Genomic DNA, 57,606 nt, shown 5'->3' with positions numbered 1-57,606 from the left:
ATGCTAAGCAAAATAAGTCAGAGAAAGACAAATACCATATGATTTCACTCATATGTGGAATTTAAGAAAAAAACAAACATGAAAGGGGAAAAAAAAGAGAGGGAGGCAAACCAAGAAACAGACTCAGCTATAGAGAACAAACTGATGATTACCAGATGGTAGTAGGTGGAGGGATGTGTTAAATAGGTGATGCTCATCACAACAAGTGTATGGAAGTGTTGAATCACTATATTGTACACCTGAAACTAATATTGCACTGTATGTTAACTAACTGGAATTTAAAGGAAAAACTTTTAAAAGATACATAATAGTAAATGAAATGGCATATATAAAAAGCACTTATCACCATATCTAGTATATCAAATATTTTCAACAAATAATTGTTAATAAAATTGACTTAAAATGTTGAGTGATATGCTGATCCCAAATTGGATATTATATTTGTAAGAAACTTACATATATATATATAGGAACATTTTTAAGACAAAACTTAAATGTTTTTAGAAGCATGCAGCTCTCAGAGCATCTGGGTGGCTCAGAGGGTTAAGCGTCTGCCTCTGCTCAGGTTGTGATCTCGGGGTCCTGGGATCCAGGCCCACATCCCACATCAGGCTCCCTGCTCAGCTGGGAGCCTGCTTCTCCCTCTGCCTGCCCCTCCTCCTGCTTGTGCACACATGTACTCTCTCATTCTCTCTCTGTCAAATAAACAAATAAAATCTTAAAAAAAAAAAAAAAAAAAAACCTTTATAGAAACATACAGCACTCAAAAAAGGGGAAGGTTTTAATAGAGTCATAAGAAAATAAATAAATAATGGCCATTATCCACCACTTCAGGTAGAGGAAAATTGGGAAATATTCTTGTCAAAGAACTTTTTTTAATTTTTTTTAAGATAAAAGAGCTCTTTAAAAAAAATTGTAACTCAAAGAAGTATCATCACTGCCCTCCTCAAAAAAAATTTTTTTTTTAATCTGGAAGTCTCATTCTCTAAAAGTTCCAAATAACCAAAGTTTTACTTCAGAGTTCCCAATTTGATTATGTCAATTTCATGGATTTTAAGTTGAGAAGTAACCCAAGATATTTTTGGTTCAAATATAATTTGAACACATTTCCCAGGGACCTACGCTACAGTATATTTAAAGTTCAAATTAGAAACATTTTTAATATTTTTTAACCTTTAGATCTCTAAAATAAATGTGTAATTTGTTAAATCAATGAAATAAAAGCAAAAATAATCTTAACAAATGTAAACAGAACAAATAATTGCCTTCAGATAAAAAACAGGATACAAATTTTTGTACTGACTGCTAATATCTTAAAACTAGTATGTCTTTGCAAGGGATGACTTTTAAAATATTTTTATATTGGAATTATTCTGTTAATTGTTGGTTTAATTTAAAAAGGGTGTGAATGCCTTACTAAGAAAAAACAAAAACTTCAGATCATAGTAGTGGTTTCAGTTATAATGCTGTCATGTAGCCTTTCTATTCTATATTCCTTCCTTTCAAAAAATATTTTACAAGCTTCCTTGAAGTGGGGAAAAAGAAAGTAGCTTCACATTTTGTTGAATGAATGGCAAGCTCTCTAGTTTCCTCTTGAATATGTTCCTGAAAGAGGTAAATAAAGAAAACCAATGGAGACAGTCAATATAAAGCAACAAGTACAAAGGACAACAGATTTTATTTGATCCAGCCTAAATGCTCCATTTTTGTAAAAGTGAAGTTATTTTTAAAAGCAAAACCAGGAAGTAATTTGACAATGGATTTACTCTCCCTATTTGTAGTTTCAAAGGGGAAAATATTCATATTCAAAAATATAGTGAAGTACTATTCAATTTTCAAAAGTATGAGTGTTAATGTGCTTCCAATAGAACCCAAGCCATTTACTGATGCATCTCTTTATAAAAGTAACTATTTTACTTTCTTTCAAAACTTCATAGTAAGTAGTAGCCAGTTTTAGAATTTCAGAATTCATAAGAAGTAGTGGTCATTGACTGTGGTGAAATCATCATTTTTCAAGCATACAGCTATATTTCCCCTTTTTATACTATCAACCTTTTGAGAATCCATGTCTCCTGTACTCTTGATCCTGTCAAACAGGATCAATCCTCTGACTCTGAGGATCACATAACCCTGGCTTAACCTCATAAGAATATTTCATTCCATTCAACTACAGTGATCAGTTCCTGAGTTGGCATGCGACCTAAAAGTAGCCAATGATATGTGATGGGAATTTGTTGAGAATTCTGGTAAAGAGACTCTTACTCTGTTCCTTGGGACTCACATTCCAGAGTTACCACAGCTACCTTGCAACTATGAAGAAAATTTCTGTCCAAGAATTGAGTCAATGTGAAAAAAAGAGAAAACCCAAGTCCAGATAAAATCACCTGAACCTCTAGTACACACATATATATTTCCTTGTTCTGTCAGCTGAGAACCTAGAAACAACAATACCCCTATAAAATGAGCACATCTAGCACAAAATCTTGGTTTCTAATACCATTTTCCAATAAAAGGGATGGCCATTGGAGAGTGGCCAAATCTAGGGCTGAGCTGAGAATGTATGTAATGAACCTAGAGAATCTTACAGTGCCAGAAAGTAAAAAAGTACCCCCATCACTAAAAACTTAAAATAATGAGGACAGGAGCCAGTTTAAAGAGTTCCCCAAAATATACAAAGCTAGAACAATTTGAGCAACAAAATGAATAAAGTAGTATTGGAGCATAACCCATAGTATAAAACAAATATTTATGAGTCCATTTGATATAAATGATTACATACATAAATAAACAGAGGAGAATGGACACATCTCCTATCAAGAAGAATTCCAATTAATATATATAGATGTGCCACATTATGGGAGTGGAGTCTAATTCCCCACCCCTTAAGTGTGTAATGCACATGGTGACTTTCTTCCAAAGAATACAATATGGAAGAGGGGTGTGGAAAGAGTAACTTTACAATGGAGAAACTTGGCAAACTACCTCAAAAACCCATGACCCCAAGCTAATTATGAGAAAAACATGAGACAAATCTCAGTTAAGGGACATTCTGCAAAATACCGGTACTCCCTAAAACAGTCAATACCAACAAAAGCAAGGAGAATGTGAAAAATCATCACAGGCATGATGGTTAACTGTAATGTAAGATTTTGGAACAAAAAAATGGACCTTAGGTAAGTACTAAAGAAATCTGAATAAAGTATGGATGTCAGCTAATAATAACATATCAATATTGGTTCATTATACATGCTAATTGCACCATATTCATATAGGATGCTAATAACAGGGAAAACTAGGTGTGGGTATATGGGGACTTTCTATACTATCTTCACAACTTCTTGATAAATCTAAAACTATTCTAAAATTAAAAGTTCATTAAAAAAATTACTCAAATCATAATTCTAGTAATGCCCTTTCAAAACTCATCCCTTGACCTTTCTGTTATTTGAAACAATAAATTACTTTTGCTTAAGCAAATTTCTGTTGGGCTTTCTGTCACTTGCCATTCAACAAGACTCAGCTGATATATCTTTATTATTTTCACACTATTTAAAGATATACTTTACTACTGTGAGGTTTTTTTCTAAAAAAATGTCTGATATAACATACCTATGTGCATTTAACACACAGATGGAAGAAACACAGTTTCTTCTCAGACATAGTTGAAAACTGATGAGTTTTCCAGGGCACCCTCTTCTATCTTGTCTACTGGTCATGTACTTCTTCATCTATGGACTGAAAAGAGAAAGATAAAAAGAAGTGGCCACCCCCCACCACTCCACCAAGCCTCAGTTGTTTCCTGAGATTAAGAATTCCTCATATCAGTGAGATCATATGATAGTATGTGCTATGGTGAGCGCTATGAATTGTGTAAGACTGTTGAATCACAGACCTGTACCTCTGAAACAAATAATACATTATATGTTAAAAAAAAAAGAAGAAGAAGAAGAAGAAGATAGCAGAAGGGGAAGAATGAAGGGGGGTAAATCAGAGGGGGAGACGAACCATGAGAGACTATGGACTCTGAAAAACGACCTGAGGGTTCTAGAGGGGAGGGGGGTGGGGGGATGGGTTAGCCTGGTGATGGGTATTAAAGAGGGCACGCTCTGCATGGAGCACTGGGTGTTATATGAAAACAATGAATCATGGAACACTACATCTAAAACTAATGATGTAATGTATGGTGATTAACATAACATAATAAAAAAAAAGAAGAAGTGACCAAGTTAAAGGCAACAACAATGGCAGTGATTGGAAAGAGAAATTGTGAAGAGAAGAGTGCAAGTTGGAAGTAGTACTTGGAGAAGGGGTAGGTAGAAAAGGAAGTCCAACATGGAAGACCATCATGACAATTCCAGCAGTGAACATCAAATGCACATCTAATGCTCACATCAAGCAATGGAAGCTTGCTGTGGAAATTCCTCTGTCCAATGTTCAGTGGGGTGTACAGCAATTTCCAAGACAGCCTTGTTAGATGGAGCTTTCTTTTAGACATTGCCAGTTTAAATGCCACATTTCCATAACTAAAAGCAATGAAGCAGATTTATCTGAAGTGTTTTATAATCTCTGATTGATTATAATATTTCTTAGTATTCCACAGTTGTCCATGCCAGTAGAAATAATGAAGGAAGAAAAAGGCAAGGCAAGGCAAGGCAAGGCAAGGCAGGGCAGGGTGGAAGGAAGGAAGGAAGGAAGGAAGGAAGGAAGGAAGGAAGGAAGGAAGGAAGGAAGGAAGGAAGAAAGAAAGAAAGAAAGAAAGAAAGAAAGAAAGAAAGAAAGAAGGAAGAAAGGAAGAAAGAAAGAAAGGAAGGAAGGAGAGAAAGAAGGAAGGAAGGAAGGAAGGAAGGAAGGAAGGAAGGAAGGAAGGAAGAAAGAAAGAAGGAAGGAAGGAAGGAAGGAAGGAAGGAAGGAAGGAAGGAAGAAAGAAAGAAAGAAAGAAAGAAAGAAAGAAAGAAAGAAAGAAAGAGAAAAGGAAAGAAGGAAGGAAGAAAGAAAGAGAGAAAGAGAGAAAGAGAAAGAGAAAGAAAGAGAGAGAGAAAGAGAAAGAGAGAGAAAGAAAGAAAGGGAAAGAAAGAAAGAAAAGGAGGGAGAGAGGGAGAGGAAAGAATGAAAATAAAACAAAACCTTCCTCTTAGACATACACCTGCAATGCTCAGTTCTTTGGGGAAGATGGGAAACAGAGTATGAATTTTCTTTTTTAAAGGTAACCCTTTTATTGTTTGTTGTTCCTCCCCACTGAGAGAGTAGGGCTAGGGGTAGATAAGCCAGTTAGCATATTGTATTCAGAATGATCAGTTTGGGGGAATGTTGGGATAGAGAGTTGTGTCTCAAAGGATTTATCAAAGTCAGAGGGCTGAATGTAAGCTGAGGTCAGGGACAAGACACAGAGCCATGCAAATCACAGACTCAGGCAAAATGAGAATAATGGATTAAATGAAGGGTAATAGATAAAAATCCAAGATACATATGTCAATTCTAAAAAAGTCAGATTTGGGGGTACCTGGGTGGCTCAGTCGTTAAACATCTTCGGCTCAGGTCATGATCCCAGGGTCCTGGGATCGAGCCCGCATTGGGGTCCCTGCTCAGTGGGAAGCCTGCTCTTCCCTCTCCCACTCCCCCTGCTTGTGTTTCTGCTCTCGCTATCTCTCTCTGTCAAATAAATAAATAAAATCTTTAAAAAAAAGCACATAAAAGAGTCAGATTTTAATTACTGTAATGAAAAATGTTGTATATATTACGGTAAATGAATTATTCAGTTCAATATCCATGCTTGCTTTAAACCCTACATGCTCCCTGCCGCCCAGTTCTGTCATTTTTTGCTGTTTTGGTAAATATTGCAACTATCATGGTAAATAAGAATACTTATATCATGCCATTATTATAAGAATTTAGAGGAGCAAAAAAAAAAGAATTTAGAGGAGCTTGATATGTATGAAGCACAATGCTTGGCATACTATAAATAAACAATAAAAGATCGCAATTTCTAACTGATTAATTGCATTTTACTCATTGAACATACCTACATTAGAGAACTATTTTGTGCCAGGCACAACACTAAGCTTAAGAGAAGATATAAAAATATACATATTTATTCTATGCTACAGAAATATTAGCATTGAAATTATCTATTTTTTAATCTAGATTTTTTTTTTTGGTGTTAATAATAAATTGACCTAAGTTGCAGATGCCCCTTCCTCCAACCTCACACAGACACACCATGATTTTGAGCACTTACATATTTTGTTTTTCTAATCAATAATTTAAAAATTAATTGGGCACAAGGAGGTGCTTCTAAAGCTTTAGTAATATCTGCAGGAGAAAAATAATCTATGTTGTACAAAAATATCAGAGGGATTTCAATGACAACAGTTGCTTGATGACAAAATATAGCAGGAGAAACAGGATCTGAGCAAAGATAGCAACAACTAAGCTAACAATTATGAAGGCTCTAATTTTCCGTACTTTGAGTAGAAATTTGTGGAAACTGACATCCTGCCAATATCCCCTAACATTTCTCTTACATTTACAGAATATTATTTTTAAATTCTTTAACAACTCTAATATCCAGAAAATATTTTTCATATTTATATAAACAGCCAATGCCTTGCAATAATTTTTTGTTTTTACATAGAAACATTTGAAATATTAAAACAAATAGAATATAAAAATATTCATATGACTGAACTTAGCAGCAAGAGAACATTAAGTAGGGGCCATTGTTCTCAGATGAGAATTATTACTAGATGATCAAGAATTCTTAATAAACATATCAGAAAGTCCAATGGCTACTGGATTGTATACTTGAATTTAGAAGGAAATAAATATTTTATTTTCTAAGAAACTTCAGTCATGAAAAAAAATCTTTTCCATAAGATTATTCACAATTTTAGCTTCTGAGAGTAAAAAGTAATCTGGAAAATATTTCTGAAAATCCCTCTTCCTATATGGTTTTATGATTGTGAAGGCCATTGAGCCCACCACCACCCACAGCACTCTCAACCATTAATTTTCATTCCCTGACAAGTTGTGAACTATAGTGTCTTTTTATGTTTATTGTCATTTCAACTTATGTGAAGTCTCTTTTATTATTTTCTTCTTTTCTATATTTTTTGTCAATTTGTGAGAGCTGTTTGTAATTATTGATATTAGGTTTTAGTCTATAAATTCTATTATAAATATTTGTCCACATTTATCATCTTGTTATTGACTTTATATTTTGAAATGAAAAACTTTCAATTTTCCTGTAGTTAATTATGGTTATATTTTCTTTTATGTCTTCTGGGTGTACAGTCTTGGTTAAGAATATTTTGCCAAATCTTAGATATTGTAAACACTCTCCTAAATACTGAAAACTCTTAATGTTCTTATTTTTTATTTTCCATATTGGTCTTTAATTCATCTATGGTTTATTTTTGTGTAAGAGATAAAATAGATTCCTACCCAGTGGCTAGTCAACAATAACAGAACTTTTAAAAATAATTTCTCCTTTCCCATTGAATATATCATCATTTTATATATTAAATTCTCATTTATACTGAGATTTATTTATGAAATATTTATTCTTGTAACTTGTTTTTTTCTATACCAATGCCATACTGATACGTGTTTAGTGTTTTGTTGTTTCTTTTTTTTTTTCAGATACAGCATTTGGATAGCTAGAACATCAAAACCCCTTTCCTATACCTCTTTTTTCTTAGCAAATTTGAGGCAATAGACATTCATATTATTTATACATGCCTCCTCCCTCCCAAAAAAAACCACCTTGGAATTCTAACAAGAGCTGCATTGAATATGTATGTTAATTTTAGAAGTATTGACTTCCTAATAATGTCTTCCTGTCCAAAGACATAGTACACTTTTCCATTTGCTCAATTTTGTTTTATGTCCATCAGTAAGATTTTATATTTTTATATCATGAACTATTCCAAAGGTATATAAAGTATGATAAATTATTTACTATGTACATTTTACAGAGATTAAATGATCCTTCACTCAAGAAAATATTTTATATAAAACAACTGCCAGTTATGAGGAGTTCCTTGATTTAAACCACTTCATTTTGTCTTGTGAAGCATTATCTATGATTTCATTTTATTTGATTTATCTAATAGTTATTGAATTTAATCACTGTTCTCTACAAACTATTTTCAGATAAAATTCTATTTAATATTTTGTTCTGTTCTAACTCATTTTCGATCAATAAACTTGTATTGATTGCTTCGTATTGATATATTGCACCACAAAATATCAAAAAATAAGGAAACATGGTACATTCAAATAAAGAATTTAACATCCAAATTTATTCAGGTTTGATTATTGCATACTACCTTTTCTTCCTACAGGCTCCTATTTACCTTCAATTCTTTCCTTCTTCTTTTCTATGCCTTCCTAATATTCAAATTTCAGATGATTTAAAACTCTATATGTGACTTTTTTGGTCTTGGGAGGAAAGTAGAGTCAAAAACACAATATTCAATGCAACACATATTTATTGATTTCTTCCATGCACAATGTTCAGTACTAGGCATCAGTGATAAGAGTGGATTAGAGATTCAAAAATAAATAGTACATGGTTCCTTATTCCAAGGAGTTTACAATCTAACAGATAATTCTACTTTGAAAAATTATTTAAGAAAAGAATGACTGTTCCAGAAATATATAGCAGCATAAAATTAGAAAATGTTACTGAAATAATGAGAAGGGGGAGGAGACACAACTTAGGTTAAGAATAAAACAAAGACTAACAAAAAGAAAAAAAATCCAAATAATGAAAAGAAGAAAAGTGGATTCTATGGCACACGACTGTGTGACAACATAGAATACATTTTGAAAATAAGTTTTAAAAATTTATGGTGTCAGGGCACCTGGAAGGCTCAGTCAGTTAAACATCTGCCTTCAGCTCAGGTCATGATCCAGGGTCCTGGGCTGGAGCCCACATTGGGCTCCCTGCTCAGCAGGAAGCCTGCTTCTCCCTCTCCCACTCCCCCTGCTTGTGTTCCCTCTCTTTCTGTCAGATAAGTAAATAAAATCTTTAAAAAAAAATTTATGGTATCATAGTTGGCTTTCTATTTAAAATTGTAAATTGATCATATAATTTCAAGGTGTAAAACCATCTTCTTTCTTGCAAGTGATTCTCTAAGCTTAGTGCTCAAACCAGCAGCAGCACTTGGGAATTTATTAGAAATGCAAATTCTAGGACCCAACACAGACTTACTGAATCAGAATCTCTAAGGGGAGGTCAGTAATCTGTGTTTTAACAAGCTTCCCAAAATATTTTGGACACTGAAGTTTAAGAACCATTGCCTTACCACATTTTTCAACTAGTTTCCAATAGGTGTCTTCAATGCATCTGCATGTAAAGGATGCAAAACTTGGTGCTTGTAAACAGGTGTTTGGTACAGTGCTTTCCAGTTTTCTCTGGCCAGTCATTAAGTAGTTGATGAAGTGACCAGCATGTTCAGGATAGCTCCTCATCAAATTTTGATCTCTGGATAATCTACCCCAACTGCTACTTCTGATTCACAGAAATTTTTCCCAGTAGACAACTATGCCCATTCTTACTTTAATTACTCCCCAAAAAGGGTCCAGTGACATTGCCTTCAAAGTGAGACAATGACTTTAAGTCCACCTCCAAAATGGTTATGGTTACAGGGCCCTGGGGAGTATCTGTCCAAGAGATAAATGGCAATGGGTAGTCTATAAACACACACACCTACACACAGAGAATGTATTTCAACAGCCTTCGATGACACTTCCTCAAGAGCTGGGAACCTAAGCAACACAAATAAGAGAACCAATGAAACCCAAACAATGCTTTTGCTACTGAAAGGATACATATAAGTGCAGAGGGAATATTTGAATTGATTTCATCCATGCAAAATTTTCAGGACTGTTATGTAAAATAATACAAACTTTAAGGCTAAAAAACAATTTACATATTTTAAATAAATACACATTTTAAAATAAAAATATAGGCATACGTGTCTCTTAACCAAACCATGAACTTTATCATCTGTGTTAGAGCTTCATCATCATTTCTTGGCATATGAAGAGGGACAGAGGCAAATGAAGATGTAGAAACAACTTTTTGAACTGACATTTGATGCCTGTCGGTGTCATAATGCACAAGAAATTCAGGAAAAACCCAAGACCAAGAAGAGAATATTAGTGACTACAGCATAGTCATAAATAGTGCAACCTCTGAAGCAACCATTTACCAGCAGGGTGACACTGGAAAAGTTACTTAACCCTTGTGAGTCTCAATTACTCATCCATAAAACAGGGTTATAAAATAATTTATATGGAGCTATAGCAAAGTTTCTGAAACATTATAAGAGCTCAGGAAATCTTATATAGTACTAACTATTTTTATAGACTAACGTAAGACAGGTATGCCTCCTGGGATTTAGCAGATCTATCAAATTTCAGCTACCGGGTGCAATGATAAAGCAAAGCAAATTTCCTCTGAAGCACTCACAGATGTCTCCCGCTAGATTTCTGTAGCCCTAGAGTTTCTCTTTCAACTTCTTGGGGAATTGAGCAAGCAAGAACGGGAAGCCTGAGGGCATTGATTCTCAAAGTGTGTGCCAGCCAAAGTAAATTTCACTAACATGATTCCCTTATTTCTATTTATACCTATTCTAAAATAGAAGATAATTCTCCTCAATAGAGCTAAAACCTCCGTAAGGAAATACTCTAACAGGTGATCGAGGGAAGTGAGAGTCCCACAACTTCTCAAATAAACATCTCCAAATTTAGTGAAATTAAATGACAGTGAATGAGCAAATATACTGAGTTTAACATGGATTTCATCACACTGGAAATATGTGGAAACATTTGATTATCTAATCACAAATTAGAAATGTGAATTATAATGTTGCAGTTAATCAACTCATAGTCTTGAGTTCCTGAGACCACAGGAAGGATGCATTTTTCTTTCTGATAGTCATCTTCTAAAAACAGAATTATTTCTACATAATTTCATTTTGATATTTAAATAAATGTGTACGCACAAACAGCACTTGTTATAAGAAGGAGAAAATATACTTATTTAAAAAAAGGGTAGAGAAGGGGCTGCAGCGCCGAGCGGAGGAGGCGGGAAGCCGAGCGCGAGCAGCGGCTGGGTGGGCACCATGGTCCGGGTCACCACCATCGAGGAGGTGAAGCGCAGGATCCAGGTTCTGCAGCAGCAAGCAGATGGCGCAGAGGAGAGGGCCGAGGGCCCGCAGCGGGAAGTGGAAGGGGAAAGGCGGGCCCGGGAGCAGGCCGAGGCTGAGGTGGCCTCCTGGAACCGTAGGATCAAACTGGTGGAAGAGGGGCTGGACCGCGCGCAGGAGCGCCTGGCCACTGCCCTGCAAAAGCTGGAGGAAGCGGAGAAAGCCGCTGATGAGAGCGACAGAAGTATGAAGATTATTGAGAACTGAGCCTTAAAAGATGAAGAAAAGATGGAACTCCAGGAAATCCAACTCAAAGAGGCCAAGCACATAGCAGAAGAGGCAGATCGGAAGTATGAAGAGGTGGCTCAGAAGTTGATGATTATTGAGGGGGACTTGGAACGCCCAGAGGAACGAGCTGAGCTGGCAGAGTCCCGTCGCAGGGAGATGGAGGAGCAGGTCAGACGGATGGACCAGAACCTTAAGTGTCTGAGGGCTGCTGAAGACAAGTATTCTCAAAAGGAAGACAAATATGAGGAAGAGATAGATGCTCACGGATAAACTCAAGGAGGCAGAGACCCGTGCTGAGTTTGCTGAGAGATCGGTAGCCAAGCTGGAGAAGACAGTTGATTTGGAAGATAAGCTGAAATGCACAAAGGGGAGCACCTCTGTACACAAAGGATGCTGGACCAGACTCTGCTTGACCTGAATGACATGTTGAGCACCCCAGTCCGGCCCTGCCGCTGCTCGTCCCTCTGACCCCGACTCCGCCTGAGGCCAGCCTGCCCCTGCCCGAAGCTGGCCTTGAAACTGAGGGCTGATCTCTAACTGGAAGGCTGCTTTCTCATTTTGCCGCCTCTCCCACCCCAACCCCTGTGTCTTTTTCGCCAAACCCTCTCTGCCTCTCCCTAGAGATTCCAGCTGGGCTTGAGGCTGAGCACCTTTGGGAACAATGTTCAAGGGAATGTGAGCACAATGCAAAGTGTCTTGAAAAGCATGTTATGATGTACACATTTTGTAATTACCGTTTTTTGGTGTTGTTGATGTAGCGACCATTTGTAAAACATTCCAAATAATTCCACAGTCTGAAGCAGCAGTCTAACCCCTTCCTCACATTTGGAAAGTAACTTTTCAGTTTAGTGCATACTGTCCTCTCCACAGAGGAGGGAAAGCCACAGGGGCCCGCCTTACTGCGAGCCAGAGCCCAGTAAGAGACCCACTCCAGGAAGCTTCATTGCTTTGGCCAAAGTACCAGCCAAATTAGAAAGGTGATTCCAGGAGGAGTGGCCAAAAAAGTGTGGCTCAGGGTTTCAGCTTTAAGGTATCTTTGAGCAACTTATTTTTTTTTTCCATCAGAAGTGACCAAACAAAGTAAGATGGTGAGACTTCTGAGACCAACCCTTATCCTATCTTTTACCCTAACTGCCCACAGAACGGATCATGTTCCCCTTATGTTGAGGTGACCACTTATTTGCTCTCCTGCCTCCTTGAAGGAGAAAAAGAAAATTATGTGTTTGCCACTGATTTAGCCATCTGAAACAAACTCATCTCATCATCCTTTGCCAGGTCCAAAGCTGCTGTCTCTAAAAGTGTCATCTCGTGCTTTGTATCAGTGAGTGCTGGAGAAATCTTGAATAGCTTATGTACAAAACTGTTTTTAAATTTTATATTATTTTGAAACTTTGCTTTTTAGGGTTGGGGCACATTAGCCACCCCGTCTGGCTGAGAACTCTCTACAGCCTGTGGGCTGACTGTGTGCTGATCTTTTAAAGTTTCTTTCCCTCCCCAATTCCCCTTTCTGGTGAGGTTTCTGTGAGGCCTGTTAGGTGTGCATCCTGCAGCTTATTGGCCTAAAATGCACTTTCCTTGGTGTGCTCTCTTTGAGGGCACACAGTGTAAACAAACCGTTTTGATACTGAAAATTGACAAGTGTCTTTTTGAAATAAAGAACCAGTCCCTCTAAAAAAGAAAAGAAAAGAAAAGAAAAAGGTATAGTATGACACCATCCCAAAAATGGGGATTAGTGATTAATTTTGTACAAGTTAGTATGTTGTTTCATTTATTTTAAAGTATATTTCCTTTCTTTTTTTTTTAAGATTTTTTTTATTTATTTATTTGCGAGAGAGAGATGAGAGACAGAGAGCATGAGAGGGAGGAGGGTCAGAGGGAGAAGCAGACTCCCTGCCGAGCAGGGAGCCCGATGCGGGACTCGATCCCGGGACTCCAGGATCATGACCTGAGCCGAAGGCAGTCGCTTAACCAACTGAGCCACCCAGGCGCCCCATAAAGTATATTTACTTTCAAACTAATTCCACAGTATACCTATTGAGCTACTGAACTAGAGCTTATTAGGTTACTATTTGGGCTGTCAGAAAATATTTAATAATTGTAGAAAATTCAAAAAATAAATCAATTGCCCAAACCATTGTTAATTGAAACAGACAAGTCTATTTCATAATCAGCATTATGTCAAAATATACCAACACTGTTTTTGATTGATGAATTTTTCCTTTTGACATAGTCATCATTACTGTGTAGGAAATTTCCATTCGTGAATTCAAAAATATAACTTCTTCCCTTTCTCATTCATCTCATCTATCATCTGTTTGAAAGTATAAAGTTTCTACTTACCTATTCTTTCATCCATTTTCATATTCATCTTCATGGGCTAAGTTAAGCAGAAAAGAGTATGAGCACTCACTATTGAAAAGCTTCTAGTAAGTTGTATAAACACCCTAATTATTTCACATATAAAAGATATTGCAGTTAAGCTGCCAAAAATATTGAAAGCTGGCAACACCTGACTTGAAACTTAGCTTCTAATGTGACATCCACCCAAAGAGACTAGCCTATTTTCTGCTCAGGCTATGGAGTCATTACAACTGAAACATAAAGCATAAAATGTAATCAATCTATATCTTTTTTATAAGAAATGAAAGTTTTTGACTTGGAAGAAAAAAATCTCTCAATTGAATTTATTTCCACACCAAAAACAGATTAAATCAAAAGTGGAACATTTTCCTAGAGTTAACCTTTGCTCAGTGAATCACATATAAGATCTTCCTGATATATTTGAAATAACAAGTTTTGAAAGGAAAAGAGGAGGGTGTAGAAATAACACTGGTGATGGAACTAAAAGACAGAACTTAATTCATGCCAGTGTGAAAGTATTAATTGTTTACAAAATAGTCAAGGAATATATGTTATAAATCAAACCTTGGATTAATGAAATTTGGTGTTAAGCTAAGAGAAAGCAAACCAGAAAACATTAGAGAATATTTCAAGAAGCTAAGTGTTATAAAACCCCAGCTATCTGGAACTCTTTGAATGCTTTATTATTTTGGACCCTCAGATTTTATAGGCATATAATGTTTCACCTCTGAAAGTTAAAGAACAAAATTTTGGTACATAACTGTTTCAAAAAGGTATTGTGCATTTCTCTCAATCCTTAAATAAAGAATTTTGCTGAGAATTTAATTCAGCTTCCAGATGATGGAACATCATTTTTATGAACATCTGCTATTTCACTATCTGTAAATCAAAGGCGTGTAAGACTGGCCTATTTTAAATGTCTCTAGACTTTGTACTTTGTAGTCCTACAACAGCTTTCAGTAGTAATGTGGTTTCCTCCTTTGAGGATAAATTGCTCTCTCTTCTACATGCTATCAGCATGTCTACATAAAGTATCATTCTAGAGTTTATTTTGTTTAATCTGCAGAAGACCTGCCAGAATTGTGTGCAAAATAATAATAAACATCTTCTGAAAGACCAATGAAACAAGGTGGCATTAAGCTAGGTGCTATTTCTTTAGCAGGAGGCCGTCTTTATTTGCCACTTAGTGGGAGATAAAATTTCTATTTGGGTTAGGTAATATTGCGAACCAGTAAATTCCAAATAGGTATTGTCATTTTAGGAAAATACAATTAGCATCAGAAAAATAATATATGTAGATTCAGACTCTTAATGTAGACTAATTTATATAACAACAACAAAAAAAACCCTTTAATTTAAAGGATAAATTATACCAGTGTTTTAAAGGTACTTACAGACAAAAATAAAACAATAAACAAATCATATTTATGTCACAACTTATGCACTTATTAAGAGAGATCGAGAACAAACAAATTGTTCCAGTAATTTTTTTATGTATGTTTGATCTCAGAATCTTAAAATTATAGTTTTAGGCATGGAAACTTCAAAGATGATCCTCTTCCTTCCTTTCTTTCATAGATGTCAACCTGATGCATTGATCAAAGTATGAGTTAATGGGGGAGCAAAGAGAACTGGAAACCAATAAACTTACATCTAGGTTTTTACTTTTCTTATTAATATATGTATTAATTAATGCTCAACAGAACAATCCTAATTATGTCAACTGTCAATTCTCACATAAAGACCACCAAAAAATAAATAAATAAATAAAATAAAAACAAAAACAAAGCTGTTGACAAGCAAAGCTAAGTGCATTAAATCTACTTCAGCAAGGGATATTATTATCTTGATTGTCTTAGTAATATTTCAAAGAAAGAGGATAGGGAAGAATATTTATAGAGTTTTGGAGTCTTCTCTCAAGTTATTTAAGGTGAGTCTTTCAAGGCAGGGGGATCTAGTTAGAATTGGACAAAGTTAGTGCCTTAATAGTTTAGGATCTGAGGTGAAAGCCTTAAAGTAGTCTTAATAAACTAATTGATGTTGTAAGAGGTGAGTTCTTTATTCAGGTGAGCAAACTGGTATTCTGACGAGTTATTTGCCCAGATGAGAAAACTGGTCAAGAAAAAATGCTTTGCAAGTGTTTTAAAGCAAACAACTAAGATGTTTATTGGTTTGAAGTCTGATTTAAAATTTCCTGGCTCAAAGTAAAGTGATGTTGACACACGTATCTCACATTACTTTCTGAGATTTGGTCTGAGCTCAGGAAAATTACTTAAATCAGTTAGTGTCTCATTTTTCTCATTAGCAAAATGAAGCCCAAGCTCTTACTGGGATGTCAAAACATCTTAAATGTTTGACAGTTTTTATCTGTCAGCTATTGTCACAAAATTGAGGCCTTACAAGCCACTCCAAAACTCAGGAGCAAACAAGAGTAAGACTCTTTTTTGCTTATGCATTTGTGAGTCAACTGGGGTTCAGCTGATCTAGGCTCGGCTTACTCAAGCTTGACTCCAAAGTTTGGGTTGAATCCAAGTATTTTCCAAGTGTCTTTCATCCTCCTTGACAAGATGCTGCATGTTCTTCTCTTGGTAAAAAGAAAGAGCATAAGAGGGCAAATTCAAGCACTCAAGCTTATTTCAGGTCTTCGTGTGTGTTTGTAGTGTAAACCCTGATGATTGGGTTTTCTCTGTTTTGTAATGAAAGTGCCTGACTTAAGTTTCGATTGCCAAGGTACCCACTTCAAAGATGGCTGTCTCCAATAAACACCTTGCCAGCCACATGACCAGAAAAAGAACCAGGTGGTCCACTGCTCCCCTAAGTCTCCTTCGTTTTAGAGCTCTTGGTTGGTTTCAATAACTATTTGACCACTTGTTTTATCTCTTCCTGTGCTTTAAATGTTCATTGTTTTAAACTCACCAATACAGAGTGAGCCCAAAAACCCTAGGCCCCCACCCTCAACCCCAATAAAAGCAGAATTCCAGGCCTGCTCTCTTTTTCACTCTTTCTCTCTCCCCATGACCTCACTATATGGCACCAGGACTTGTAAACTTTTTTTTGCAAAGTTTCCTGATGGCAATTGCTGAGGGTGCTTCATAATAATAAGAACCACAAAGGCCAGCCCAGACACAGCCTTGGTTATCTATAGGGTAAGAGCAGCACATAACAATGTCACATCTCTTAAAATCCCCATTGGCCAAAGTAAAACTCAAAAATCCAACCCAAAAATCTATCCAAACTGAAGTCCAAAAATCAAGTCAAAAATCACCTGCCATGAGGCCATATAAAGGACTGAAGAATTGGGACTGGGTTTAGCCTTCAACCAGCCTCAGTTGGAGATGGTTTGGCATATTAGAAAGCCTCTGTGCAGGCCTAGAGAAGCACTCAAATGTGATTAACATGGATAGTTTCTCCCCCACATCATCCTATGTATCATTTCCACAAATCAGTTTCTAGCTTGTTAGAATTAGAAACTGATGAAATTTTTGGCAATGGGCCCATCAAGGAAAATAAAAAATACTGAAATACTGATTTCACATGAGATTGTTTTGATGTGAAATCACTTAAATGTACCCAATAAATCTATCACTTATAATGAATATGTAAGAGTCGTACAGAGTTTACATAAGTCTATGAGACAAAGCAGCTTCAGTGCCCCTTGATTATTCAAGTATCCCCCAAAGAGCTATCACTGCTCAAATTATATTCTTCCTTCTTTCTTTCCAAACTCTCAGTTGCTATTTCTGAAACTACAATGTCCTTTTGCTCCCATGAGCATACACTACGCTTTTGGTATAACCATAACAAAACTAATGATTACAGGGTGAATTATGAACTACAAAATAATTACTTAAAATTCACATGAAAGTGATTAATAATTCAAGTCAAAATTATCCAGGCAGTTATATGTTGTTATTTTTAAAGAAGACAATCCTGAATGGTTTTGGCCATAAGTCCAAATGTTAGTCCTAAAAGGATGAAGGTGTGAAATTATTGTGCCCACATTCCACCTGTGGCAAGATGCAGTACTAATATAACTCATGACCTGGTGATTAGAGTGTTCTTTTGATTTTTTAATAACAACAGCAATTTATTTACCCTAAATAATAAATGATAAGAATAGATAAGACAAGCAATATTGCTGAGATGAAATCTCATATTAAGAAGATATTCTCAAGTTAAATTTTAATTCTAGTGTTCAACAGAAGCCATTAACTCTAAAAAACAATAAAATCTTCTATACTTACAAAAATTACTCGTATGAAATGTGAAAACATAGAAGTATGCTGAATCACTACTACTTTTACCCTCTCCATATTAACTATAATTTTTAAACCTTCTACAATATTTCTATTAAATTATAATAATACTGATAACTGGTTTATTTATTTAAAATTATTCTGAGCACCTTCTGTATGCCTGGTGGTATGCTAAGCATCAGAGATACAAAGTTGAAGAAAACTCAGTTTAGGAATGACTGGAGTTTTACTGGAAAAGTGAACAGTTATGCTTCTTTTTTCAACCATGGCGTGAGCACACCCCGTGAAACAAAGACTCTCTACCAGGCACACAAACTCTCCATGCTAAGTGTCCAGGATTGCTGCCTTCTAGCAATCCACTGTGAGAATAACAATTAGAAAATGCAGAAAACAGATGCATAGAGTACAAACCAAATACTCTGGGGAATTCAGAGGATGAACTCATCAGGCTTCATGAAGGATCTACTTTTGAACTTGCCTTGAGGAGTGTAAACTTATGGGAAAGGAAAGAAACCATTGCTGGTAAAGAAAATCATTGGGTTGAAACATTGAATTAATAGAGAGTATCTTAGTTCAATCAGGCTGCTGTCATAAAATACCACAGGCTGGGTGGTTTCTAAACAACAGAAATTTATTTCTCACAGTTGTGGAAGCTGGGAAGTCCAAGATCAAGGTTCCAGCATGGCTGTGTTCTGATGAGGGTCTGGTCCATGCCTGGTGCCTCCTCACTGTGGCCTCACAAGGAGGAAGAGGCTAGGGATCTCTCTGGAGCCTCTTTCATAAAACACTAATCCCATTCATGAGGGTTCAACCCTCATGATTTAAGCACTTCTCAAACACCTACCTACTAATGTAATCACCTTTGAGTGGTAGGATTTCAACATATGATTGGGGGTGGAGGGGGACAAACATTCGGACAATAGCAGAAAGGAAGAATTAAAAAGTCATTATAATAATTGCATTAAACACACAAGACAGTTCTTGTTATACACTTTCCACTGTCACAAACTAACCCTTTTTCTACCTCACCCCTCACTGTTCCCCATATACTCCAAGTTCGAGTGTTGTTTCTTTGGTGGTTGAGGGTTGTGTTGGGGAAGATGTCCACCCATCCCATCATTTATTCAATCCAGCTACAATGAACTTCATCCTGTTCTGTGGACAAAGCCATATCATTCTTGGCTAAAGTCTTTGTACTGCTATGACCTCCTCCTGGAAGTCTATAGGCTTTAAGGAGGAAAAGTAAAATTTCTACATTGATTATTGCTGAAAAATATTCCTTCCGATTCTTTAGAAAACATGAACTCTTTGTTCTCTTCCTGTTTCCTATGACACAATATCAATCTGCCTCCATCTTCTCTCCTCCTTCACCCCCCATCATCTTCCCCTATGGCAGCAGCAATAGTTAAAATGCATTTGCTTTAAACTAAGGAAGCTGATGTTTCAGGGCCTCTCATTTGTATGTCACTTCCAAAGCCTTGAGAGAGACCAAAGGAATTATTGTCATTGGAGTAAATTTTTGTAAACTTGGCCAAAAAATAAGATGTTTTAACAGCATCAATGAACACATCTGTTTCCACTCTAACAGCCCACTTGTGATATTTCTGTCTTGTTGAAGATGTATTACAGGGGCCGCTGGTATTTGGGGGATCCTACTAAGGGCAAGGTGAGTTGAGAATATATTTAGTGTGGGTAAAGTGGGCTATGTTTATACAGTTCACAGTCATTTCTGTGTATAATTAAGTTCTTGCTAGCCTCTCTGGTGTACTGTGCTTGCTTGCCACATCCCCTTGTTTACTCACCAAGGATTCTAACAGTAAAGTGAAAAGGTAGAGGTTTTATTTCTATATGAACGTGTCCTATGGCACCAAGAATTGAAAGAACGTGCAAAGTGGAAGAAGAAAAAAGTTTGAAATGTGTGGATCTAGACGCAAGTCTGTGGAAAATCCTTCAATAATCAAACCTGTAAAACTGTGAGCAAAAGATTCAGTTCTTGTGGTTGACTAGACAAAACAGAAATGTCCTCCTCTCAAGAATCAATTCAATAGGGGCGCCCAGGTGGCTCAGTTGGTTAAGCGGCTACCTTCGGCTCAGGTCATGATCCCAGGGTCCTGGGATCGAGCCCCGCATCGAACCCCGCATCGGGCTCCCTGCTCGGTGGGGAGCCTGCTTCTCCCTCTCCCTCTGCCTGCCTCTCTGCCTACTTGTTCTCTCTCTCTCTGTCAAATAAATAAATAAATAAATAAATAAATAAATAAATAAATAAAACCTTTAAAAAAAAAAAGAGTCGATTCAATAATACAACATTTACTATTATTAATTACTATTAAACACTCTTTGTGTTTTACCTCTTTTTTATGGCAATCATGGGAAAGAGAATTCATCAGAATCCCTGTCCTGGACACCATTCTGTAGCAGTAACTGAAGGTAGAGAAACGCCTATTTGTAAAAGCGTATGTTTTGTGCATTACAATATGCATGAGCATGACAAGTTGCAAGACTGAAATAAACGTTTCTGAAATATCCATAAGAACAAACAAATGTCAATTTAACTGTGATAGAAAAAACCTAAATTATCTATCCCCTTTATAAAAAATAAGGTTAAAATTCATCATTGGAAGAGGTTATCAAAGAATCAGTGGCCAAAACTACAGGCCAAAAGGAGTGTTATAAACAGCCAATTAGTAAATATACTGTATTTTTTTTTCCTGGATTTTGTGATTTTTTTTCTATTTGCCAGCTTTTAAAAATTTGTGATTTATTATAATTTCTTTTTTCCCATTTAATAATTATGAACTTTTATGCTTAGCTTTATTCATAGTTCTGTTTTTCTTTTCTTTCTTTTTTATTTATTTATTTATTTATTTCAGAGAGAGAGAATGAGAGAGAGCGAGTACATGAGAGGGGGGAGGGTCAGAGGGAGAAGCAGACTCCCTGCCGAGCAGGGAGCCCGATGTGGGACTCGATCCCAGGACTCCAGGATCATGACCTGAGCCGAAGGCAGTCGCCCAACCAACTGAGCCACCCAGGCACCCTGTTTTTCTTTTCTTAAGGAAGGACTCCAAAATGATATAAGCTTCAAGCCCTACAAAACTGAAATCTGCCCCAAATATATATAAGCATTTACACAGAGTTTTGAGGTCTTGGGTAAAGAATAGAAATAATACTGGAACAGTATAGTACAGCAGATCACAAAATTGATGATAAAAAACCTATATAGTAGTTCTTAATGAGGTACAGGCAATTTTGCCTCCCGGGGGACATTTGGCAATGTCTGGAGACATGTTAGATTGTCATAACTAGAAGGAATGCTACTGGCGTCTAGTAGGTAAAGGTCAAGGATGCTGTTACAATACACAAGACAGTCCTCCACGGCTCTCCAAATTATCTGAATTTGTCCAAGAATTATCTGATTCAAAATGTCAACAATGACAAGGTTGAGAAACCCTGACCTATACTAAGAATGCTAAATAGAAGATGAACTTGCACTTATTAGATCAGTGCTGAGACAAGGAAATAGCCCCTCTGACATGGATCAGTATGAATCAAAATAAGCTTGTGGACCCTCCCAGCTTGTCGAAGCCGATGACGTAGATCCGGGGTGATGGCAGGAGACAACTAGGCAAGAATTAGGAAATCTATTTGCCTGACATTCGTGGCTAAAATTTTCACTGATATCATACTGCCATCATACCTCTCTATCTAATTGTTATGACATCTTTATCTTTCAAAGTCTCAAGCTTCTCACCTGTAACAAGGAAATCATAATCCTTTATAGAGTTATGATACATTATTTTTAAGTGCAGAGTGTCCCTTCCTCCTAGAGTTCACAATATTGTGTTAGGATGGGGCTGATATGTGAGGCATGAACAGACATCTCCTTTCTGTCTTACACTCCCACTCACTTTTAACCCTGAAGGCCAGCATAGCCAGATGACATCAGTGGGAAAACCAGAAAACCTAGAGCAAGGTCTTAACTTCTCAGTTTTAAAAAGTCAGGCTAGATGCAAAATATTTAGAAGAATACCTACGGAGGGAGATGTTTGTTTTGCTTTGCTTTTTGCTTACGTTGTAGATCAGAGAAGAGCTTCTAAGCTGGATGGAAAAAGAGAAACCAAAGGAGTCTAATTGAGAGACTGACATGCTGCTCTGGGAAGTCCTGGGTCGTCTTCTCCTTCAGGTCAAGTGGGTGATGATGGAGCAGGGAGATGTAAAGAGAAGAGTGGACCTCTAAATGAGGTTGACAATCCAAGAGGAAAGAAGAATGACTTACTGTCTCCCTGAAACTTCTAGAAGCTATAGCTTCTCACACATGCCACCATGCCACGGAGTAGGAGAGCAAAAATGTCTGCAGGGACAGCTGGACAACCTGAGGTAGTCCCAGTAACTTTTTCATAGCCCCAGAGGAGTACTTGAGAGTGGCTGTCCCTTTCCAGTGTCCATGAGGAAAGCACAACAGTTAACAGAGAGAGAGACAGAGAGAGAGAGCTGGTAGATGTCACCCAGATGTGAGGAAGAGATGCCAAACGGAGAGAGGCTTCAGTCCCCTCCCTCAGCAGCATATGAGGTCTAGGCTGTTTCAGCACGTGTCCTCGTGAAGGAACTTGCCACCTGAGAACTGCAGAGAGCTGTTGTACATTTCAGCGGAGGCCTGAAGAGAACTGATTAACACCCATCCTCCTGTAGCCTGTGTAATCTCCATGATTTAAAATCAAATTCAGACAGAAAGGAGAGAGGGAGGTAAAATCCTGAGTTTAACTGAGTTCAAACCTCGAATGCCTAAGAGAGATCTCAGAAATGATTAAATTAAAATTGCCTGGACATAACTAGATCACAGCTTCTAAGTTTAGTTTTATGACTGCACTTATGGGTGTATATGGCTTGTGAAAAATCACACACTGTATGTATATATATATGGTTCTGTACTTCTCAACGAATCTTTCGTATTGTCTTGATGAAGTTTCAATTCAAAAAATAAATGTAACCCAGCAACAAAAATTTCCAGGTATTTTTTTAAAGAAAGGTGTGTAAATCAAGTAGAACAGAATACTGTTTTTAGAGAACTTTTTGGTCCCTAGAGAGGAAGAGAGAATCAATAGCCTGCCTAGAAGACAGACTGACGTGGGAAGCCACTGATAGATTAAACCTTGAAGAGCAAAGTGTGAGGCTTTTCTGAGAGCCAGCTGTCCTGTTTAAAGCTTGAATAAATATTTGCTGAGCAACATACTAGCCTGTAAAGGCATCATACTAATCATGGAACACAAAGAAAAATAAGAACATTTCTTGACTCCAAGAAGTCTGTAAGGACTTTTCCTTGTTTACTTGCAGTATAGACCTAAAGAGATAAAAGTCATGTCTTACATGGATTCTGATGAACACAAAGAGGTCAAAGCCTTGAACCTGATTGACATAAGCCAAACTGAGATTGAAATTAGAGATGATTTTGTCTCAAATAGCTCTAGTTACTGATAAGCCTGAAGCATTCAACACCCAATTGCAGGCTATTTGGCATCTACTACCAATCCTAAATAAAAAGGACAGCAGTAATTTGGTCCTGACTCAGCAAGACCTACAGGAGAGTATAGCTGAAAGACGCTAGGCTTCTAAACAAAACACAATGTCCAAAATCTTTGCATATTCCTAGAAAACATGTTTCATTTTTATTTACACTATATCTGTTTAAATATGAGATTGACAATTCAGATATTTAAAAATTAGTTGTTTTTTTTTCTTCTCTCGTAATAGATGAGATGTAATGAATGTTAGGGGAATCATAGGGTGCACTCTTTGACCCAAATTGCTGGAATAAAATACGTCTTTTTGCAGATGAAAGACATCTCAAGCATGTTGAGGTAAACTATATATACATATACACAGGCTCAAACATAATTGTCATCATCAATTTTCTGAGTTAGCGAGAAGCTCAACAGCAAATGAAACAAATACAGATGATCTCCCTGTGGTTGTCTCCAAATTATTCTTTTATCAATGCATAATTTCACACCATCAACCAACCCTGAAAATCCTAGGAAAGCAAACTAGATCTCCAGAATTAAAGTAAAATGAAAATCCAAGAATGGCAAACCCTATCTCTTTGATTGGAGCAAAACCAAAACATTCCAAGAAGGAATTCACATGCTTAATGGCTCCTGTGAAAGGAACATTAGTGAGGAGTTTAAGAGCAATGCTTAGAAATCCATTTGTGCCTGTCAATAACATCCCCCCTTTCAAGCTATTAGTCCATTAGAGACTACCGGCTGACTTGGTACAAAGCCGGACAATAGAAAAAGCACAACCATTGCAGGGAAAATTAGCGAACTAAGTTTCTATTGTTGTTATTGCTATGGTTTTATCTGTTTTCAGATAAAAAGTAGCAGTAAATGCATTTGAGATTGACAAAAGAGCTGGTGGGAGGCAATTTCAGTGATCTGTAAAAAAAAAATGTTAATATGGAGCATCTTCTTAATGAAAACCGTGTTGACTAACTTTTATAATCATTGCTATGTTATGCATGTCATGTTATTGAAAAGAGATAATAAATATCAAAGAGGTATAAAGAGTATTATTATCCTTATCATAAAGAGATAGATTTTCCCTTAGCATCATTTCCATAAGACTTTGTTCTGTTGTGCTGGCAAAAGCCCTGAAATCATTAAAAAAAAAAAAAAAAATCATTACACATGAAAGAATTTTAGGCTTCCCCAATGGAACAGTTAATAGCAAAGGTATGAAGGATATTTTGGTCTTTCAAAACAGAGAGTAGCAAAAAATGAAACTTTGATGTCATTTCAAATTAATAATGACTTTCAAGATTGATTCTTGGATGGTAGTTGAAATAGAATGTGCCCCTAGAGTGAGCCTCTGCCTGCTTGGAAGCTGCACTTTATTAGAAAAGAACAATAGTGCCATCTACTGTCGAAGTGAGGTAGCACTCATATCAGAATGACCGGCAGATTTTTTCAAGTACTGTGATAAAAATCTTTAAACTATGTGATAATAAGGGTAAATTCTCTAAACTATGAAAGAATATAAGGACACTCCACATAAACAAGAACTACATTCAATGCTTTTTCCACCAGTTATTTTTGTGCGCATTTATACCTTATTTAAAACACTGTTTTACAAACCATATAAAAAGTAAATTGAAAATAGACCTTACAGGGTAGCAGTAAAGATTTCGTGGATAATTTTGGACTAATTACTCCTTCCTCCTAAATTTATTTTTTTTTATTAGTTTCCAGACTATTTTCTAAATCTAATTAGCAGTGAAATTTTCCTTGTTAAATTTGGAGGAACTTGCTTGGGAGACAACTACACAAAGCAAGATAGTAAAAGAAGCAAATAGATGTGTTTATAAGTTTACTGTGTTGCTCCTAAGCATTACCAATAATGAGTTTTAAATGGCAATTGTAAATCCCCTAATGTACTTTCTATATTAACTATCCTATAGAAGAGAGAAAGTTTGAAATCCCTGAAATAATAGATCACACGTATGGAATTTTAATTTAAAAGTATAGAGATTAATTGCTTTTGTTATTATACAAGTCACGAAGGGCTCAGATAGACCTAGAGGACCAGGCCTAGAAGAAAACAATCAGCTTTACTCAGCAAACACTATAAAAATACATACATATATATATAATCTGACCTGAAGTAGCATACTATACTTGCTAAACCTATTGATATCATTGTTGTTACAGTTGGGCAAGTAGTAAGAAAATTAGTTGGTTGCCTTTAAGTCTGTTTTAAAAACTTGGGATGAAGAATACTCTGCCATATTTTTTTTTAATGCAGGATATTTCCAAGGTGTATAGTAGGCTGTGATGAAGGAGGGATGGGAACATTCTCACATGTCCCTGCTGGAATGAATTTGACCATTGTCACAATCTTCTCTGCCAATTAAAGAGCACAGTTATGCTCCTTACTTATCCCAGTCCTATTTGTCAGTCATGGACCATCATAAACACCATAAGAAGTCACTATCATTAAAGTACAGAAACTTACTTACTATGGTATAGAAAATCCAGCAAAGAGTGGGAGGTGTAAGTTGTAACTACGTAGGAATATTGCTGATACACAGCAGAAAATCCTGCCTTTGCTACCTGAAGATACGTTTGACTTGGATATTCTAGGAGTTATAAACTCTCTCCGTCCATTTCCATAACTTTAGACCAGTTTTTACCTTGCTTGGGGGTCCCCAAAGTCTATTTTCTCCCTTTATTCAACTCTGACTTCACTGACCACAAGCCAAAGCTTTACTCAGAAATCCTGGGGTGTTGAAGACTAAAACTTATTCCCTGTGGATTCTCTTAAAATTCCCCTGGCTCACCAGTCACAGAGGTCAACTCGAGTTAGTGTGTGGGGTTAACAGCTTCATTTCTTTTTTCAATCTCATTTTTTTGGTTCACATTTTTGATCCTTCAAATCACCTTCTATGGTCACATGGATCTGTCCTGAACTATAATAGAAACTAACCAGAAACCCCTCCTATTTTTTTGTTTGTTTGTTTCCTATCTTGTCAGTTTTATCCACTATTGTCAGTTTTTATCCACTATAAACTTAAGTGTAGCTTAATCTTGGTGCACTCGCTGATTGTGAGTATCTGCAAGATTATTCACTAGTTGGGGTGCCCGGGTCGCTCAGTCGTTAAGTGTCTGCCTTTGGCTCAGGTCATGCATGATGCCAGGGTCCTGGGATCGAGCCCCACATCAGGCTCCCTGCTCAGCGGGAAGCCTGCTTCTCCCTCTCCCACTCCCCCTGCTTGTGTTCCCTCTCTCACTGTGTCTCTCTCTGTCAAATAAATAAATAAAATCTTTCTTAAAAAAAAGATTATTCACTAGTTTAAAACAAATCTCATTTCAATAAAATCAAATGCAGGCAGCAGGCTTACTTCTAATTGACTCCTGTTAAGTTAATAACTTGCTCCCAGGATTGACGCTAAGATAAGCCTATCAGCTCCAGAAAGCAATGAAGGAAAGCTGCCTCAAAACTGGGCAACAAAGAAACAGACAGATATGAAGGGAGGAATCCTCCAGATGTTGGGGCAGAAGAAAATTCTGTGTTTACATGCATAATAAGATCTTAGTGAAACAAAAGCTTTTGGAGTTGGAAATGATGTCTTAAGAGTTATATTCTCGACAGATGATGAAATAAGGGGAAATGTTGGCATCCGAGCACAGGTAGGAGAATGACCACATTGCATCTGTGGCAAAGGAGAGCCTAGTCTGAGAAAGGTGGAGAAGCCCCGCTGCAAGACAAGAAGCAACCGGTTAACCAGGTAGGTCTCAGGATCACGCAATCACTGGGGAAGTCATATCAATTCAAGATTGGGTCATCAAGTTAGAGGGAGCTTCTGCATCCAATGAATAACTCAAGTCAAAAAAGTTAAACAAGTGTCAGTATCCATAGGATCCAACCGGATGGAGAAACAGATTCATGAAGTCAAAACATCGACCAGAAGACTCAACAGTAAGCGGAAACATATCTAAGCAAGTCATCGTATAACATCATATAACAGGGTGCTTGTGAGTGAGACTCAGTGATAAGAATCCTGGAGCCCAAGAGTCCTAGACAAGAGTGACCAAAACTCATGTAACTATTTCTCAATTGTCATAGAATCTCAGCAGCAAGAAAATCTTGATTTAAATAGCAATGATTATAACTATATTCAGCCTCATCTCTGAAGACTTTTAACTGTTACTAACTTTCTGACGCATAGACTGACCTCAGAGTAAATTCAGCCTACATCCGCCTAAATAGAAATGCACATAAATGGGCACATGATGAAAAATGGGAAAGTACGCAGTGGAGATAAGGGATACCATAAAGGGAGCATGCTCTGGAGGGCTCTGATATCTCCAACAGAAGGGTCTTTGGAGGGTTTCAACAGGGAAGCAGTTGAACACACTGGTGAAAAACTCCGTCTGATCACTGGAGGACAGGGCTGCTAGGAAGTTGTTCCAGAGTAAGCAAACTATTTTCGGAATACTAAAAAATATGTTTTCATGGTTTAGCTCAAAGGCACTTCTCTGCTTTACTCAGAGCTGTATTTTGTAAAAGAGTCAAATATCTCCTTTTGGAAGACATAACTCATGCTTGCCTTACAAGCTCACCATGCTGCATGGAAATTCTATTCAAAAGGAGGAGGCTTTGAGTCTTCCCATATAGGAAGCTGTGTAATCCTGAGGCATAACAAGATGGTCCTGGGGGAAGGGACCAAAGGGAGAAGAAATCACAAATTTGTGAATCTCCACTATAGTAAGACTTTCACATTTACTAAACTGTACATTTCTCGAGAACGGGAACTTGCCTTCTTTATTCATGAAATCCTGACACTTTCTGCCTCAAAATAAAAGGTATGCATAACGTTTATTGGTGTAAATTCTATAGATGATTTCTGTTTATATTTTAGAATGTTCTTTCATTAAAACATTAACTTTTGGAAAGCAGTTAACTATCTAAAGTCCAAACCAAGTGAATTGTTTATCTCCTCAAATTCTTAAAACTACAAAAAAAAATTTGACTATTTGTCAACTTTGAGCACATTCCGAGTTTTACAAATTAGGAAACAAATGAAGAATTAAATCTATTCAGCTTCATTCATAGCCACAAGAAAAATAAATGTTACTTTTTATTCTGGTAAAACTATAATATTTTCATGGAAAATAAATTAGACATTAGAAATATTTTGAAAATTACATATTAGAAACATTTCTATATGTCCCTCCAAAATATATTTAACAAATCTGTACTATAACAAGAGCTAAGCATTAAAATTTGAAAACTTAAGTAACATCTCTACGGGGAAATATTTTCCACAGAAAGAATCTTTTACTTCATTGTGGGCAGGCAGAAATTATATAGACAGCATAGAAAGCAGTTTCTGTTAGTCACTATAAATTATAACATTTATTTCCAGGAAAAGAAAAATTCATGGGTAGCAAATGATTTCAAGTTGCATATGTAATTACCAATTTTACTTTAATTCTGAATTACACCATGCCCATTTGCAGATCATTAGCACCCCCTTGTGGTCATGAATAAATATTTCTCAATCAAGGTGCTTTCGTAACAGAGAGAATACTTTTAAGGTTTGAAGTGCCTTGCTTTGAACAGATGATATTAAGCTAAATTTAAATAAAATATTTATTTCTATGGGAATAAGGGTGTAACACATGCATTCCAGTATATATGGATATATGTACATATATGCATATATCCAAGCATATATGTGTGTATATATATATGTATATACAGTATAATATATACATGCAAATAAATCTCAAAAGATCATTTGGCTCACATAAATGTCCATAAATCTTGTGATAGCCTCAAAAACATCTTCTAAAACTTACAAAACTATATAGAGGCTTTTCATCTCCTAACAGCCATGATCTCAGAGTGGTTCTCACTTTGGATTGCCTATTAGAATTGCCAGGGGATAATAACAACAATAATAATGGTGGTAGTAATAACAGTAATAATTATAATTAATAATAATAATAATAATGCCATTTCTGGGCATCCCACAGAACATTAAGTCAAAATACCAGGGTAAGGTGCAAGAATCTACAGTTTTATAAGTAACTCCAGTACAGCCAGTGTTTCAAACCTTTGATCTAAAAGGCATCATAAGGATTCTTCAGTTGGAAAATAATATATAAAATAGAAACAAAAGGTGAGTGCACATTACCTGGAAGTGTGAGGATGGTAAAATACTGAGTCTGATCATTCAGCAAGACATGTTCTGCACAGGGGCTGTTACCGCGAAACTACAGAAACAGAGCCAGGCGCTTTCTCTCCTGGAGACTTTGAGACTATTTTACAAACGCAACAGATTCACTCAGGGAAAAAAATGTTATTGTGCAAAATAAATATCCTAGAAAAAGAGATGTGGAAGGACTACATTTTCTTGGGAAAATCACCACCTGATTTGTACAAAGTCTGCTACCGTATTTCATCTGCCTATGGACAAGTGGTTATTTTTAAGGTTCATAGGTAATTAGTCTGTAGTCTGAAACATTTAAAAATAATTAGCATTTGTACCTTGGATGTTTCAAGGCATTATGTGAACTTTGGGGCCATGTGTGAATGCCAAGCTTTTTTAATGAAAAGGCCGATTTTACTGCCTGTAGAAACCTAAAACACTCTGCGGTTCATATTAATAAGACTGAATGTAATTGAATGTCAGCAGATATGGTGATTTATAAGGTACTTTGTACCCTGTATATAATGAAAACCCTTGGCATTGAATCCTAATATTTGATGAAACATGATAGTGGCTTTATTTCCAACAGCCAAGTTGACCTAGAACCTTCTATCATTTTTATAGTGAACTGCTTTACCCTGTTTCTACCTTTGACTCAAATTTTCATGTATAATCAAGGAAAAGTGGTACAATTTGAATTTAGCATTTTCCCTTTCTTCGGTTATTTGACATATTTTCAGGGCAATGAAATGAATATTTTATCAAATATATCAAAACCATATATAGGTCTAAATGTAAACTCCTTGAAAGCAGATACCAGGGAAACTAACATTTATCCCATTGATTCTGACTTTGCTGAAAATATTTTTTGGGACTTGTCATTTTTGAATATCTGTTTCTATGGCAAAACTTTGCTTTAGGTGGCAGATTTGAATTTTTTAAACAACATTAAAAGGTATTTGCAGCCAAGACTAATGGGTAATTTGGTTAAGCTGGGTAATGAACAAATTTAAATGAAACAAAACAACATAAAATAAGATGTGTGGACTGTAATCCAGTAAGCATGATAGAGGCGGTGTGGGAGTTGCAAATTAACACTAAAAGGCTATTTTGAAACTCTCCTTACACCACAAGAGGCATTTCCCAAATAATTTGAGTAATTTCAGCACGTTGGGAATACGTATAAAGTCTCACAAGACTCCTGCTTTAAGGTAGTAGATGTGCTCTTCTGGTATAGATTTCTCTTATAATTGAAATTGAATTATACACACATACACACACACGTTCAGAATTGTATATATAACATGAGCATACAGCTCCATTGATTTTCACCAAACTGAACACACCCATGTAACCTATACCGAGATCAAGAAAGAGACTATTGCCATGTTAGTATAGTTTTTAAAGCAATCTCAATGCTTTATAGTCACACATTTATTAAAAATAATGCTGTAAAAGAAAAATGCAGCATCCAATTACAACAAAAACCGGGAAGGAGTGCCATTTTCAATTTAAACAGCAAGCCCATCATTCATTTCAATGCATTAAAAAATATTTTAATATTGTAATAAAACACTTAAGGGACTCTTTGCTTGCATACTTCATAAATACCTTGATACTTAAATATGCCACAAGAATAAAACTGAGACAGAACCAGGGTAAAAAACACATCTGGTAAGATTTCTAGTATTTTCCCATAGTTTAAAATGTGAAATTCAAATTTCAAAGAATAATTTCCTAAATAATTTTGATAGTGTTTGAATGTATATTTTATTCATTTTAATGTCAAAAAACAGGCTCCCCAAATTCTCATCACAAACATCAACATGCATACTGTCTACCTGGGCATATTGTTAAAAGGCCATCCTGGTTCAGGAGTCTGCATCTCTAACTGGTTCCCGTTCGGTGCGGACACCCCTAGTTCTTGAATCATGCGTTTCAGGAGCAAGAGTGTAGAACTTCCTCTTGTTACTCTTGTTATAGATACCACATGATATTTTCTCCTCTTTCCAAATATTTTCCCCAATCCCTGGACATGCCACTCTTTTTTTTTTTTTTTTTTTACTTTCTTTCTTCCTTGGTTGGTAAAAAAAAATAAAATAAAAATCTCATGTTACTCTGGATTGCTTGAATCTATAGTGTCAGTGCCAGGAATTTGCTCAAAAATCTCTCCTGCCTTGGCCCATTCTCCTCCCATCCCCCACACCTGCAGCTTCCCCAGGCCCCCTGACTTCAAAAGCCCTGTCAGAAGCTCCCTGATGTCAGGCTTACTGCTCACCTGAAGTTTTCAGTGTGATTCTGCGGAGTAAATGAAACTGTAATGTCAATGTCCTCGACCCACGAACGTCAGAAAGCTCAATGATACTGCTGTTTAAAAAAAAAATCAATTCTGCTTAAAACAAACAAAACCCCAGGATATCTAAAACAACTGGGCTGTAATACCGTCGCTCATCTCCGAGCAATATCAGCTGATACATTTTTGAAATATACTTGTTTTTATGTTTTGGTTAATATGAGTTCCTTTTTTCTTTTATATCAGTTCTGCAAGCCTGAGGGGAAACAATAATTTCAAATATGAAAAGTGGGGTCCTTGCTAACTTGGAAGGTTATAAGGCAAGAACAGAAAGCAAAAATATCAATGAAATTTTGACTGGATAGAGTGTTAATAGCTTCAAATTAATGGCTGAATTTTCAAATAATACAGAAATCTACCCTGTATAAACTTTTCTTCAAATTAGGTAATTAGGTCAATTCAAGGACAGGAATGTTCAAATCATGATAATATAAAATCTCAAGAAATGTCTTTATTTTTTTTAAGATTTGATTTATTTATTTGAGAGAGAGAGAGAGAGAGAAAGCATGAGTGTGGGGAGGGGCAGAGGGAGAAGGAGAAGCAGGCTCCTTGCTGAGTGGGGAGCCTGATGTGGGGCTCAATCCCGGGACCCCGGGATCATGACCTGAGCCTAAGGCAGACACTTAACTGACTGAGCCACCCAGGCGCCCCTCAAGAAATGTCTTTAATGCTAAGTTTGGAGAGTGAAAGAAAAGAAAATTTTATCAGTAAGATAGATACATGGAGTTATGTATTTTTCAGTAATTAGCTTATAATGGAATTTTCCAATCTGAACATCTTATGATTGTTGATAACCTAGAATGAACCCATCTATAATCAAGTCATAGAGATGTATAAATAATAATCAGAAGAAAAATCAGTCAATTCAGAGGCTTCCTGAAACTCCATGACAAATTTGTATATATTTTTACTAGATATGCCTGTGAATTGCTTCGTTTTCTCTCCAGTAACCTGTCCCTAATTATTAATTCTATTTGTAGTTACGAAACAACAATGACAAGTGAATATGTCAAAAACAATTAAATATTTCTTTATGCACTTCTGGAATGGTCTAGAATTGAAAACCTGGGATCTAATTTTGGCAGCAGCTAATTAGCTTATGATCTTGAACAGGTCAACTAAATTCTCTGACTTCTGGTATCTGATTCTGGGACAAATCTTTGATGCTAGGGAGGAAGATTTTTAAGAGTCCCAAGAGTCTTGGGATTTTTAAGAATCCCAAGAGCCAGTTCAGAATCAAATCTCATTCTGACCTTAAACCCAGCTTTTGAAAACTAGGTTCTTAGATAAAGAATCTAAGAACTTCTAAGACTAAACATCTTATTCCCACTGCTGGTAGAGGATTCTTGTCTCTCCCTTCTACTCATGCTTCTGCCTTGGATCCCATTCAGGACTGGAGTTGCTCCAGGACTGAAACGCAGACTTATCACCCCCAACACTCTGCTGATACTTAGGACTTTGTTCTGAATCCCCATGCCCATGACCACAGTACCTTCCTCACTGACTTCTGAACTGCCTGGGCTGTGGAATAATGCTTCTTGCCCAAATCCTCTTGATTCTGAGATTGCTCCATCTGCCTGGGCTCCACCCGCTGCAGAGAATTCACTGCTCATCACATGGCCAGTCTTAGTTTTGCAGGATCTCCAGGCCCCACCCAGGAATCAGCCTATGAAAACAACACAGGCGTTGAATTAACACTCACCTGGAATTGCCGGGGGGGACACTAGATGGTGGTCGGTCTGAGGGTGACCCCAGCAAGACAAACAGATCAGGTGAAAAAAGTTGAGTCGAAATGCTTTCTTTACTGAACGTAATCACTCTGAAAAGTAGGTTAGGAAAACAAATATAGTTTAGACAATTGCCTGCTGATATCAATCCTGAGATCACAGAAAAGAGTTTAGCTCCCCACAGTTCATTCCACTTCTGCTTCTCGGTTAGGTGTCAATATTTATAAGCATTGTATCTTCTAGGAAGCGCTTGTTTCAATAAGTGGGAATACACGGACAGGAAAAACAGAAACAAATTACAGCACACCATTGAGGACTTACTTGTATTAATCTATATACTCACATTATTTCCTTTCCTTGACCTCTACCGCACACTCTGCCTGTATTTTACAAAAGCAAAGCTCAAAGAGAACAAATGTAATAGATAGGAATGTGTAAGACAAGCCAATATTAAACACCAGGATTGCCTCTCATCTGGTACCTCTCATTTCAGCAAACACTACTTCTTCAGTCACTTGCTTTCATTTCTGATGACCAGATCATTTTTGAAATGTGCATCTGATATTTATGATCATTTGTGTATTTTTAGCAATACAGTCTTAGAAATATACACCAGTCTGTGCATGAAAGGATGGGCTCCTGGGTCTACGGAGTTAAAATTTCCAAGTGTGAACTAGAATTTGCCTTAACAAACTCATCCAGTCATTCCCATTCCTGTACCTCCTTTCCACAGAAGTCACTGGAGAATCACTGTTGTATATGCATTTTAATTTAGCCCCTCTGCCTCAAATGTTAGGGAGGCAAATGGTTTTGTTTGTTTTAAAAAAGTGAAGACAGAACTTAAATACCTTTAAGCAGAGTACACCAACGTCTCTTGCCAAGTCTCATCCCCACCCAGCAACTCCAGAAGGTACTTACAAGCTTGGTGCCTGAGGCATTTAACTTGCTACCCTTGACCTAAGCTCTCCCAGGAAAATGATCATTACCATTTGCAGAGAAGTATTAAACAAATAAGGTAGACAAGCAACTGTGCCAATTTATATTACTTAGTTCAACTAAGCTTTCTTTTCTTTTTGACCTGGAGAAAACCCAAAGCTGGACTGTCAGTGGCCATTGCTATCTAAATCTAAGAATAAGGATCACCTTTCAATTAAAATGTTTTCCTTTCAATTATGGATAGACTGAGCTACCTTAGCACAATGGTTTTAAAATAAAGGCAACACATTTTTAAAAATTAATTTGTGGTATCTGAAAATAAATGAAATCCCTCTTGAATACTGGGCATTGTTTTAAGTATATGAAACTTAAATAATTTTGGAAACTCAATAAATATTTATTGAATATCTACTATTATTCAATAAAATGTACTTCAGATACAAATAGAATGGCAACAGATTCCGTTGAAAAATGCATACTATTTCTCATCTCCCTTGGCTTAATGTGAGCTTATATATACATATGGATTATGTATATATGTGTGTACGTGTGTGCATAGATATGGACTGATATGCCCATTGATTTTCACCTAACAAGTTTCTCTAGGTATAACTCTTTTTCAGTGTCTTGAAGCATATCTCCACATTCTATGTGATATATATGAGCAGGACATTTACAAAAATAACCATGTTTTAAAGTAGAAATGTCAAAAAAAATAGGCAGTACTAAACAATGTTTTTTCAAAAGGAGAGAGCATTTTTAGCTACAAACATTCACTTATTTTGCAGGCTCAGTATCTTTAAAAGTTAGGTATTAAGTCATATGGAAATGGAGCCAACAACTAAATAATCATTTTTGTCTATTTTATTCCATGTTTTAATATACGCTTAGTTTTAAATCAAAACAAAATTCCTCAGCCACTAACATTGTTCTGACATAACAATAAGCTTTCATACATGTCCCTGATTTCTAAACACACAGTATGGGAAATCCACCTTGTTTTTTGCATCTTTATGAGGACTTGGTTTACAACTGTTTCTTTCTTTTTTTTTTCTTTTTTTTTCTTTTTTATAGATTTTATTTATTTATTTGACAGAGACACAGCGAGAGAGGGAACATCATCAGGGGGAGTGGGAGAGGGAGGAGCAGGCTTCCCGAGGAGCAGGGAGCCCGATGTGGGGCTCGATCCCAGGACCCTGGGATCATGACCTGAGCCGAAGGCAGACGCTTAACGACTGAGCCACCCAGGCGCCCCCAGTTTACAACTGTTTCTTTCATTTATCAGTCAATGTACACTAAAAACAAACTGTTGTATTTGTTATCTGGATAATTCATTATAATTCAGAGATAGAAATGATCCATTATGTTCTGTCTCATTCCAAAATATTCTGGAACAATCTCCACTTTTATAATGTGAGTTATTTCTAATTGTTCTCGTGACAATAGAGTATATTGACTTCAGAAAAACTGAACTTTCCAGTTTGGTAACCATACAGAAGTTTAAAATTGAGTAATCTCAGGAGAAGCAATTATTTGTGTATTTTGCAGCTTGTGGACATTGATTAAACGTGAATGAATCTAATATTCAGATCCTCTAATTTTGTGGCACTTACTCTTGAGCCCTCAAGATGGCTTTGGCACCCCACCCCAAGCCTCAGTGCAAAGGGTGTTAGACGTTTATCTGTTCAGATCCTAGGTTGAGCAACAAAACTGCTTTTGTTCAAAGAATAACTAACAGATGAGTAATGAAGTCACTTACCCAAAGCCAAATTCCATTGTCAATAAGAGGAGGTTTGGACTGTATAGTTTCATCTAACAACTATGTTGGAATTTAGATTTTCTAAGAGAAGTCAGAAAGCAACTGTTCTTTCAACTGGACTAATCTTTCTCAAGAATATACCAGCAACGTGTGAAGTATTTTCATCTCTTCAGTTTTTTCAGAGGGGTTCTTGAACTTGTGTTATATTGTAAACTTAACCTCTGTTAAGTTGAAAATTTGACAAACTACTTTTTTCCCTGTTTATTGTCAATAGTTTTATTTTTTTCAGTAGAGCTTTTGAAAGGTGTGGGGGCTTCTTAATGATTGTTTTTGTTTTATTTTGCTTTGCTTTCTTTTAAAATAGCTTTTAAATGTTCGTTTAGCAAGAGAGTCAAATTGGAACTAGGAACGCAATTCCTTAAGACTGTTTTCCAAACTTAAAATTCCTGTGGCTCTTACCCTATTGTGTGAATATTTTTGCCTTATGACAGGATACAAATGGAGTTAGGGTACATCCTCTAACAAAGTGCAGAAATTAAGCTAACTCTATTGAGTTTTGCTGCTAGGGTACTAAATAAATATACTTTTACATGGATATTTATATGTATATTATATATTTATATATGATTATCTAGGTATAGATTGATAAATTAATACATATATGTATATACAATGTATATGTATATAATACATATGTGTGTGTACATATATATGTGTGTGTGTGTATATATATACATAACATTGCATCCTTTGCATCTTTACTTATCATGAAAATGCCTAAAGTTTAGAGAGGGGAAATTGATACTAACTTCTGTGTAGCACTTTTTTTTTTTAATATAGAACAATTTTTTTTAAATGGTTGAAAAACAACATATGAGATCTTTAAGCCTAAAGCAGAATTAGAAAATGTAGTTTCATTAATGTCCCATTAACATGTAAGTGCTTTGCTGTCAAACAGGAGGGCTGGAATTCTGGCTCCACCATTCTCTAGCTTGACCTTGGATAAGTCAAAACTTTCTGAGCCTTGGCTTCTTCCTCTCTAAAATGGGAACCATAAAATCCACGGTATAGAGCTGTTGTGATCATTTCTGTAGAGTACTTAGTACCTGTCTAGCTGTGTAGCCTTGGGGAAGTTACTGATCCTCTTTCTAAGCTTCAGGTTCCTCATCTTGGATTTTGTAGTACCTCTCAGCGCTTAAGGAAACATGCTGTATCAGGCATAGGTTTGTAGAGCAAATGGCTTTCAGTAGTACGTCTGACAATAATCACCAAGACTATATATCTGTGTAACACTCTTGATGGATTCCTCCCAGTTCAGTAGATTTGGCACTTCTAGAAATAGGAATAAATTTTAAAATAAAATAGGAAAAAATATGTCCTTCCTTTTTTCGTAGAGACTTCTATAATGCCACCCATGGAAAAGTATCAGGCTGGTGGTTACAGACACATTTATAGTACATAATTGCACAGTTCTCAACTTTTTGTTATAGTGAATTAACCATGTCCCTGCCACAAAATTATTTCTTCTCAGTCATTTTTTTCAAAAATTTTAGCGGATTTCTTTACCTAATTTTAAATACCTTTTCTACTGCTGTTCTCATCACTTTTTCTCTTTCCCCAGCAAATGTTCTTTCTAATAAATTTTGGTTTTCACATGATTCTGCTACTTTGGGTGTTATGTCTCTACAAGGTACCTTTCTTGTGAACTCCAGCATCCTGGATAGCATGTTGTCTTCTATCGAGGGGATACTTAGCCAGCTACCAGTCTTGGTCTCTGATAAATAAACCGGAGGCTTACACTGCTTTTTATTTTATGTGTGCCCTTTCTGCCTGTTTCCTTTTAGTCCACATCCTATTATTATCATCATTATCTCTCAATTTTGAACCTTTTCTAAAAATCCCAGAGTCCATCAAAGGATCATTTCTAAGTATAAAGAGAACTCTAGTAGTTGATTTACACAGTACCCCCTCATCAGAAGGTGTTCAGAACTCGGAATTTTAGCCTATGCATTGAAAATGAGAAAATAATCTTGTCTTCAACCCATAAACTTTCCAAGGGCAGCACAACAGAATTGGTCACTAATAAAATGTATGTTGAGGGTCATAAATGGTGGATCAATGTATGAGTAAGAACCGATGCCTTTTCATTTTTTCCTATAACCATGGCATGGTTAATCTAATAGTTTTTCACTGTTATTTGAACCCTCAGGTAATGACTGCAGCTAAAGACAGGATATGAGGTCACACAGTTATCTGATTTATTGTTATAAGTTCTACACGTTTATACTTTCAGATTTTTCAATACGATGGCAAAAAAATCTAGACTTGGAGGAAGCTGTTATACAAAATTTCTCTAACATTCATTAGATTTTTCTAAGGACTCTGATGGATACTTTTGGTGTGGACTCTTTTAAGTTCATTGAAATTCAAAGTAATTAATGGAAATAAAGCCCTGTATTTGTGCATGCATTCTGAGTAATTAACTGAAGTGAAACACATGTATTGCTAATCTTGCATGCTGTGATTAAGATAGAAATAAAGACATCCATCAAACTAGGTTACTTCTTCATCAAGGAGGCGCAGAAATATCTCCACAGCTGTTTGGCTCATTTTAATTGTATCAGAGCCTCTTATATCACAGGTTTAAGTGAGACACTATCCCCCCCCCATTAAAAAAAAGATAATATTAGGATATAAAAGTATACTAATCAGCATGTGAAAGGAATTTCAGTTCATCAAGATCTCCTCACTAGTAACATTAGATTAATTAAAGAAACAAAAGCATATATGTGTTTATTGATCTATTTTCACTCTTAGTTGCATAAACACAGAGCTGGGAGGACCAGAAGGACCCTTAAAATTTACCATCAAATGTGTTCAAATGATCCCCTATGACCTCTCTAGCCCCTTTTAAAAGTGAGAATGGTGCGACCATCCCTGTTTGAAAAAGAAATCTAATTCATGACCAAAAAAAAAATGACACTATATTTTTTTAATAACTTTTTTTTTTAAAGATTTTATTTATTTATTTGACAGAGAGAGAGACAGCGAGAGAGGGAACACAAGCAGGGGGAGTGGGGGAGGGAGAAGCAGGCTTCCCGTGGAGCGGGGAGCCTGATGCGGGGCTCGATCCCAGGACCCTGGGACCATGACCTGAGCCAAAGGCAGACGCTTAACGACTGACCACCCAGGCACCCCGACACTATATTTTTCTTAAGCTAATATTCCTGCCTCCAATAGGAATATAGTTCCTAAAAGCACCTGCTTATTCCAAAAGAAAAGACCCATTTACTCTAACCAATTTCTTGGTTAGTTACTCAGAATTACCCCTAGTAAGGTGTTTGCGTCACTCAATAGGACTGTAGAAGAGCAGAAGGCGGCCAGAAGTTGTCTCAGAATAATGAATGATTTGACACAAAGTGATTCCTTGAAAGCCAAAGTTACCATTTCAGGAAATCCATTCTCTTGTGGTTCAGTGAGCCATGAGGGAGGTGAGCTGAACAGCATGAGAATAAATCAAGATCGGACATTTCATGGATATAGAGTCTTCTCTTTAGGTATCCCAAAATGCCGCAAGAAGCCCTGTTTTTCATAGCACTCATTGTGTGATAAAAATCTACTTATTTTCATCTTAAAGACTAAGTGAAAAACTTCAGTGATTTGGGACAGAAATATATACCCACATACATAATAACTTGAACCAGCAAGAAGCCTTCCTATCTAATTACTTATAATTACTTTAGCAATTGGCTGTGCAAAAGAAAAATTTGATTTTAATGAACACTTCTTTTTTTCCTCATTCTGTTGTATATGTAAGGATTTATATGATTTCTATCCATTTTGATTGGTCTTCAAGTTAAGCACAAAACAAACATGACTTTAGACTGACTTCAGGAATGTGTGGGTTGGAGAGGTTCACCCGCAAATGCATAGAGACATACACATGCAGATCCCTAATGACAAAATGGCTGACCCCCACACTTTGCTTAAATTGGACAGGCGAGTATTAATACCACTAAAAAAAAAGAAATTAAATAATGTATTAAATACTGATACTGAAAACGACATGCATTTATCGCAAGGAATCCAAGTATTAAGAAGAATTTCTATGTTTTAAAACTTTAATTATAATTGCCAAATCAAATGGCAGCATCATCAATAAATTGAAAAATATATGTCAAGGTTGAGAAAAACAAAAACAATAGGAAATAGAAATATAACAAAAATATTTCTATAAAAATGCATTTATTGACATAGAAAGAACTATATATTTTGCTAAATTTTTAAAGACCTATCAGAGTCTCTTATTCTATTTATGTCATGTAATATAGAATAAGTAATATAATATTACATGTAATAGTAATGGATATTAATGTAAATAAACTATCGGCCTATAAGCCACATATTCTAGAAGTATAATTCAACAAAATTTGAACAATAGTTGTATAAAATGGTAAAAATATATTTATGACTTTTAATCATCTGTGTCCTTTAATTTTTCTACAGTAAATATGTATTACTTGTGTCAAAAAATATTTTTAATTCAGGGCACCTGGCTGGCTCAGTTGGTAGAGCCTGTGACTCTTGATCTCAGGGTTGTAAGTTCGAGCCCCACGCTGGGTGTAGAGATTACTTAAAATCAAAATAAATCTTTAAAAATATATATTTTTAAATTCAATTCAAGATACTTCGGGTTCATTCTGGCAGTCGGTTTAACCATATGTTATTCAAACTCCCCTGCCTTTCCAGTGAAATATTTCCCAATGAAATATCCATGGAAACACAACAAACAATGTAATTTCTCAACAACACAGAAAATTAAGAAGCTCTGTCAGCTAACTGAACATCTCTTGAAGGAATTCCTCCTAGTACAGGGTGAGCTAAATAAACTGAGAAATGATGAGGAGCAGCCAGCTCATTTGGAGACCTCTTTCTCCCCACGTGCTATTCCCTGTTGCCAAGGAGTTGGGATATAAAAGTTAGGAGAGCTCTCTCTCTTTCAACCACAGAGATGCAAGGCCTCAGACCAGAAAAACCTAAATACTATTTTATACATGAATTGCCTGCTAAGATCGTCAGAGTTCCCTCCTATTCTCACATCAGATCTTGCATCTTTTACAACTATGTGAAGGCCGAGCTTTCAGGAATCCAACAGGGCCAGAGACAACAGAGGAAGAGCAGTGGTAAAAGGGGAAGAAACAGAAAGAGTACTTGGAGCATAAGAATCAGGAACATCAAGAATGACTGAAAGAAGGTCAGTCAGAGCACTGTCCCTCCTCCTCAGGGATAGAGGCCTCTGTCTCCACTTGGGAAGGGAAAGGAGTACAGAGGTTTCCTCTCTTGCTCAGAAGTCTTCCTTATTCTTTTTCTTTCTTTTAAAGATTTTATTTATTTGACAGAGAGAAAGACAGCGAGAAAGGGAACACAAGCAGGTGAGCAGGAGAGGGAGAAGCAGGCTCCCCACTGAGCAGGGAGCCCAATGCGGGACTTGATCCCAGGAACCTGGGATCATGACCCGAGCCGTAGGCAGACGCTTAACGACTGCACCACCCAGGTGCCCCTAGCCTTCCTTATTCTTAAAGCAAAGCCATGGGATAGAAATAATTGTATCTGTTTCAGTGGACACCAACAAAGCTCAGAAAGATAAATACTTGGCCTAAAATCACACAAAAGTGATAATGAAATTCTAAATCCTCATAATCAACCTTAGCACTCCAAATGATGTAGTACTTTTAATTGCAAATGCCAGAGATCAAATTAATCAAATATCAGCATCAATAACCAATACATTGAAAAAATATATGTTTTTTTTTTTTTAAAGATTTTATTTATTTATTTGAGAGAGAGAGCGAGCATGAGCTGGGGAGGGGGGAGGTGGCAGGCAGATGGAGAGGGAGAAGCAGGGAGCCCAACTCAGGGCCTGATTCCAGGACCCCGAGATCATGACCTGAGCCAAAGGCAGATGCTTAACCAACTAAGCCACTCAGGTGCCCCCAAAAATATCAAAAATATTTTTTGATAGTTTTGTTTTCAAACTAATCGTTTCTTTACTTAACTAATGATTCTAGTGTCCCTTGAGGCAGTGAAAGTGATAAAATTGTCACTACTATAAATTTTTCTATTCTCAATATTTTAAGGTTTATGATTTATTATGATTTAGTAACAGGACAAGAAATATTTAAACAAATAAATAAAGCCAATAGCCTGAGGGGAAGTACCTCATCACCACAACCTACAATTGTTTATTAGCCATATGCTGAAGGGATTTGTCTCTATCATTAGTTTAACTCCTCGAGAGGAGGAATGATATCTGTAATGACACAGACTTCTCAATACCATGTTTTGCATACAACGCAGACTTTAAAATATTTTTGATAGGAGATTAATTAGTCCTAGCTGGCTTAGGGGTAATAGCTGTGAGATCCTTTTTAATTAATATGACTTTTGAGTTCGTTCTAAAATTCCTACTATAAATGGTAATTCTACCTAAACTCCATTTGGTAGAAAAGTCAATGCTCGGGCGCCTGGGTGGCTCAGATGGTTAGGCGTCTGCCTTCGGCTCAGGTCAGGATCTCAGGGTCCTGGGATCGAGTCCCGCATCGGGCTCCCTGCGAGCCTGCTTCTCCCTCTGCCTTTCTCTCTCGCTCTGTCTCTCTTGAATTAAAAAAAAAAAAAAAAATCTTTAAATAAAAAAAAAAGAAAAGAAAAGTCAATGCTCTCCACGAAGGACAACATCATTTCAATTTGTACTGAATAGGAATTTAAGTGCTGCTAAGTTCACTGCCAACAAAGGACAAGCATAGATAAGGAATGTAGATTTACATCACTTTTCATTAACTACTGGAGGGCGTTTTTATTTAAATGGGATAATCGTTTGCTGATGATCTAATATGCAAACTTCACAGTATACAATTTATGCACCTATGTCATTATTTAGTAGAGTGTCCTGTATCTTCTACAGGTTACTAAATATGCCTCCTCATATAGACTTCAGTGACTCAGTCGTTAGGCGTCTGCCTTCGGCTCAGGTCATGATCCCAGGGTCCTGGGATTGAGCCCCGCATCAGGCTCCCTGCTTGGTGGGAAGCCTGCTTCTCCCTCTCCCCCTCCCCCTGCTTGTGTTCCCTCTCTCACTGTGTCTCTCTCTGTCAAATGAATAAATAAAATCTTTAAAAAAAAAAAAATTCTTTTCCTAAGACAGGTAGAAAGCCAACTCCATAGTCTAGGTTTTGTATCAAAGAGCGTTTGATTTGATACTTAGTATTAATTGTTTTGAAGTGTGCGAATGTTACGTTATTTAGGGTGCCTAAACCACAAATGGCTCCTGGCAAGACCTCATACCATTAACAGTGAGATTAGCAGAGGAAAATGCAAAAACACTCACGGGGATTGTTTGCACTTTTTTTTTTTTTAGTCGAGTGTGTTTTTGCTCTGTGGGATAGAAGACAGTTTAAAACAGCACTGCATGAGAAAAGCAGCAACTGACCGCAGGTTGCTAATGTGCTGCAATGAAGCAGAGGTTTCTACCGCTCCTCTCAGCAAAGGGGAGGTTTCTAACGGTCCCCTGCTGACTTCAGATGTGCTCACAGCATGCACGCAGCAGCCACAGTGGAAACTTACCGGTGTGATAATAATCACTTACAGTGAGGCTGTGGTGCAGACCCTTTTCCCCCAACCAGAAATCCCCTGAGTAAAAGCTTTGTCCCCTGGGGAGACACAGAGATGCAAAGACATAAAAACAGGTGTACATTTCCCTGACACTTAGAAAAACTGGGTGCGAACAGCTTTTCACTCTTGATGTCCTCGGAGTCAAAAAATTAGCACAAGCACAGCCTTACCTGAGCTTTAGGCATCTAACTCGGAAGTGCCTTAAAACATTAGTTGAGAACACCTCTCATATGTAAAAAGGGATAATCTTTGTTAAAAGAAAAATAAACTTCTGGTAGAGATAGAGACTGAGTGTGTGTGTGTGTGTGTGTGCATCCATATGTGTAAATAAGATACTGGCATAATACGCACCAATATATTAATAGTTATTGTCTCTAGAGCTTGGGGTGCAGGGTAGAGTAGGAACCACTCCTTTTACTTTTTCAATTTCTGCACTGCTTGCATGTTACAATCACCCTACAATAGCATGGTAATTATTTTTAAAGCCTTTTTTCACAGTTACTTTGAACAATCTCCTCTCATAAAGGTAAACTCTGTTCTCTCAGAAAACTGCCCTAGATTTTATGTAAAACATTTGCAGTTTGAAACAATTTTGTTTACCTCTGCTATAAGAGCATTTTGAAAATTTCAAAGTTCAATTAATTTTCAGTGCAGTTCATTGTTGCCAGAAACAAAAGCAAAGTTTCATGTGGTATCTGTGAATAAAAAGATTAGTAAGCTTGGGGCGCGTGAGTGGCTCAGTCGTTAAGCGTCTGCCTTCGGCTCAGGTCATGATCCCAGGGTCCTGGGATCAAACCCCACATCGAGCCCCGCATCTAGCCCCACGTCGGGTTCCCTGCTCAGCAGGAAGCCTGCTTCTCCCTCTCCCACTCCCCCTGCTTGTGTTCCCTCTCTCGCTGTGTCTCTTTCTGTCAAATAAATAAATAAAATCATAAAAAAAAGTAAAAAAATAAAACTGCCTTAACTTTTTAAAAAAGGTGGTGTTTAAGTAACTATACGTAATAAAATGTACTTCAAGGATCAGCATCCTTTGGATCATTAAATTCATTATAGTGATTTTTAATTAATTACATTCAACTTTTGTATGTCACTTTCCAGATTACAAAATGCTTTGCTCATTTATAACCACATTTTCTGCAACAACAGTCCTCTGAATTGGATGTTAAATTAATTTTAAGGAGTACTATAATAAAAGAAAATTGAAAAATATCAAAGTCCAAGAAAACACTACATACCATAAAAATACTTCTGCTACCTTACAATGAGCTACCACTGAATGCTGTCAAACTCTAAGAGGGATTCCTAAATGCTAGTGATTCAAGGACATCAATGATTCACCCCTTTTGGAAAATTTCATGAGGAATAAATGTAAGACAAAAGAACCCAAAAGAAGCTCTAGTTACACACAGGTGAACTTGGTGCTAGGGCCCACATAAATCAAGATGGCCTATTCTTTCTCTCCCACATCCTTATTTTTCACTCTATCTAAACATACGTAGAATTGGAAAACAACATTTCTGGGAAATCAGTAGCATATTCTCTCTACAGATGTAGCTGCCAGTGCTAGGGAAAAGCTAACCTTACTCTTACTCTTATATTAAAAAGGTCTGTGAAAGCCATCTGATAGCTTAATTAAGGACACGCTTTAGAATCACCTATGGATCATTTTGAATTTACAGATCCCAAGGCAGGCCAAACTGAATCAGAATTTCTGGGGGTGAAGTCCTAGTGCACATGGACATATTAAATATATGTCCATATTTAAATCTCCACAGGAGATTATCATGCCCTGATTATAAAATATTTGTAGAGAAATCTAGGATAATAAAAAGAAAAGTACCCGGTGGGGAAAAAAAGTAATTTTAAAAGTATACACTTCATTTTCCCAACTCCAAAATTGAGACTTAAGATTATTTACCTGAAATTAACAAACTGAATGCAACGATACACTGAATTGTGCCCTTAGATATCCAAATCCTCTTTGAGCTAACATCAGGTCACCATGGTAAAGTAGGTATTTGCTAAGTTTCTTTTGCCAGTGTGCAACCATTTTCAATTTTGTAAAAGGAAACTATCAGAAACTTTTCATGTGAGAACTTAAAAATTCTTCAAAAAAGTAAATTCCAATGAAGAAAACACAGATTCCTGTTAACATATAGAGAGAACCCCTTTTCTGTCACCAAAGCACTTTTCAAACTGAAGCCTATATGACTTAATAGCATAAGCCTTGTATATGCATATTGCTCCCTTTAAGAGAACTCACGGGTGTGAGGATGCTCAATCATCACTCCAGAATTCCTGGGAAGGGGAGGAGAAACAGTTAATTCTATATATATGTTTAAGAAATTGAGGCATACACATTAATAAGTTAAGGGGAGTCTGCAGCTAGGCCAGGAATAGAATCCAGGTTACATATTTTTAGACTCCTGCCTCTCTGATTTTCACACACAATATGATACTTACCCATATGCTTTAAAAGGACACAGCTTTCAGCAAGAAGAGTAGCAGAAAAGAGAGACTTTGTGTGACCCTAGAACGGAGTAGAAATCTTCATGGCACAAGCATGTGTGTGTCCGAAGTGTTCCCTTCAAACCACTGTGCGTTCCTTCACATCTCCTTTCTCCACTCCCCCAAGCCACCTTCCCTCCAAGGAAACATGGAACCCTCGAGGAGGACAATAACCACAGCTACTTATTATATTCCAAGCACACGATTAGGCACTTAACACAAATTAATTTTTTAAGTAGTCACAATGATCCCGCAAGAGAGGCGTTGTTCCCAGTTGATAGGTCAAAACAAAACAAAACAAAAACAAAAACCTGAGGTTTCATGACTTACCAAATGAAAACCCGAGGTTTTTGGGGGCACATTCCTGAAGGTAATGAAAAGTTAATACTTGAGCTGTTTCTGTTTAAATACGGATTGACTTCGAATTCTTCCAGGTGATCGAGCGGATCAAGAGAGGAAAGATATCTCAGTGGAGACCGGTGGTAACTCATGCTCTCATTCCTAAAACGTATCTTGGAGAAGAAAATGTTAAGGGATTCATCGAAGCAACACGGTATAGAATAAAAGTAGGAAGTCCAGGATTAGACCACCAGGTTTAAATACTAGCTCTGCAATTTGTTACCTTTTGACCTTGGGCAAATTACTTAAATCTTGGTTATCATTTCCTCCTCTTTAAAAAGAAATTACTCCTATCTCACAGGGTAGTTGTGAGGATTAAAAGAGACAAGGATGCAGGTTAATGTTCAGTTCTCTGCAGGGCACATAGCCAGTGTGCAGTAAATATGAGCCATTGCTATTCCAGAAAGCCTAACAGCTGTTTGAGACCTGGGTGAGGACCCCACACTCCGAGGGCTGCTTATCTTCTCTGTTATCAATAACGGCAGGCAGCCAATCGCAGAATAGCCTCTGGCTGATCGTCTTTCCTCAAATAGTAAATTAGATATAAGGTATATTTTAATGATATCAGAAATATTTTCTGTACATTTTATTTCAGCCTGCATTGGTTTGGAGTTGTTAAAATGCCCAATACATACTGAGCATTTATTGTTCTCCAGGCTATAAGTGTATTTAATTCTCAGAATGAGGCTATGAGGAAAGATGCTGTCACTACAGATAATGTCACCATTTAATAAATAACATAAGAAGAGGTGAAGGCAGGACCCAGATCCAGACGCTCTGGCCGTAGAGCACACACTCTGAAGCATCTTCCCCCAGTGCTTCTCACTCGGCTGTGCATTTGATCATTTCATTCACCCACCCTGCTTCACGGACGGCATCCATAAACTTGTTTTATTACTCTCGATTCCCAGCATTTTAAAGCCTTGACTTCTTTTGTCATATGGATAGGCATCATCTAGACTGAGTCATGGAAGAGGATAAAGGAAGATCTTGATTTCTTATTATCTGACAAGACCTTTGCTTTGGGATTATAGCATTCCAGAGTTCCACACCTGATCACACCATTTGCTGTGAGGAGTGCCTTATGTCAAGTCAGCATATTACCAATGTCCTTTGAGTCTTAAAAATTGAAAAACAGTGACTGTAAAATTTGATACTGCTCATTAAACTAAATGTAAAATTAAAATCTTGCATAAATAAAATTTAGTGTTACCTTTTTTTTTAACAGGAAGGGTAATATATTAAGAAGAGTGTATTTTAATACAGTGAAAGAATTTCAACATTAAAAATCGGTTCCTGGTTGTGCTAAGCATCCTACGCTTCCATAGTACAGATTCTTCATGAGAGAATTTTTCATATCTGCAAATTAATCCAAGTTTCTAGCCACTTATATTATGTAAAACAAGATGTGTTCAAGGCTTCCAATGTCATCTGCAATTAGTTGATCACAGAGAGTGAGACTGTGAATAAGGATTGTAATTAAGTGCTCTTTCTCATAACGTTCATGCACACACACACAGAAAGAGAGCGAAAGAAGCTTTCTTTCGGTATATTTTTTATGTGACCGCAAGAGCTTAGTCTCATTTTTTCCCCCAGGCTTAGAGGTGTTTCTCAGTCCTGGGACGGCCAGGAGGAGCCTAAGGTGGCCTAAATTGTCTCATATTCAACCTACCATATGTCCCGAGGGAGTGAGGCACGGGCTAAGACGTTGTTCACTGTTCTAGTTCAATGTGTAAGTGTAATAATCACCTCTACACACGAACATACCCTTTCAATGAGCAACCTAAAAGATTTGTAATTATTTTTCCCTATGTTGCATTTGTTCTGATTACGTTTATTGGATTCCAACTCAAAAAAATAGGGCTTTATGTATCTTTTTAAATTTCATTTTTCAAGTAATTCATTCTTACTATTTTATAAAGGTTGCTGTTTGAGAGGCACTGCTCCAAGCTATGTATACCTTGATTAATAGGAAGTTGAGCCTCTCTTCTCCTTCCCCTAATGGAATCTCCCCATGCTTATTCCTATTTAAAGGTTCAGTCTTGATTTTATTCTCTCAACACTCTAGCCAGAGCTCATACCTGCCCCCTTGAGGTTGGAGGAATCATGGTCACTTCTTGATGGGTAACCACACGAGTACACGAGGCCATGACACTGGTAGGGTCACCAGACACAAAGCCCAGGTGCTGTACATGAAATCTGGCTTGCAGAAGTCCTACTTCCATTGGCTTTCCTATGGCTAATGCTAGAGCATCTTCTCCCTGCCTGATGAAACCTCACCAGGGCTGTCAGGGTAAGTGTGATTTCTGCCCTCTATAGTTTTCTGAAAACTTCACTGCCAACACCCTTTGCCCATTGTTACCCTCGGCCTAGGTCATCAGTGTTCATGCTTGTTGGATTTCCTTACATAACCTTCCCCCAGGTTAATAGGGACAGTATATGTTTACCATTCCTGGTGGATTCCATTGCCTCATAGATTCAGAATCATCATTCACTCACCTGACCTGGTATTGGGGTCAGTCTAGCACCCCCATTTGTTCCTATCCTTAATTTAGGGAGCAATTGCCTTTATACACTATAAGCCTGAGGTCAAGGCTACCTCAACTCATCCTAACAAATTTCAATAACTTTGAATTTCAACCGGAAGGGGTATGGGTCTTGAATCTTTTTCTACCAAATAACAATTGGGCTTGATCACCTTCTTTACCAGCAGGCTTAAAGTTTTGCTCATTAGTAGTCTCTGCCAAAGGATATACATCACATATATTAATTCTGCTTCCCTGGAAATCCCCTTACATAGTTTAAAATTTTTGTTAACCTTAACATTTTTCAGACATCATAGTTCATTTTAGACTTTAGCACCTCTGACATTATCCTGACAGGTCAGCATCACCGTAATATTTAAGTATGTGGCCTTTCTTCTTGTGTTTCACCAATTTAAAATCTGATCCTGTCAGTAATTTCCTGGGAAGTTACACTGGTTTCTTTCAACATAACACTTTGTTGGTTTTTTGTTTTGTTTTGTTTTGTTTTGTTTTGTTTGCAGCCAGTATGCAAAATGCATAGTTCGCTAGCACCAATTTTCCTAATAACTTTCTTTACATTTTACTGGATGAAACTATCAGTGAGATAAGACAAGAATTTATCAAATGCTCTGCTTTTTAGAAATGAGATTTTCAATTGAATGTGTACTTGAAGTCTAGTTTGTCATTCCCACCAGGTGAATTTAATTTATTCACTTTCTTTAGTCAAGGCCCTGTAGTACACTCCTACAGTGATAATAATAGCTAATATTTATTGAGCGCCTCCTTTATGCCAGGAAATTTATGTTTAATCTCATGTAATTCTCACAGCAACCATAATCCACATTGTATAGACAAGGAATTCGAAGCACTGAGAGATTAAATAAATTGTCCGAGGTCCCCAACTATAAGTGCCATATTCAGGGTAGGATCTCAGACAATCCAGCTCCCAAGGTCAGCCTTGTAACCACTATGATATGGCACTACCTAATTTTGTTTCTAATCTTCTTTTATCTTCACACAAATACTGTCCTCAATTCTCCAGATTTTTATGAAGGAATATATCTTTTTGGCACACAGCTATACTCTGTTCTCTTAATAACAGTTCCATTTCTTTTGAACCAAGAATGATCATATCCTTTCATGGTGCATTTCCAGTAGTGAATTCCATCCTTTCTCACCTCTCAGATCATATTTACTTTCATATCACAGTCTGTTTCATTTTGTTTATTAATCATGTTTTTCAACTATTCTGGCCCCTAGATAATGCACAGGGGGAAAAAAAAGGTGGCCTGAGCAAGTTAATCTAAACTACCTCCCTCAAAAGTATACTGGGTTTTGACAAACACAGGGAGGAGTATACCCTTATATTCCTATTACTTATCTTAGATATTTTTAAAGTGAAAATACTGAAGAAGGGTCATTTGTAAGGTTAAAGGTGGAAGATATTTTGGAATTCATCTAATTTAACACTTTATATTACCTTTGAAGAGATGATGCTTGCATATGTTAAATGATCTGCCTGTAGTTAAACAACCAGTTCCTTAAATTGTTTTTCTAAAGTAATGCTTTCAGTAAGTGATCAATAGTTAAAATGATATTTGGTTTTAAATTTAATTATATTAACTACCATTCTCCCACATCTTTTTCCCAATTTAATAGGTAGTACATTTAAAATACACCCCTTTATTATTTTGCATTTTGAGTTTCTAAGGCTATAGTTGTTTCAATTATATCCATAGTGATAGCTTCAGAATGGGTGAAAGACTAGATCTTGTAACATAAAAACTTCTACTGTAATTAGACAGCACGTGCTCTGGAAAATACATGTGAAAACAGTGTACATAAAAATTCTAAAGCATTTCTAATGAAGAATCCCTTCTAAAAATTTCAAATGTAGGCAAAAGGAGAATAATAAAAATAGAACCCTGGTTCTCAAAGCAATCTCAACAACAAGAAAATATGTATTCAGTGGAAAGCATAAAGCCCTTTTTCTCTATTAGTTTTTCTTTTCCTGAACTGGAAATACAACAGATTTCTTCTCTCATTCTAGTAACACTGTATTTGATAAGGTAACACAGTTCCCCATGGTTGTTTAATTCATTACAAGCATACCTCACTTTTTTGGGCTTCAGAGATACTGTGGGTTTTTGGGTTTTGGGGTTGGTTTTTTTGTTTTTTGGGGGTTGTTTGGTTTTTGTTTGTTTGCTACAAATTAAAAGTTGGTGGTAACCCTGTGTGAAGGAAATGAAGTGTATTGGTGACATTTTTCCAACAGCATTTGCTCACTTTGTGTCTCTGTCACATTTTGATAATTCTTGCAATATTTCAAACTTCCGCATTATTATTACATTTGCTCTAGTGATCTGTGAACAGTGATCATGACTTGCTGAAAGTTCAGATGATGGTTAGCCTTTTTTTGGCAATATTTTTAAATGAAGATATGCACTTTTTTTAGGCATAGTGCCATTGCACACTTAATAAACTACAGTATAGTATAAACGTAACTTTAAATGCACTGGGAAACAAAAAAATTCATTTGACTTGCTTTATTACAATATTTGCTTTACTGCAGTGTTCTGGAACCAAACCCACAATATCTCCAAGATATGACTGTATTTGCTGTAAGTCACCCGGCCTTGACGCGGTGTTGCGGTCCGGTAGAGCGAGCTCCGGAGGTGTCCGGAGGAATTCCAGGGTTTGCTGCAGTAACCTTTCAGTCCACCAAGATGGCGATGCAAGCGGGAAGAGGGCGAACATTCGACTTCCACCCGAAGTAAATCGGATTTTGTATATAAGAAATTTGCCATACAAAATCACAGCTGAAGAAATGTATGATATATTTGGGAAATATGGACCTATTCGTCAAATCCGAGTGGGGAACACACCCGAAACTAGAGGAACAGCTTATGTGGTCTATGAAGATATCTTTGATGCCAAGAATGCATGTGATCACCTTTCAGGGTTCAATGTTTGTAACAGATACCTGGTGGTTTTGTACTATAATGCCAACAGGGCATTTCAGAAGATGGACACAAGAAAGAAGGAAGAGCAGTTGAAGCTTCTCAAGGAGAAATATGGCATCAACACAGATCCACCAAAATAAATGTTCTCTGCATTTTCATTTTAGACTAAAACCCATAAATGATTACCATCACCCTTTTCTTATTTTTAATTAATGCTGCATGTTGTAATTTCTTATTCGAGATTCAAAAGGACCTGCTTGAAACTTTGATATGTGTTAGAATATGTTATGTGAATAAATTTGTAACTTTTTGTAAAAAAAAAAAAAAAATTCATAAAATGAAATACATTTCATAAAAAGTATGTTGGTTTTAAATGTAAGCATTGACTTAAAAAAAAAAAACAAACAAACAAACCCAGAGCATTATGAAGAAACATTTTCAAAATCTGTAATTTAATGACAAAAATTTGCACAAGCCGGTCAAAATGGGTATCAGGGAAGCCTGAGAAAATTAAAAATTGTGGAAAACCTGAAGTTTCACATATGATATAGTTTTAATTGTAACCCAATGCATATCCTTTCCTGCATCTGATATCATATTGAAAATAAAATTCAAAGGTAAAAAGTAAACTCAAAGGAAACTAAATTTCATTGCATATTATATACATGATTTCCGAGAATAAAAATTTGCAAACTGGGGCTTGTGGGGTGACTTGACAATGACATAATAGAAAAATAGGGGCGCCTGGGTGGCTCAGTCAATTAAGCCTCAGACTCTTGATTTCAGCTTAGGTCATGATCTCAGGGTCATGAGATCTAGCCCAGTCAGGCTCCATGCTGGGCGTGGAGCCTGCTTAAAATTCTCTCTCTCCCTCTACCTCTCCCCATCCTCGTGAACGCACATACTCTCTCTCTCTCAAAAAAAAAAAAAAAAAAAAAAAAAGTAATGATCTCAACATAAAGAAAACCATTTCTTTTCAGCATTTCTCCCCTGGGTTTTTGTAATGGTGGTCAACTACTTTAACTGAAGTGTCTCCTCCTTGTCAGCCACCTAATGTGATGGTATTCACCTTTGTTCTGTTCCGCAAGGGACTTACCCTCAGGGCAGAGTAAAAGTACCTTCTTTTAAGACCTATGATTTCAAACTTGGAAAAGGATGTTTCAGAAAGTGAATAGTTTACTTTTTAAAACAAGAAATGAAGACCCTTGCTATTATGATCATTATGAACAAACTGGCTTCACAAATGTCCTCAGAAAAGCCAGGGGTTCCAGGGAAGGGAATATTGGGTCCAGAATCAGAAGTGCTTGAGTTCTAGGTCCTAATGTGCAGCTATAAAAACTGCTAATACATTGAGGCAAGTCACTTACCTCTCTGTTCTAATAATTTCCTCATTTATAAAACTAAGACGATGCTAATCGTTGCATAGTCTTCATTTTTCATTCATTTTAGTTTTATTTATGTATTCATAACTCAATTTCATGTCAAAATAAGTTTGAGGCAGCTTCCAAAATAAATAGAAAAAATAAGTAGGAGAGTCAGAAGAAGAGGAAAAATATGGAGAGTAAAAATAAAACGAAGTCAGGGGAAGGGTTGGTGGACAGTTTGCATGGTGTTGTATTTGGGTATAAGCTCCTCCACAGTCAATAATTCTCATCTTAGTGTGAATTGACGTATTCATCTCTGCTGTCAGAAATAAGGTTTTCAGGAGCTCCTGGGTGGCTCAGTCGGTTAAGCCGCTGCCTTCGGCTCAGGTCATGATCCCGGGGTCCTGGGATCAAGCCCCGCATCGGGCTCCCTGCTCAGCGGGGAGCCTGCTTCTCCCTCTCCCTCTGCCTGCCTCTCTGCCTACTTGTTCTCTCTCTCTCTGTCAAATAAATGAATAAAATCTTAAAAAAAAAAAATAAGGTTTTCATAGCAGGAAAGAGTAGAGAAAACATAAAAAAATCCCTAAATAACTAAGGGAGGTAAAATTCTTTATTTTCCAGTTTTGTTTCCACTGGTACATACCTAAAAAAAAAAAAGGAGCAAATTTCTAAAACTTAATATAGGCCAGTATTTTTAGGCTCTGACTATATATCCAAATCATCATATAATTTCTACGATAAAAATCTCATAATTCCAGAACTTAAAATATCTGTTCATTGATGCCGGTGTAGGAAATAATCCTGTATAACACTTGCTTTTCTGACACTCCTGCCATTAAACCATAGACTCTTCATGTAACTGATACTTACAAATACTTTCTTTCATTTTCGGCCACTCTCCATTTTTTTTTTCCTTCCTTGGCCCCAAATTATGGAAGCAGTTTTCAATATCTCACAGATGTATTCCCTTCCAATCCAAAATGAGCCTTAATAAGATAAGTGTCAGAAACTAGTTCCTTAGCAACTGCAAAAGGAGCTTTTACATGGACACACGTTTCTAGAGAAATTACGTTTGGAACTCACAATAGTGCAAAGAAACTTACACTAAAATTATCTCTTGCATCTGGTAGGAGAGATAGGAGTAGTTCAAATATCTCGAGGATTTTTTTTTTTTTTTTTAAAGATTTTATTTATTTGACAGAGAGACACAGCGAGAGCGGGAACACAAGCAGGGGGAGTGGGAGAGGGAGAAGCAGGCTTCCCACAGAGCAGGGAGCCCGATGCGGGGCTTGATCCCAGGACCCTGGGATCATGACCTGGGCCGAAGGCAGACGCTTAGCGACTGAGCCACCCAGGCGCCCCTCTTGAGGATGTTTCTTAAGCGCTCTCCCTAGGTCAGTTACGTTGTATTATTTTGCTACCAAGCTTGTGTCACTTTAAAGCAAGATTCAGAGTCTGAAAGTAATACTAACCTCTTCTGCTAAGTGATTTAAATGATCATGGTTTTCAAAAGATAAAAAAACAATAATTTTGCCACGATATTTTGTAATTTCCTTTCTCACGTATAAAATAATTTTATTCCTCTAAGAAAACCTGCTGAGTTAATATGGAAGACATTTCCACTATGGGGTACTAAAAATTCACAGTAACCCTTACAGTTCATACAAAGAAAATCAAATTCTATTTTAGTGAAGTTTTCATAACAGCCTTTTGGCTAATAATGTTGAAGAATCATGATATATTTAAGAGATATTAATTCTAGTAATAGTCATTTATCTTTGATGTCAAAGAGAGACAAAGGCTTGGGAAATAGAAGATTTATGATGACATATTATAGACTCACTTGGTAGATGTTAGATTTTTTAGTCTTCCTCTGAAACGACAGATAATGAAGCTTTATCACCTTCCTCTTATTAAGGCTAAAAATATACCCTATAATAGGATCATAAACATTTAATGAAACTCACAGCTGTACTGAATTTTAAAATTAGATGAGGATGGACAAAGTAGTTCATAGAAAAGTAAATCAGCATAACTCATACATTATGATTTGACAACCCAGCTTGTTTAAATTTAATATATCTCCGGGTTTGACCTCTGTCCTGGAGTCCAGACATGTATTTCCAACTTCCTTAATGAACCTGGGTATCCAAAATGAGTTGATTTTCTTCCCAAGCACATCTGGATATCTGAGACATGTCAGTGGAGAAAGCTCAAATGCAAGAAGATAGAACAGGATGATTGACCTTCCTTTTATTCTTCTACTGCTTTCTGAGAAGATTGAAATTCTTCTGTCTTAAGTTGGGTTCCCCAGAAACACGCTGAAATAAGGACTCATGTGAAGGTGATTAATAGGAAGCTTTCCCAGGAAAAATCATGAGGGTTGTAACAGGACTAGCTAGGTGACTAAGGAGGGTTATGTTATCAAGCAAAGTTTCATGAAGAGTAAGTTTGACTCTATCCCACAAAGAATGTCTAAAGACAGTGTAGGCCACACCTCAGATTTATCTTGACCAAGACAAAGTAGCTGGAATATTTATTCTCCTGCACCTGTCAATCATTGGTTAAGAATTGTCCCTGGGGTGATATAAACTCCCAGGTACTTCTTTTTTTTTTATGTTATGTTAATCACCACACATTACATCATTAGTTTTTGATGTAGTGTTCCATGATTCATTGTTTGCATATAACACCCAGTGCTCCATGCAGTACGTGCCCTCTTTAATACCCATCACCAGGCTAACCCATCCCCCTACTCTCCTCCCCTCTAGAACCCTCAGTTTGTTTCTCAGAGTCCATGGTCTCTCACGGTTCATCTCCCCCTCCGATTTCCCCCCCTTCATTTTTCCCTTCCTACTATCTTCAACTCCCAGGTACTTCTAACAAAGTGAAGCAAAATGAGTTCTAGCAGCCTGAGGCCAACCCCCTAACAAAGAGACACAGTGCTGGCTGCTTAAGAGTGAAACATACCTGGAGCCAGTGTGCTCGGGAATGAAAAAGGATCCAAGCAAGCTACGGTGGTGCACCCACCGCCACGACCATGTCTGCTCCAATCTCCATGCTGATTACTGTTTCAACTTATTTTCCTAATACCTATCTTTATTCTTCTTTAAATGTTATTTACACAAGGGCGCCTGGGTGGCTCAGTCGTTAAGCGTCTGTCTTCAGCTCAGGTCATGATCCCGGGGTCCTGGGATCGAGCCCCACATCAGGCTCCCTGCTCAGCGGGAAGCCTGCTTCTCCCTCTCCCACTCCCCTGCTTATGCTCTCTCTGTCTCTCTCTCTGTAAAATGGATGAATAAACTCTTTAAAAAAAAAAAATGTTATTTACACATATGTGGTCTTCTCTGTGCATCCTGGAGTGGCGGGATATCAATTCTTGACAGTAGAGTGCTACAGATAGGCCAAAGCTGAAGTTCCTTCTCTGTTCCACAACTTCCTGAGGTCAGTTTATCAACTGTATTATTGGTCAGCTCAGTGTTTTAAAAAACTGAATAGGAATGCCTTCAGATGAGGCATGTTTTCTAATTCACCAGATTTTCCTGAGTATAAATTATAATTTGATTCAGCTGCATGTAACAAAAAAAAAGAGGGGTGCTTGGGTGGCTCAGTTGGTTAAAGTGGCTGCCTTCGGCT

At 36.9% G+C, this 57,606-nt stretch overlaps 1 protein-coding gene and 1 pseudogene across 1 annotated transcript; both read left to right on the top strand.

Moving 5' to 3' along the window:
- Positions 1 to 11,132: 11,132 nt before the first annotated feature.
- On the top strand, positions 11,133 to 11,912 carry LOC123838501 (tropomyosin alpha-3 chain-like; annotated as a pseudogene).
- An 8,515-nt stretch (positions 11,913 to 20,427) lies between these two features.
- Positions 20,428 to 52,930, top strand: LOC123838502 (uncharacterized). The gene is made up of 3 exons (XM_045867463.3): positions 20,428 to 20,514; positions 47,154 to 47,285; positions 52,216 to 52,930. The coding sequence occupies exons 1-3, from the start codon at positions 20,428 to 20,430 to the stop codon at positions 52,744 to 52,746; spliced, it is 750 nt and encodes a 249-aa protein (XP_045723419.1). The 3' UTR covers positions 52,747 to 52,930.
- Positions 52,931 to 57,606: the final 4,676 nt, after the last annotated feature.

This window comes from Mirounga angustirostris, unplaced genomic scaffold (genome assembly GCF_029215605.1).
Source record: "Mirounga angustirostris isolate CCGP_5_RB_7025 unplaced genomic scaffold, mMirAng1.0.hap1 SCAF_3, whole genome shotgun sequence".
In the NCBI taxonomy this organism is placed as follows: domain Eukaryota; kingdom Metazoa; phylum Chordata; class Mammalia; order Carnivora; family Phocidae; genus Mirounga; species Mirounga angustirostris.
Note: the sequence above shows the minus strand (reverse complement) of the source record. Positions and strands in the feature narration are given on the sequence as shown.

What these genes read in the sequence shown, in the direction of transcription:
- LOC123838502 (XM_045867463.3), top strand. Translation starts at nt 20,428, where the DNA reads ATGGGAAAGAGAATTCATCAGAATCCCTGTCCTGGACACCATTCTGTA. An exon ending in AAACGCCTATTTGTAAAAGC is followed by an intron (nt 20,515 to 47,153) that starts GTATGTTTTGTG and finishes GAATTCTTCCAG; the next exon opens with GTGATCGAGCGGATCAAGAG. An exon ending in CAACACGGTATAGAATAAAA is followed by an intron (nt 47,286 to 52,215) that starts GTAGGAAGTCCA and finishes GCTTTACTGCAG; the next exon opens with TGTTCTGGAACCAAACCCAC.